This window comes from Myotis myotis, unplaced genomic scaffold (assembly GCF_014108235.1).
Source record: "Myotis myotis isolate mMyoMyo1 unplaced genomic scaffold, mMyoMyo1.p scaffold_m19_p_6, whole genome shotgun sequence".
Classification (NCBI taxonomy): domain Eukaryota; kingdom Metazoa; phylum Chordata; class Mammalia; order Chiroptera; family Vespertilionidae; genus Myotis; species Myotis myotis.
The window spans coordinates 86,425,311-86,489,208 of NW_023416368.1; the positions used below are offsets into that span (position 1 = coordinate 86,425,311).

General features: G+C 53.4%; 2 protein-coding genes across 4 annotated transcripts; both read left to right on the forward strand.

Moving 5' to 3' along the window:
• Positions 1–1,054: 1,054 nt before the first annotated feature.
• SLC5A5 (solute carrier family 5 member 5) lies at positions 1,055–16,712 on the forward strand. 3 transcript variants are annotated; one of them, XM_036314849.1, is made up of 15 exons: positions 1,063–1,803; positions 2,558–2,623; positions 2,980–3,031; positions 3,250–3,317; positions 4,668–4,822; positions 5,248–5,388; positions 5,475–5,604; positions 6,445–6,533; positions 7,270–7,382; positions 7,462–7,532; positions 7,996–8,082; positions 8,161–8,354; positions 12,236–12,354; positions 13,489–13,604; positions 15,800–16,712. In XM_036314849.1, the coding sequence occupies exons 1-15, from the start codon at positions 1,447–1,449 to the stop codon at positions 15,968–15,970; spliced, it is 1,929 nt and encodes a 642-aa protein (XP_036170742.1). In that variant the 5' UTR covers positions 1,063–1,446; the 3' UTR covers positions 15,971–16,712. The 3 variants fall into 3 exon arrangements, with proteins under 3 accessions (XP_036170743.1, XP_036170744.1, XP_036170742.1); XM_036314850.1 differs by lacking the exon at positions 5,248–5,388 and having other exon boundaries at positions 1,055–1,803; XM_036314851.1 differs by lacking the exons at positions 2,558–2,623; positions 2,980–3,031; positions 3,250–3,317 and having other exon boundaries at positions 1,062–1,803.
• A 29,553-nt stretch (positions 16,713–46,265) lies between these two features.
• CCDC124 (coiled-coil domain containing 124) lies at positions 46,266–55,918 on the forward strand. The gene is made up of 5 exons (XM_036314441.1): positions 46,266–46,419; positions 52,054–52,223; positions 54,597–54,786; positions 55,211–55,325; positions 55,464–55,918. Exons 2-5 carry the CDS (start codon positions 52,065–52,067, stop codon positions 55,669–55,671), a joined length of 672 nt encoding a protein of 223 aa, XP_036170334.1. The 5' UTR covers positions 46,266–46,419; positions 52,054–52,064; the 3' UTR covers positions 55,672–55,918.
• The last annotated feature ends 7,980 nt before the right edge of the window (positions 55,919–63,898 follow it).

The window sequence follows — 63,898 nt, forward strand, 5'->3', positions numbered from 1 at the left end:
GACCCCAGGCAAGGGACTTCCCGGCGCAGTGTCCTCATTTGTGTGATGGGCACTCGCCTGACGCCACCTTCCCAGGTAGTCGTGGGTCTACCGCTTACTCGGGTTCGTGGCCACCGACAGCACCTCCGCGCGACCTTCGTTGTACGGTACGCCCGACACAGGCAGATGCTCTGTGCGTGTTTGACAAGGAGCCAACGAATAAATTAAGGAACGACGGGAAAGGCTCTTAGTCTGTGCCAGGTGTGCGTTCTGCGGGTGCATTTACTCCCCTGGGGCAGGGGTTCCTCTATTCCTACTTCAGACGGGAAACGGGCCCAGGGAGGGGCACCTCTTCCAGGGCGTAGGCACTAAGGACTTGGACCCCATGTCTTCCATGCGGCTTAGCCCGAGGGTGGGGTTGGTGATGCGCTCCCGCTAGGCTCTAGAGAACGGGGAGCCCAGTTGGAGAAGGGGTTCAATCCAGTCCAGTTCTCCTGCGGTTCCCAGCCTGTGGGTTGCGACCCCTTTGGGGGGTCAAACGACCCTTTCACAGGGGTCGCCCAAGACCATCGGAAAACACATAAATAATTACACATTGTTTTTGTGATTAATCACTATGCTTTATGTTCCGTTTGTAACAATGAAAATACATCCTGCATATCAGATATTTCCATGACGATTCATCACAGTAGCAACATTACAGTTCTGAAGTAGCAACGAAAATAATGTTATGGTTGGGGGTCACCACAACATGAGGAACTGTATGAAAGGGTCGCGGCGTTAGGAAGGTTGAGAACCACTGCCTAGAGGACCCCGCAGCCTTGAAAGCGAACCCCAGTCCTGTGCGAGTCCCGGTCGCTCAAAGGCCCTCCGGCACAGCGGGGCTTGAATGCCGAGGCCACTGCTGCCAGCTGTGCGGCGGCGGGCGTGACAGCCACCTCTGAGCCTCAGTTTCCCGCACCAGGCAGCGGGAGACAGGAAGAGCCGGGGTGGAGCGCCGCTCGAGGCCTCCCCGCCCCAACCCCCAGCAGACACTCACGTGACCGACCCCGTCCAGGGAGGAAAGAGTGCGGGCAGGTCCGGGGGTGGAGTTTTGCTGACCTGGGCCGGAGCCCAATAAATCCGCAGCCGGCGGCCTGGGGCCGCCCCTTGAAGCCCCACCAAGACCTCCTGCTGTCAGCGCTGGGCGCGCCTCCCTGGGAGAGCGACCGAGCCCGACGGAGGGGGAGGCGAGGTGCACGGACAGACAGACAGACGGCGGAGGCAACCGCGTGGACGGAAAGGAGAGCTAGGGAGGCAGCGGGCCACGCGAAGGCCGCCAGGAACCGAAGGGAACAGGCGTGCGCCTCGCGGAGGGGGCCGAGCATCCTCCACCGCCGCTCAGCCCCGGCCTCCGCCGCCTGCCTCCCGGGCCGCGCGCGGGGTGGGCGGGGTCGCGCCTGGTCCCCGCACCTGCACCTGCCCTTCATGGCCGCCGTCGGGGCGGGCGCGCGGGCCACGTTTGGAGCCTGGGACTATGGGGTCTTCGCGCTCATGCTCCTCGTGTCCATGGGCATCGGGCTCTGGGTGGGGCTGGCGCGGGGCGGACAGCGCAGCGCGGAGGACTTCTTCACGGGGGGCCGGCGCCTGGCCGCCCTGCCCGTCGGCCTCTCGCTGGCCGCCAGCTTCATGTCGGCGGTGCAGGTGCTGGGCGTCCCCGCGGAGGCCTACCGCTACGGCCTCAAGTTCCTCTGGATGTGCCTGGGCCAGCTGCTCAACTCCCTCCTGACCGCTGCCTTCTACCTGCCCATCTTCTACCGCCTGGGCCTCACCAGCACGTACCAGGTACTGGGCAGAGGCCGGGAGCCGGACCTGCCTGGCTGGGGACGCGGGGATGCAGTGGGGGGAGCCCTGGGGCTGTGGGCCGCGGTGCAGGGGTACACAGAGGGGCTTCTTGGTGCTTTCGTGCCCGCCCCCACCCCTTAGGCATCCAGGTGGGCAGGGTTCTGGGAAGAAGCCCCAGGCAGTGAGGCCAGGGGCAGGAAGGAGGAAGAGGAGCCGGTGTCCTGGTTCTCTTCGGTGGAAGCCCGCAGGGGGTGGGGCCGGGCTTGCACTCACCTGTGGACAGGTGCACACCTGCCCCCCACATGCCTCAGCATGTCGATGCCTGAGTGCTCTCGGACGGCGGGCTGGAAATTCCAAACCTGACTTCCACTCTGTCTCCCACTCGGGCAGGGGGCAGGCCTCTGCCCAGATTCCCGGTGTCCAACCCGGCTGATTACAGGACCTTCCTTAGGCAGTGGGTGAAGTGATTAAAATCGAGGTTAATTGTTGGCCACGAGTGTGTGTGTGTGTGTGTGGGGGACGTGTACACACATGCTGTGGGCACAGGCATGGAGATGGTGGGTGTGCACAGGTGTGTGCGGACAGTGGGAATGTGTGCACTTGGTAGAGGTTCCCACGGGCAGGAGTGCAGAGAGCAAAGCTGTCCTCTGGAGAGAGGGCAGAAGCCAAGGGGGCGGGTGAAGGAACCCAGAGGTCTGGAGACCCGATGTAGGATCTGTCCAGGTGACCACGCGCCCTCGGCTCCTCCTTGCAGTACCTGGAGCTCCGTTTCAGCCGAGCGGTGAGGCTCTGTGGGACGCTGCAGTACCTGCTGGCCACAGTGAGTGGCCTGGGCCCTGCCCTCTTCTCGAGGGTCTTGCCTTCGTCGGCCCCGCCCACAGCCCTCCCCCATCCTTCCCCATCTACCCCTGTGGGTCCCATCTCCACCCAGCAAGGCTCAGCCCGTGCCCTGCCCACTTCCGTCAGGTCTACAGGTTTGGTCCGCCAGCCCCCCACCCCCACCCCACCCCCGCTACCCCCCCGTTCCGCGTATGCCAACCCTGACCTGACCTGACCCTGCCCCCACTTGCCCGACCCTGCCCACCTGCCTCCTCTCTACCCCAAACACCCTCCTTCTCCCATCTCTGATTCATTCCCAGTCACCACAGCCACTACCCTCCCCCCTGCCCCCTGCAGGTGCTATACACTGGAATCGTGATCTACGCCCCTGCACTCATCCTGAACCAAGGTTTGGCTCTGAGAGAGAGAGAGAGATAGAGAGACAGAGAGAGAGAGAAAAGAGAGGGGAGGGTGTCTGCAATGCGGCAAAGGCTTACAGGCTATCCCAGAGGAGGCAGCAGGGGCTGCCCCAGGGACATGGGAGGGAAGACTCCTGGAGGGAGGAGAGCCCAAGACACAAATCTCCACCCCACTTGGTGGCCTAATGGGGGGGATTTCCTTGAACAGTGACCGGGCTGGACATCTGGGGGTCACTCTTGTCCACTGGAGTCATCTGCACCTTGTACACCACTGTGGTGAGTGACACCCCCCTCCCCGCCCCCGCCGACCCCACTTGGGGGCTTCATGCCCACTGGATAGGGGAGACCCTGGGCTGGCTGTCTGCACTCCCTACTTTTCCTTCCTCCTGAGGAAGCCCCGTGTCAGCTGGGCCAGTTTCCTCATCTTTATAATGAAAGATATTTGAAAGGCTTATTGGTTAGGGCCCAGGGCGTCCCTAACTGTCATGGGCGTCCTGCTTCAGGCCTGGCTGGATCCAGGGGCTACAGCAGTGTCCTCTGTGTACCGCTCCCATCTCTAGGGGCTCCATCAGCTCCATGCATCCATCCCTTTGGCAGAAAGTGAGTTCCTGTTTCAGGATGGGCTGGCTAAAGTCCGGGAGGGCTCCGTTTGGCCGGCTTTGGTCTTGTGCACAGAATGAGCAGAAGTTTGGGGGGCTGGGGTATTCTTTTTTCTAAATTGAGTTTATTGAGGTCACATTGGTTAATAAAGGTATATAGGTTCCGGGTGTACAATTCTATAATGCATCATCTGTACGTTGTGTTGTGTGTTCACCACCCCAAGGCGTCTCCTTCCATCACCACTTACCCCCCCGAGGCCCTCTTCCACCTCCCCACACTCCCGGTCCTCCTTGGGAATCGCCATGTTGTTGTCTGTGTCTATGAGGTTTTTGGCTTTGTGGCTTAATCCCTTCACCTTTTGGGGCTTGGATATTCTCATTGGCTATTCTTGGAGCTGGGAGCAGGACTGGCCTCACCTGAACAGCCTATGAGGGAAAAGGGGCTTCTGCAGAGGAAGGTGCAGGGGCCGCCATGGGGATGTAAAAGCGTGGAGGCTGGGAGGGTAAGGCAGCAGGTGGTAATAATGGTGATAATCATCATAGCAGCAGCCATCACTCACTCACTGAACACTTATTTGCGCCATTCCAAATATCTTTCTCATGTTAACTAATTTCATTCTTACATCACCATAAGGAGAGTGCTGTTATTTGTTTTAATCGAGTCTAGAGAGAGGAAAGGGGAGGAGAGAGAGAAACATCCATCCGTTGCCTCCCGAACGCACCCTGACAGGAGATCCAACCCCTGCCCCAACCGGGAATCAAACTCGCCACCTTTCCTTGTATGGGACGACACTCCAACCAACTGAGCCACACCGGCCAGGGCAGGAGAGTACTGTTCTTAACCCTGCTTTACAGAGAGGAAACAGGCAGATGGGGGCATTGGTCCAGGCTACTGCTGCAGGCCAGGCCAGACTGGCCCCAGCCAGGTCTCCTTTCTGCTCCCTCTTTGCCTCACTCTGTCCTGTCTTGCAGGCCCCAGACAGGTCTCCGTCTGACCCCCTCTCTCCCTCTCTGTCACATCCTGCAGGGAGGCATGAAGGCTGTGATCTGGACCGATGTGTTCCAGGTTGTGGTGATGCTGGCTGGCTTCTGGGTTGTCCTGGTTCGCGGGATCATGCTTATGGGCGGGCCCAGACAGGTGTTCAAGCTTGCCCAGAACCACTCCCGGATCAACCTGATGGAGTGAGTGAAACTGTAGAGGGGGATAATGCAAGAGGATGGAGCTGGCATCCCTCTGCCCTGGGAGAAGCCAGCCAATGCCTACTGCTCCAGGAAGCGCCCCCGCCCCCGATTCCCTCCCCAGGCTCCCCAAAGATAGTACCCTGGCTCCCCTTCTCTGTACTCCCCCACCCCACCTCTGGCCAGACTGGAAACCGAAGGCTCTCTGAGGTCCTAGCGGGGCACAGAAAGGATGGTTTTGGAACACAAACACAGATGACTCAGTAAACAAATAAATGAATTTCAATCAGGCAAACTCCTACTCACACTTCAAAACCCATTCCAAATGTCCCCTTAAGGCCCTTAAGGGTAATGGCCATCTGGGGCCCTTGGGAAAGTGAATTCAATGTGGTATCCCCACATGGATGGCTTGCCCTGCCCTCATCCAGCTTTGACCCAGACCCGCGGAGTCGGTACACATTCTGGACTCTTACGGTGGGCGGCACGTTGGTGTGGCTCTCAATGTATGGCGTGAACCAAGCACAGGTGCAGCGCTATGTGGGTTGCCGCACAGAGAAGCAGGCCAAGCTGTAAGTGTTTGGGGGAGGGGGCAGGATGGGGGTCTCTAGGATGCACCCCCCACCCCATCCCCAGCCTGAGGCACACCTCCCCACAGGGCCCTGCTCATCAACCAGCTGGGCCTGTTCCTGATTGTGTCCAGTGCTGTTGCTTGTGGCATCGTCATGTTCACACTCTATATGGACTGCGACCCGCTCCTCACAGGGCGCATTTCTGCCCCCGACCAGGTGAGTCTGGTCCAGGCTCCTAGGCCACTCCTGGCACCACCCCCACTCTGAATCTCTATATGGATGAATCTCGGGGTGACGGTAGAAGGGCTTTCCTAGCAGCCTGTGCAAAGGTGCACACGCAGGAGAGAATTTGGCTCAGGGGAGGATCTGGGAGGCGATGAGGAGCCACGGTAGATGTGAGCAGGAGAGGGGCACATTCAGACCTCGAGTCAGACTCCCTGAGGCGTATCAAGGAGAAGATGGGACCGTGGTCCCACACACAGTGATGGTGTTAATATTAATAATATTGACCAGCTCCCGTGTGCCAAGCACCGGCCCTGTGCCTCATGCCGCTCCCTCCCTTCACAAGCAGTTAGTGACCCATCCAGTCCTTCAGTACGTGATAAGGCCGAGGATGTCATGGTGCCCACTTTACAGATGAGCAAACTGAGGCGGGAGGGGGTAGGAGGCAACTGTCTAAGGTCCGCAGGCAAGTCAAGGGCGGCTCTAGCTACAGGGTACAGAGTGGACAGAGGCTGCAAGGCTGTTGCATCTGCCATCCTCTGGGGTCAGAATCCTGCCTGCCTGACTGCAACCTCAGGCGGGGCTGCACCTTTCAGCCTCACTGTCCTCGTCAACAAAGCGATGGCACGGGGCCCTGCCTCACCGGGACCCCGGGGCTCTGCGTGGCGGGGCTCAGCGGCAATCACAGGTGCATGCAGCCCATCCACAGACACACTGAGTGCCCCCTGTGAGCCCAGTCTGCACTGGGCGCTGGGGCCGTGCAGGGTGAGGACAGACAGAAGCCCCAGCCTCTGGGTGCTCCTGTCCCGGAGGCTGACCCCCTCCTCCCCCCAGTACATGCCCCTGCTCGTGCTGGACATCTTCAAGGACCTGCCTGGAGTCCCTGGCCTCTTCCTGGCCTGTGCCTACAGTGGCACCCTCAGGTGAGTGGCCCTGCTTGCTCGCCCAGCCTGTCCCAGCCCCTCAGAGCCTTGTCCCTACCAGCCCCCCCCTTCCAGACAGAATGCTCTGGACCGTGCCTACCACTCACAGTTCCTGCTTGGTTCCCAGCAGGCAGCTCGGGTGGGCCTGGCAGAGGGCACACCCTGGGCACAAGGACCCCAGCTGTGGGGTCTTTGCCTCAGTACCTGGCAGCCACACCTGGCTCCCCTCTCTTCCTTCCCCCTCTCCATCCTTCTTCCCTAAACAAATGTTTATTGAGAACAACTATGCTTTAAAGCTGCTGTTTTAAATCCTGGGGGCACAGCCGTGACCAAGTGGCCCCCCTCTCCTGCCCTCATGGGCCTCACATTCAGGTGGTTTTAAGTCTTCCATGACTTCTGGCCACAGGGTGACCAGAGTCCCAGGTGGCAGGTCTCTGCAGCCCATTATGACTCTGTAACAAGAACGTTGTCATCCGTGTCCCTGGGTGTGGGTATCCCTGCTCCTGTGTGTGTGTGGGGGTGTGTGTGTCTCAAGTCTGTGGGTGGGGGTAGGGTAGGCCTCGCCTCCACTCTTAGGGGAGTCTGTCACCCATGCCTCTGCCCTTGGCTAGGTGGGGTCCTGGCAGGCCAGACGGTGTGGCCAGCAGGGGGATCCCCAGCAGGTGGGCCCCAGAGTTGGCGTGGCCAGTCTCTGGATATGGCCTGACCACACTCTCCTCCCGCCCCTGCCCCCCAGCACCGCGTCCACCAGCATCAATGCCATGGCTGCGGTCACAGTGGAGGACCTCATCAAGCCTCGGCTGCCCGGCCTGGCACCCCGAAGACTCGTCATCATCTCCAAGGCGCTCTGTGAGTTGGGGGGATCTGGGTGGGGGGCCAGGGCAGCCTCTCCCCACTGACGGTGCCTCCCCTCCTCCCCTCGCTGCAGCACTCATTTATGGCTCGGCCTGCATCTCCGTGGCGGCTCTGTCTTCACTGCTGGGGGGCGGGGTCCTCCAGGTGAGCCCTCGCCGCCCCAGAGGTCGGGCACCTCCTGCCTCGCACTGAGGTTAGAGGGGGTCACACCCTCTCTGGGTCCCGTCTGCCACCAGCGGAGGGATACTGCCTGCAGCCTCCTGGGAGGAGGTGGGGGGAGGGGGAGGCGGTGGCCTGGGAGGAGGTGGGGGGAGGGGGAGGCGGTGGCCTGGGAGGAGGTGGGGGGAGGGGGAGGCGGTGGCCTGGGGGCAGGAAGGGGCTGGACGTGGGATGGGATCGATCGCACCCGCATGCATCCGTTAGGGGAGAGAATGGGCCTCTTTGCCTCCAACCCCGGGGAGGCAGAAACAGGGCTTCCCCTCCCCGAGGGAAACTGAGGCACAGAGGCTCTCAGGCCTGCAGTGGGATTCCTCAGGTCCTGCTTTCCCAGCGGGTAAACCGAGGCTGGAGAGGGGGTGGCTCTGCCCTCAGTGTCCCCGCTCCGCAGGGCTCCTTCACCGTCATGGGCGTCCTGAGCGGCCCCCTCCTCGGGGCCTTCTCCCTGGGGATCTTCCTCCCCGCCTGCAACACGCCGGTGAGTGGGGCCGGCGGCGGGCCGGGGGCTGCGGGCGCGGCCAGCCTCCCCCGAGGCTGACTGCGGCTCGGCTCCCAGGGCGTCCTCTCCGGGCTGCTGGCCGGCTTGATCGTCTCGCTGTGGGTGGCCGTGGGCGCCACTATGTACCCGCCCACCGCCAAGGCCATGGGGGTCCTGCCGTCCTCCGCCGCCGCCTGTGCGGGGCCCGCGGCCAACGCCTCTGGCCTCCTGGGCCCGCTCCTCCTCGCCAACGCCTCCAGCGGGGCCGCCAGGTGAGCGGGGGAGTGCGGTCCGAAGGGCCTTAAACTGAGCCCAGAGGAGGAGCCGGGCCGGAGCCGGCGGGGTAAGAGGGGAGGAAAGGGCGTTCCCAGCGGGGGCAGCCAGGGCTCCCGGGTTCGGATTAGTGCACTGGCGGCGGTGAGGTGGGAGTGCACTTGAAGGGAGAAGGAAGAATAGGAGACAAGGTCCAGCCAGGGGGATTGGGTCTGGTTTTTTGTTTGTTTGTTTGTTTTTAATTAACAAGTGTCTTCTATATTTTCTTTTACTTTTTTAAAAATTTTAAAAAATATATATTTTTTATTGAATTCAGAGAGGAAGAGAGAGGGAGAGAGAGATAGAAACATCAATGGTGAGAGAGAATCATTGGTCGGCTGCCCCTACTGGGGATGGAGCCCACAACCTGGGCATGTGCCCTCGACTGGAATCGAACCTGGGACCCTTCAGTCCACAGGCTGATGCTCTAGCCACTGAGCCAAACCAGCTAGGGCTTTGGTGGTCTGATTTTTTTTTTTTTAATTGTGACATAATTTACAGACCATAATATTAGTCATTTAAGCGCAGCCGGCATGGCTCAGTGGTTGAGAGTCGACCTATGAGCCAACCAGGAGGTCACAGTTGGATTCTTGGATCCTCAGTCAGGGCACATGCCCAGGCTACGGGCTCAATCCCCAGTAGGAAGCCAATCGATGATTCTCTCTCATCATTGATGCTTCTATCTCTCTCTCCCTCTCTCTTCCTCTCTGAATTCAATAAAAATATGTTTTAAAAATTAGTCATTTAAAAGTGGGTTTTAGTATATTTGCATGATTATACAGCCACCACCACTAACTAACAAGAAAATTTTCATCATTTCAAAAAGAAGCTGTGTGCCAATTAGCAGTCACTTCCTATTCCCAAGCTACTGGCAACCACTAAGCACTTTCTGTCACTATGTATTTGCCCGTTCTGGACATCTATACCAATAAAAGGGTAATATGCTAATTAGGCCAGGAGACCATCCAGGAGACCTTCCGGATGTCCTTCTGGACAAAGCCATGGTGGGGGGGCCAAGGTAGAGGCAGTTAGGGGTGATCAGGCCAGGAGGGGAGGGCAGTTGGGGGTGAGCAGGTTGGCAGGGGGGGGCAGTTGGGGGCAATCAGGCCAGAAGGCAGAGTGGTTAAGGGCGATCAGGCAGGCAGGCAGGTAAGCGGTTAGGAGCCAGCGGTCCTGGATTGCAAGAGGGACCTATGTGATCAGGCCTAAACCGGCAGTCAGACATCCCCTGAGGGGTCCCAGATTGGAGAGGGTGCAGGCCAGGCTGAGGGACACCCCCCCCCCCCCACCCGCATGAATTTCGTGCACCGGGTCCCTAGTTCATATAAATGGATTCATACAATGTGTGGCCTTCTCTGTTTGGCCTCTCTCACTCAGCATGATGTTTTCCAGGTTCATCCATGTTGTAGTGCTTGCCAAAGCTTCAATCCTCTTTATGGCTGAGTAACATTTCCTTGTGTGGATCGACCGAATTTTGTTTGTCCATTCATCAGCTGATGGATATTTTGGTTGTTTCTACTTTTTGGTGAATGTGACCAGTGCTGCTATGAACACTCATGTACAAGTTTTGGTGTGGACATACGTTTCGTTTCTCTTGGTCTACACCTCGGTGTGGAATTGATGGGTCATATGGTGATTCTATGTTTAGCTTTTTGAGGACCCACCAGACTGTCTTCTGTGCAGCCGCAGCATTTCACATTCCCACAAGCAATGCCTGAGAGCGCCAACTTCTCCACCAACACTCACCAGTTTCCTTTTTTAAAAATTCTAGCCACCCTGTGGGTGTGAGGTGGTATCTCATTGTGGTTTTGATTTGCATTTCTCTAATGACAAATGATGTTGAATATCTTTTCATGTGCTTGTTGGCCATAAGTATACCTTCTTTGGAGAAATGTCTATTTAAATTCTTCATTTTTAAATTGGGTCTTTTTATTGTTGAGTTGTAACTTATATATTCTTTATATCTTTATATATTCTGGATACTAGATCCTTATCAGATGTGTGATTTGCAAATATCTTCTCCCATTCTGTGGGTTGTCTTTGTGTGTGTGTGTGTGTGTTAGGTTTTTGTTTTGTTTTGTTTTTAGAATATATTTTTATTGATTTCAGAGAGGAAAGGAGAGATAGAGAGAGAGAGAAACATCAATGATGAGAGACAATCATGAATTGGCTGCATCCTGCATGCTCCCTACTGGGGATCGAGCCCGCAACCCAGGCATGTGCCCTTGACGGAAATTGAACCCAGCACCCTTCAGTCCACAGGCCGACGCTCTATCTACTGAGCCACACCGGCTATGGCAAGTGTTAGGTTTTTTAATTGAATTTATTGAGGTGACATTGGTTAATAAAACCATACACGTTTTAAGAGTACAACTCAATAACACATCATCTGCATTCTGCATCGTGCACTCACTGCCCAGAGTGAAGTCTCCTTCCAGCCCCATTCTGTGGGGTGTCTTTTCTTCTCTTGATAGTGTTCTTTGATGCACAAGAATTTTTAATTTTTTTGAAGTCCAATTTATCTATGTTTTCTTTGGTTGCTTGTGCTTTTGGTGTTATAGCCAAGTAATGATTGCCAGACCCAAAGTCATAAAGATTCACCCCTATGGTTTTCTTTTTTTAATTTTATTTTCTTGTTTAAAGTATTACAATAGTAGTACATATGTCTCCTTTTTTCCCCCCATTGACCTTCCCCGGCCTCCCCTATCCCCTGGCACATGCCCTTACCCCCCCACCCCCCAGTGTCTTGTGTCCATTGGTTAGTCCATTGGTTATGCTTATATGCATGCATACAAGTCCTTCAATTGATCTCTTACCACCACCTCCCCCCTCCAACACTCCCCAGCCTTCCCGCTGTAATTTGACAGTCTGTTTGATGCTTCTCTGCCTCTGTATCTATCTTTCTGTTCATTAGGTTATAATGTTCTTTATTATCCATAAATGAGTGAGATCAAGCGGTATTTTCCTTTCGCTGCCTGGCTTATTTCGCTTAGCATAATGCTCTCCAGTTCCATCCATGCTGCTGCAAATGGTAAGAGTTCCTTCTTTTTTAAAGCAGCGTAGTATTCCATTGTGTAGATGTACCATAGTTTTCTAATCCACTCATCTGTTGATGGGCATTTAGGCTGTTTCCAAATCTTAGCTATTGTACATTGTGCTGCTATGAACATAGGGGTGCATATATCCTTTCTGATTATTGTTTCTGTTTTCTTGGGATATATTCCTAGAAGTGGTATTACTGGGTCAAATGGCAGTTCCATTTTTAAATTTTGGAGGAAACTCCATACTGTCTTCCACAGTGGCTGCACCAGTCTGCATTCCCACCAGCAGTGAAGGAGGGTTCCTTTTTCTCCGCATCCTCACCAGCACTTGTCATTTGTTGATTTGTTGATGACAGCCATTCTGACAGGTGTGAGGTGGTACCTCATTGGTGTTTTGATTTGCAGCTCTTGGATGATTCATGACTTTGAGCACGTTTTCATCTGCCTCTTGGCTTTCTGAATGTCCTCTTTCAAAAAGTGTCTATTTAGGTCCTCACCCCTATGTTTTCTTCTAAGAGTTTAATATGGTTTTATCCTGAGGACAGTAGTGAGCCACAGAGGGCAGTGAGCAGAGGCAGGAGGTTATCTGAGTTACATTTTGGTGACACTCCCTCTGGTTGTGTGAGGAAAAAGCCTGGAGCAGGGCTGAGGGCAGGATAGTGGGAGAGAAGTATTTGGCTACTGCACACATCTGGGTGAGCAATAATGGAGGACTGGGCTAGGCTGTGGCAGTGAAGATGAAAGGAAGGGAATGGATTGAGAGTGGCTTCTAGACTCTGGCTCGTCTCTCCCGCCCCCAGAATGGACCCTGGTCGACCCACCTTGGCTGACAGCTTCTACGCCATTTCCTATCTGTACTATGGTGCCCTGGGCACACTGAGCACCATGCTGTGTGGAGCCCTCATCAGCTACCTGACAGGTAAGCAGGGCTTATGGCTTCCTCAGAGGCACCCTGTCCGTCCCTCTGTCTCCAGGACCCACTGGGCAGGAAGAAGAGGAAGGAAGCCCCCATTGGCCAAGCAGCCACTATATACTGGGCACATCTGCACCCTTTGTGCTGTGTCACCTTCAGGACCACCCTGCACCTTGCAGGGTTTGTCTTATTTTGCAAAGGCAGAAACGGACACACCCCGCACACCCCCAAAGATTAAGTCCTTGCTAGAGAATGTGGGGTAAGGCCGCGAGATGCTGTCCGTGGTGCTGAAACACCTTCCCATCGGGACCTTGGTCGCTATGCATTCCACAGGGAATTCTGAACCCCACAAAGAAGTGAAAAGAGATAAAGAGAAATCAATAGTGCCCTGACCAGTTTGGCTCAGTGGATAGAGCGTTGGCCTGCGGACTGAAGGGTCCCAGGTTCAATTCCGGTCAAGGGCAAGTACCTTGGTTGCGGGCACATCCCCAGTAGGGGGTGTGCAGGAGGCAGCTGATCGATGTTTCTCTCTCATTGATGTTTCTGACTCTCTATCCCTCTCCCTTCCTCTCTGTAAAAAAATCAATAAAATATATTTTTTTAAAAAGAGAGTTCAATAGTAATAACAGTACCCGTTCAGCTTTCTTTTTTAAAAAAATACATTTTATTGATTTTTTACAGATAGGAAGGGAGAGGGGTAGAGAGTCAGAAACATCAATGAGAGAGAAACATCGATCAGCTGCCTCCTGCACACCCCCTACTGGGATGTGCCCGCAACCAAGGTACTTGCCCTTGACCAGAATTGAACCTGGGACCCTTCAGTCCGCAGGCCGACGCTCTATCCACTGAGCCAAACCGGTCAGGGCCCTTTCAGCTTTCTGAGTGTAGACTTTACATTTACCAGGCGTTTACTGAGTCTGTCTCCGTGCTGTGAACAGAACCACACACTGGCCCCTCCTGGCCATCCACTGATGTAGAGATGAGGAAACCGAAGCCTGGATGGGGCAGAGGCTTGCCAGGGTCACCCCATGGGTCCCTATCGGATCTTGGATTGGAGTCCATCCGAGCTCTCCCTTCCCTTCCCAGCCTCCAGTTGTGGCCACCCCTCCCTTAATGACCCCAATTCTCTCTGACCCCCAGGCCCAACCAAGCGCAGTGCCCTGGGTCCTGGTTTGCTGTGGTGGGACCTCACGTCGCAGACAGCATCAGTGGCTCCCAAGGAAGAAGTGGCCACCCAGGGTGACAGCTTGGTGAAGGTCAGTCTCAGGGCGGGGCTCCCCAAATGGGGGAAGGGACAGTAAAGTAGCTGTGAAGTAGCTTGGGGTGCTCTGGGCATGGCCATAACTCAAGGGAATGACATGATGATCAGTCACTGTCTTTCTCAGCTTCTTGTTACCACCAGTGGAGAGACTCCCTTGGAAGGGGATGTATCTTCAACACTTTCTATTATCCCCTTTAACAAAGATAAGCAGAAGTTCCTAATTTTCATTAAGAAAACAACAACAACAGTGTATCTGTTTTTACACTTGCTTTCGATCTATGGCAGGTGAAACTGGTTTGCCTTTAGGGTATTGATAGAAAGTCTCTCCTGAAAATAAAATTACTTAATTCAAAAGTGACTCAGCCCTGGCCGGTTTGGCTCAGTGGTTATAGCGTTGGCCTTGAAGTCAGAAAAGCCTCAGGTTCGATTCCCCATCAAGAGCACATACCTCGTACCTGGGTTGCAGGCTCAATCCCAAGCCTTGGTTAGGGTGTGTGCGAGAGGCAACCAATCGATGTGTCTCTCCTTCATAGATTTTTTTTTTTCTCTTTCTCCCTCCTCCCTCCCCTCTCTCTAAAAAAAAAAATCAATGGAAAAAATATCATCGAATGAGGGTTAACAAAAAATAAAAACAGCCCAGCCAGCATAGCATGGCTCAGCAGTTGAGCAGTGATCTGTGAACCAGGAGGTCACGGTTCGATTCCCAATCAGGGCATATGCCTGGGTTGTGGGCTTGATCCCTAGTGTGGGGCATGCAGGAGGTAGCCAGTCAATGATTCTCACTCATCATTGATGTTTCTGTCTCTCTCTCTCTCTCCCTCTCCCTTCCTCTCTGAAATCAATAAAATATATATATATATTTTTTAAAAAGTGAGTCAACATGGAGATAACTTACCTAAGGAAATGTGATGGGCTAGACCAGCGGTTCTCAACCTGTGGGTCGCGACCCCTTTGGGGGTCGAACGACCCTTTCACAGGGGTCGCCTAAGACTATCGGAAAATGCATATATAATTACATATTGTTTTTGTGATTAATAACTAAGCTTTAATTATGTTCAATTTGTAACAATGAAAATACATCCTGCATATCAGATATTTACATGACGATTCATAACAGTAGCAAAATTACAGTTATGAAGTACCAACGAAAATAATTTTATGGTTGGGGGTCACCACAACATGAGGAACTGTATGAAAGGGTCGCGGCATTAGGAATGTTGAGAACCACTGGGCTAGACAGCCTTTGCTCAAAGCCCCGTGGTTGCTATGTAAATGCCTTGAGTTTGGGAAACACTGTCCCTGAGGGGTCTGATTCAGGCCCTGCTTTGGATCCCCTGTTTCATTTCCTCATTTATTAAGCACTCACTATACCAAGCCCACTGCCAAGCAGGAGCAGATAAAAACTAAGCTGAGAAAAGAGTAGGGTCTTGGGCAGGGGGTGAGTGTTAGGAAGACAACAAAACAGGCTACTGTATGGGGGTGGCCTCCTGAAGAGGGGACATGGATAGAGCCCAGATGAGGAGGAAAGAAGCCAGCGGAGGAAGGGCAGTCTCCATGGAGGGCACAGCAAGTGTGAAGGCCCTGAGGCTGGAATAGGTTTGACAAGACGGGGGTTGGGGAGGAATCTACTTGGCTGGAATGTTCTAAAGCTCCCTCCAGTTGCTGTGGAGAAATATTTTATTTTATTATTATTTTTTTAAATATATATTTTATTGATTTATTACAGAGAGGAAGGGAGAGATAGTTAGAAACATCGATGAGAGAGAAACATCGATCAGCCACCTCCTGCACACCTCCCACTGGGGATGTGCCCACAACTAAGGTACATGCCCTTGACCGGAATCGAACCTGGGACCCCTCAGTCCAAAGGCCAACGCTCTATCCACTGAGCCAAACCGGCTACGGCTATTTTATTTTCTTGAAGGGTAACAGGCAGAGAGTCAGAGAGAGAATGGAGGCAGGCCTGCATGCAAGCATTGATGGCCTGGACTGTAGATGACATGGGCATGGGGGAGATAAGTGGATGGAGACTTTGGAGACCGAGGGAACTGGCTGGGCCGCTGGACAAGAGGACATTCTGTAACCCTGCCCAGGTTCCATCCTCCCAGGCCCTCGGCGTCCCCATCTGGGAGATGAGCTAACACAGAAAAAGGAATCTCTGAAGGGGTTTTTCTTTTCTCCTCTCCACAGGGGGCCGAGGAGCTGCCTCCCAGCGCCAAGAGGCCTCCTGGCTTCCGGCCCACAAACGAGGACCAGCTGCTCTTCCTGGGGCAGAAGGAGGTGAATGGAACTAGCTCCGGCTCTTGGAACCCTGGCAGAGGACGTGAGGGTGGCCGTGACCTGCGGGAGACACACCTCTGAACCAGCCCAGGACTGGCCACCTGGAATGGAAACTCATGGGGCAGCCCCACCTCCAGTCAGCAGTTAGTCAGTCTTAGATGCTGTACCCCTGCCAGCACCCCCAAAATGAGGCCGGATTTTTCCATACCTGCAATAAAAAGATGTTGGAATCCCCTCTGGAGAACATGGGAAACTTCCAGGTCCCACCTTAGGGTCAAAGAAAGACCCCAGCTCTTTCTGCGAGGTGCCTGAACCTTAGCAAGGATTGTGGAGGTCCTCAGGCCCAGCCCCCCGGTACCTCATTTCGCAGGCAGGGGAACGAGACCTGGAGAGGGGCAGGGAGGTGGCCAAGGCCACAGGACAAACCAGAGACACATTGAGAGGTGGACACCAGCCTTTCCTCCTTCACCTCTTCCTGTTTTCCTCCCTTTGAAGGGTCAGATGGTACTTGGCCTCTGACCTTGGGAGCAGGGTGGGAGGAGGAAGGAGAAATAACGTTTCAGCTTTCCTCCTGCGTCTGGACACTTTCCCCATCTCATTCATTAAGAAGCGTGAACCCACTTTGCAGAGGAAGAAACGGAAGCTCAGGGAGTTTGCCTGAGACCCCCCAGCAAGTCCAGTCAGGCAGGGACAGGCCTGGGTGCTGCATGATGCTCCATTGAGGACACGGTGTCCAGGGTCTGATCCACCGGGCGAGTGCACACCCCTGGCTCTTGGCTGGAGACGACATCCACACACATCAAATAAACGGACTCGGGCTTGATATCTCTGAGAAGTCATTCTGGCCTCAGCTCTCGAAGTCTGAGCACGGATCTCTGTGTCTCTTGCCCAAGCCTGCAAGTGAATAAACCTGAGTCTTTAAATCACCAGAGAGAGGTGGCCACTCCCAGGTCAGGGTCCACGGTACTGCCCTCCCTGACCCACAGCTCGTCTCCCCTCCTGACTCCTTCTTGAAGCACTCCCTCCTGGCTGCCCTTTGCACCCGGTTAGCCTCTTCCATGTCCCTGCACCAGCCCCCGGGCTCTCTGTGATCACGAGAGCTGGCTGCACTTGCCTCTGCCCACACACCTGCCATGGCTCCATGGCCCCCTGCTCACCTGGCCGTCGAGGCTGCCAGGTCCGATAGAGCCCCTGCCCCATTCATGAGAGTTGGACGCCAGCTTTTCCTCAGAAAGTGAGTTTATTTTAAAATAAGTTCTTGGCAGGTGTGCGTAATCTAAATTAAGGTAAGGGCATGCTGGATTCGGATGGGCCCTGAATACAATGACTGTGTCCTCATAAGAAGAGGAGGAGAGCCCTAGCCGGTTTGGCTCAGTGGACAGAGCGTCGGCCTGTGGACTGAAGGGTCCCAGGTTCAATCCACCCCTGGATTTTGAACGTCTGGCCTCCAGAACTGTGAGAGAATACATTCTTACTGGTTTTAAGCTATGGCGGTGACGGCAAACTAACACAGTAGTCCCCGCTTATCTACGGGTTCACTTTCTAAGGTTAACTGGGGTCTGAAAACAATACATGGAAAATTCCAGAAGTAAATAATCAAGGTTTTAAAAAATATTTTTATTGATATTTAGAGAGAGAGGAAGAGGGAGAGAGAGAGAGAAACATCTATGTGAGAGCCGAATGTCCATCAGCTGCCTCCTGTATGCCCCCTACCAGGGATTGAGCCCGCAACCTGCACATGTGCCCTGACCCAGAATCGAACCGGCAACCTTTCAGTGTATGGGCCAATGCCCAACCAACTGAGCTACACAAGCCAGGGGCACAATTCATGTTTCAATTACACACAGTTGTGAGCCGCGTCATGAAATCTCTGCTGTCCTGCTTGGTCTGGCCCTGGCCACCCAATTTGGATATATATTTTTTAAATTAATTAATTAACTAACTAGTGTTTTTTTATTGTTGACACTGTTACAGATTTCCCCCATTTCCTCCTCTTCGCCCCCTTCACCCAGCGCCCCCTCCCCCAGGCCTCTGCCACATTATTGTCTGTGACCATGGACTGTGCATATATGTCCAATTTGGGTATCTCTAAGTTCCTTTTCATGCCTCATTGCTTTGGCTGGAACTGCTAATACGACATTGACAGAAATTTTTACAAAGCAGACATTCTTGATTTTAGACCTCAACTCACTGGGTGCCAGTAGCACCCTCCCCCAGTGCGACAACCAAAAATGTCTCCAGACATTGCCCAGTGTCCTCTGAGGGCAAAACTGCCCCTGAGCGAGAACCCTGGTCTATGCCGACACAAGTGCCTCCCCAGCTTTATAGTAAGACCTCGGCATTGTCCAAGGCCAGGGACTGCGGGCCTTGGGAGAATGCCACCTGGCCCCGGACCAAGGACATGGGCCGGGGTGTACAGGGGGCACACTGGCGTTCAGAACACCAAGGGGCTGGCGGTAACAAGAAAGAAAACATTCATAGGTCCATCGCAAGAGCCTGGAATATGGGACGTGGGGCTTTTAGGGGACAGCACACCAGGCTGGCAATTAAAAAAAAATAATTCACTGGGGTTGGAGGGCTGCAGAGGATTCCAAGGGACAAGGTGCAAAAGCAAGTTGCTCAGCAATGCCCATAGTCAGGTGAAGGCCAGGATTTCTCAGCCTTGGTGCTGTTGATATTTTGAGCTGAGTAATCCTCTATTGAGGGGCCTATCCTGTGGACTGTAGGGTGCTGAGCAGCATCCCTGGCCTCCACTCACCAGGTGCCAGTAGCACGCTCCCCTTCCCCAGCTGTGACAACCAGAAATGCCTCCAGTATCCATGGGCAGTGTGTGTGTGTGTGTGTGTGTGTGTGTGTGTGTGTGAGTGTGCAGGGGGGCAGAGTCATCCCCAGTTGAGCACCACTATTCTTTTTTATTGTTAATCCTCACCTGAGGATATTTTTCCATTGACTTTCAGAGAAAGTGGAAGAGAAAGGGAAAGACAGAGAGAAACATCGATGTGAGAGAAACACATCGTTTGGTTGCCTCCTGCATGTGCCCGGACCAGGGCCCGGCCTGGGGCGGAGCCTGCAACCGAGGTACAGAATGCCCTTGACCGGAATCGAACCCTTCAGTCTGCAGGCCAACACTCTAACCACTCAGCCAAACCAGCTAGGGCAAGCATCACTATTCCACTAGTATGTGCAAAAAGAATAGATGGCATATGTATTCCATTGTATTATTTCATTTTTGAGGTGATTCATTTTTAAAATTTTTTTAAATATGTTTTTATTGATTTGAGAGAGAGAGAGAGAAATGGGGAGGGATAGAGAGGCCACAACCTGGGCATGTGCCCTGACTAGGAATCGAACTGATGACCTCTTGGTTCATGGGTTGATATTCAGAGAGGAAGGGAGAGGGAGAGAGAGAGAGAAACATCGATGATGAGAGAGAATCATTGATCGGCCACCTCCTGCACGCCCCCTACTCAGGATGGAGCCCACAACCCGGGCATGTGCCCTTGACCAGAATTCAACCCAGGACCCCTCAGTTCACAGGCTGACTCTCTATCCACTGAGCCAAACCAGCTAGGGATAAAGTGATCCCTTTTTATAATCTGAAGGATATTATGAAATGGTTGACATTCCTTGATCATATACTGTGTGCCAAGTGGTTTACTCATATACTGGTGAAAGTGTCTGTGTTTATTGAGCATCGACTCAGTAACAAGCACTTTTTGTCATTATTTTGGCTTATTTTTAATTAATATACATTTTTAGAGCAGTGTTAGGGTTACAGAAAGATTGAGCAGAAAGTTCAGAGAGCTCCCCCAGATGCCTCTCTCCCCCGCTCCCAGTTTCCCCTATTATTAACGTCTCTCATTAGTGTGGTACATGGGTTACAATTGATGAGTAAATACCGATGCATTATTATTAACTGAAGTCCACAGCTTACATTAGAATCCACTGTGTTGTACATTCTGTGGATTTTGACAAGTGCATAACGTCCACCGTTATGCTGCCATACAGAATAGTTTTACTGCCTTAAAAATTCCCTGTTACACCTATACTGTATTCGTCTTGCCTTCACCCTCTAAATCAGTTCTATCCATTTTGCTTGTTTTTTCTTTTTGATTTTTCTATTGATGATAGTATCATCTGGTCTCGATTCTTTTTCTTATCACATTGGCCCGCACTTGCTTATTAAGCATCTAATATTAGCTGTGATTGTGGGCACCCCTGCCCCATTCTGGAATACGGTATCTGTTGTTTCAACATCCAATACAATGCAGACGGTTTCTTTTGAATCACAATCTTTGATCCGACTAATTTCTTCCTACTCCCCATTTACTAAGAACTTAAAAATCAGGAATGGTTGCTGAATGCTGTCTGAGTTTTCTAGCACCGAGAGATACTCATTTGGCCTTTTTCTCCTTTCGTGTCTTCATGGAGTCAAGGAGCCTTTCTGCTGTTAAACGTTCCCGCCTCCTTGGAAGAAAGCCCTGCATGCCCCTGGTATGCTGCCCTTTAAAGCAGAGCTGAGCTCAGATTGCATGTGCCCAGGCTCCTGGCCCTCTCCTGGCAGGTCCTTACCCTACAGCTAAGCTGACTCCCGCAGGGCGTAGGGGAGGGTCTGCTCAGAACTTCTGCAGGAGCTCAACCAGGCGACTTCAACTCCGCAGCTCCCAGAACTGCTCCTCCTCCAGGAGCCTGCTGGCCAACCCTGCACCCTGTGCAGCCTCCTTACCCTTTTTGTTGTTAATCCTCACTGGAGGGTATTTTTTCCATTTATTTTTGTTGTTGTTAATCCTCGCCCATTTTTTCCATTGATTTTTAGAGAGTGTGTAAGGGAGGGGGAGAGTGGAAGAGAGAAACATCAGTGTGAGAGAGACAGATCGATTGGTTGCCTCCCGCATGTGTCCTGACCCGGGCCAGGGGATCGAGCCTGCAGCCGAGGTATGTGCCCTTGACTGGAATCGAACCCATGACCCTCCAGGCTGACACTCTAACCCCTGAGCTACCCCAGTGAAGGTCTCCTCTCCTTTTTTTTAAAAAAAATTGATTTCAGAGAGAGGAAGGGAGAGGGAGAGAGAGAAACATCAATTATGAGCGAATCATTGATTGGCTGCCTCCTGCAGTTCGAGCCCATAACCCGGGCATGTGCCCTGACCAGGAATGGAACCGTGACCTCGTGGTTCATAGGTTGACACTCACCCACTGAGCCACATGGGCTGGGCAGGCCTCCTTGCCTTATTTCACTGGTCCTCTACACCCCATCCCCCCCATCCTGTTGAATCATTCTCCTAAAGTGAGGAGGGGCCAGCCATACAGCTCCCCCTCACACGCACACACCCCAGAGCCGTGGGCTTGTCCAGTGTCCCCTGCTGATTTTGGTATCCTCAGCTAAAGCCAAGACAGAGGCCACAAATTCTTTTCTTTTTTTAAAATTTATTTATTTGAGAGAGAGAGTGAGCAAGCATTCATTGGTTGATTCTTCTATGTGCCCTGACTGGGGATGAAACCCACAACCTTGGTGTATTGAGATGACGCTCTAACCAAGTGACCTACCCGGCCAGGGCCTACAAGTTCTGGTTTTTCTGGTCCTGGGGACAGTTGTCAAGGAGCCAGATTGAGCAGAACTCGGGGTTTGGCAGGTAAGTTTCATTGGAATGCCCCAACTGCCTCCTCCCCAGGTTCACAACTGGGTCAGCCTCAGGCTCTGCTGGCTCCAGGGGCACCGCAGTAAAAGAAGGAGGATCTGGCTTAGGTTCTGTCCTTGCAGCCAAGTCTCAGACTGGGGCTGGGGTCAGGGGTTCCCCTAAACCAGCAGCTCTGCAGGCGGCAGCTCACCTAATACCACCCCATCCACCAATATAGATCCCAATGGAAAGCTGGCCTCCTGCAGCCAGTCCCTGCCCCTCTCTGTGTCAGCCACATCCCGTTCTCCGAATCCCGACCTGGCAATGGGTCATGCAAAGAGTAGGTGTACTGGTTAATAATGCGGATTTGTAATCAAAGAAAACGCGATAATTTCAAGAGAAACATCGAAAGCGCTTTATTCAAAGTAATGTCCATCGCTAGCTACACATTTCCCCATCTTTCAGGTAATTTGTGGGTACCATCCCAATAGAACTTTTCTTGTTTTGAGGCAAACCATTCAGAGACCCAATTTTCCACTTCTTCGTACGTTTTGAAGTGCTGCTCAGAAAGTGCGCGTGCCATCAATCAGAACTAGTGGTCATCTGAAGGAGCAAGGCCTGGTGAATACGGGGGGTGGGTTAATACTTCCCAGGCAAGATCTTTTAACGTGTCTTTAACTGGTTTTGAAGTGTGTGATGGTTCGTCATCATGAAGCAAAATTACTTTGCCGTGTCTCCTGGCCCATTCTGGTCGTTTCATGATCAAAGAGTGGTTCAAATTATTTGTTGTCGGTAGCGATCAGTATTAACGGTTTCACCTGATTTTAGAAGCTCATCATACACCACACCTTCCTGATCCCACCAAACACAGAGCATTGTCTTCTTTCTGAAGCGATTTGGCCTTGCAGTCGATGTTGATGGTTGACTTGGATCAACCCATGATTTTGTGCATTTGGGATTCTCAAAATAAATCCACTTTTAATCGCTAGTCACAATTTGATGCAAAAAAGACTTTCTTTCGTGCTGTTAAAGCAACATTTTACTGATGACTTTTCCGTTTTCCATTTGTCTCTCATTCAGTTGATGTGGCACCCATTTTCCTTCCTTTAAAATCTTTCCCATTGCTTGTAAGCGGTCGGAAATTGTTTGCTGAGCAACGTTTAATCTTTCTGCAAGTTGTTTTTGAGTTTCACACGCATCTTCATCCAATAATGCTTGTAATTGTTGGTCTTCAAACTTTTTCGGTTGACCTGGATGTTCTTTGCCTTTCACATCGAAAGCATCACTTTTAAAGCGTTTAAGCCAGCGTTCACAAGTATCTTGAGATGGAGCATGTTCACCATAAGCTTCCCGAAGTATATGATAACTTTCAGCAGCACTTTTCTTCAAAATAAAGTAATGAATTAAAACTTCCTGCAAATGCTCTTTTTTTGGCACAAAATTCGACATTTTTAAGTGTAAAAATATCTGTGATGTTAACACCGTCAGCAAATTTGACATATGAAGTTTTGAAGCTTGCTGTCAATGCAACAAAATAGCATACATCTCAAATCACATATATATCAACATATGTATAACTCCATCTATTGAAAAAAATCTGGTCAAGCCTGGCCGGTGTGGCTCAGTGGTTGAGCATTGACTCAGGAGCCAGGAGGTCACAGTCAGGGCACATGTCTGGATTATGGGCTTGATCCCTAATAGATTGGCTGCAGGAGGCAGCCATTCAATGATTCCCTCTCATCATTGATGTTTCTATCTCTCTCTCCCTCTCCCTTCCTCTCTCTAAAATCAATAAAAACATATTTTAAAAACAGAGTCGGTCAAACCCAGGTTGCCCCAGCAAGGCAGAGCCCCCACATCATGAAAAATGAAAAAAAAAAGATTTAGAGAGAGAAAGATTTTCTTTAAAAAAAATGATTATTTACACACACACACACACAAAGATTATTCACATTTCTCAGAAATTTAGTTTTTTTCATCAAGACTAAATCATAGATAACATGAAACTGCCCAGGGAAGACCTGGGGGAAGAGCCCGGCCGAGGCTGGAGACGGAATTGAGCTGCCTGGGCGAGTGCAACGATCCTGGCAAGAAGACATATATTTCATTTCCTGACCCACAACATAGAAGCTGAAGTTCCATAACATGACACTCACACCACGCGTCAGGCACCCTTAGTCCACCCTGATCACACTCTGCTAAATGGATTTCACGGCCCAACTTGGTGGTTAAGAGCTCAGACTTCAAGCATGAGTTTGAATGTCAATTTTGCAAATTACTAACTGTTATACTTTCATTATGTTGCTTAACGTCCCTGTGCTGTAGTTTTATGCTGTAGCTTTAAAGTGTGGACAATAAGAGTATCTACTCGTGAGGTTTGATGCCAGATTTGCCTCCAGGAAGAGTGAGCCGATTTATACTTGTAACTTTAATATATTCCTATTTCATACACTCTTTCTCTAAACCCACACTATTCATCTTTTTAATCTTTAATAAATTAATGAGTGGGGGAAAAATGTTTCCTGGTTAGTAATTATAAATCTTATTTATCTTTAAATTTTTTAAGTGTGGCTTTTCTTGTTACTTTTTAATCACACCATATTAAGTTTAAAGAGCCGGATTGTTCTGGAAGGCTTGTTATGAAAAGCTGCAGCCCCCTACAGTTCCCAGGAATTATGAAATCAAGAAAAACATCAACACAGCCCTGGTGTGCTCAGTTAATTGGAGTATTGCCCTGTGCACCAAAAGGTCGTGGGTTTGATCAGGGCGCATACCCAGGTTGCGGTTTGATCTCCTCTCGGGGTGCATGAGCGGGGGGGTGCGAACAATCGATGTTTCTCTCTCCCTCTCCCTTCCTCTCCTCTAAAATCAGTGGAAACATATCCTCGGGTGAGGATTTTTTTAAAATCAACACAATCATGGGAGAGATACGAACGCTGCTGTGGAGTCGTGGGCTCAAAGGTGTAGGGAATGGGGAGGCGTGAATGAAGCCAAACAGCTGGACAAGCCTCCCTCTTGTCCACTCCCGGCACCCATTTGCCCCTAGGTCCTGTTCATTCAGGCTGGATCAGCCCCTCTTCTCCCCTTTCAGTGTTCTGGCCGCTACCAGCCTCCCCCTCCCCTGCCCTCCCCTGGCTCACACACCCTGCAGAGCTCCCTATTGCTCTCAGAGCAAAATTAATCTGGTAGCATGAAGCCAGCTCTGATACCCTGCTCCGTCCCCCCACTCCCTTCCTCATCCCCACACCCATGAGATGAGGAGGACCCTGGACTTAGAGCCTGGTGGAGCAGACTTTGAATTCTGACCTTGTTGTTCACTAGCTAAACCTGGGCAGCTCCGTCACTTTTTTTCTTTTTTTTAATCCTTACCCGAGGATATGTTCCCATTGATTTTTTAAAAAATATATATTATATTTAGAAGATGGCGGCATAGGTTAACACTGGAGTTTGCTGCTTTGAACAACTACTTCAAAAGTGAAACCAAAAAACGGAAGGGACATCACCCAGAACCACAGGAACGCTGCCTGAGTGGAAGTCCTACAACTAGGAGGAAAGAGAAATGCATACGGACACTCAGAGGAGGCGCAGTGCTGAAGTCAAATTCTGAGGTGCGGAGTGCGCGAGCGGGCTGGCGGCGGAGGGCGCGGTTGGCGTTTTCAATCGGGAGGGAGTCGCAGACTCTGAGCTCCAGATCCGGGCGAGTCTCTAGGGACCCAGACTCAAACGGGAGAAGCGGGACTGTCTGGCTTCGGTCAGAGCGAGTGCAGCTTTCTCTCTGAGCTTTGCAGCGGGTGCTGGGACTCAGAGAGGCAGAGCCCCTGGGGACAGGACTGAGAGCCGCCATAACTGCTCTCTCCGGCCCACCCTGTTGATCCTGTTCGACCCGCCCCGCCCAAGCCCTGCACACAGGCATTTGCCGGATAGCCTCAGGCAAAGGCTAGATTAGCACCTCCCTAGAGGACAGAAGTTCTCTCACTGCTGACACAGCTGATTCTCATAGCCACTTGGCCTGGAGGTCAAACCCTCCCTGGAATTAGCTACAACAATCAAGATTTAACTATAAGACTGTGAACAAAGACCACTAGGGGGTGCACCAAGGAAGCATAACAAAATGCGGAGACAAAGAAACAGGACAAAATTGTCAATGGAAGATATAGAGTTCAGAACCACACTTTTAAGGTCTCTCAAGAACTGTTTAGAAGCCGTCGATAAACTTAATGAGATCTACAAGAAAACTAATAAGACCCTCGATCTTATATTGGGGAACCAACTAGAAATTAAGCATACACGGACTGAAATAACGAATATTATACAGACTCCCGACAGCAGACCAGAGGAGCGCAAGAATCAAGTCAATGATTTGAAATGCGAGGAAGCAAAAAACACCCAACCGGAAAAGCAAAATGAAAAAAGAATCCAAAAATGCGAGGATAGTGTAAGGAGCCTCTGGGACAGCTTCAAGCGTACCAACATCAGAATTATAGGGGTGCCAGAAGATGAGAGAGAGCAAGATATTGAAAACCTATTTGAAGAAATAATGACAGAAAACTTCCCCTACCTGGTCAAAGAAATAGACTTACAAGTCCAGGAAGCGCAGAGAACCCCAAACAAAAGGAATCCAAAGAGGACCACACCAAGACACATCATAATTAAAATGCCAAGAGCAAAACACAAAGAGAGAATCTTAAAAACAGCAAGAGAAAGAAACTCAGTTACCTACAAGGGAATACCCATACGACTGTCAGCTGATTTCTCAACAGAAACTTTGCAGGCCAGAAGGGAGTGGCAAGAAATATTCAAAGTGATGAATACCAAGAACCTACAACCAAGATTACTTTATCCAGCAAAGCTATCATTCAGAATTGAAGGTCAGATAAAGAGCTTCACAGATAAGGAAAAGCTAAAGGAGTTCATCACCACCAAACCAGGATTATATGAAATGCTGAAAGGTATCCTTTAAGAAGGGGAAGAGGAAGAAAAAGGTAAAGATACAAATTATGAACAACAAATATGCATCTATCAACAAGTGAATCTAAGAATCAAGTGAATAAATAATCTGATGAACAGAATGAACTGTTGATTATAATAGAATCAGGGACATAGAAAGGGAATGGACTGACTATTCCTGGGGGGGAAAGGGGTGTGGGAGATGCGGGAAGAGACTGGACAAAAATCGTGCACCTATGGATGAGGACAGTGGGTGGGGAGTGAGGGCGGAGGGTGGGGCGGGAACTGGGAGGAGGGGAATTATGGGGGGAAAAAAAAGAGGAACAAATGTAATAATCTGAACAATAAAGATTTAATTAAAAAAAAAATAAAATAAAATAAAATAAATAAAAAATATATATTATATTTATTTATATATATATTTACAGAGAGGAAGGGAGAGGGATAGATAGTTAGAAACATCGATGAGAGAGAAACATGGATCATCCGCCTCCTTCACACCTCCCACTGGGATGTGCCCGCAACCAAGGCACATGCCCTTGACCAGAATCGAACCCGGGACCCTTCAGTCCGCAGGTCGACGCTCTAGCCACTGAGCCAAACCGGTCAGGGCCCCATTGATTTTTAGAGAGAGTGGAAGAGAGAGGGAAAGACAGAGAGAAACACTGATGTGAGAGAAACACAACCGAGATACGTGCCCCCGACCAGACTCGAACCCAGGACCCTTCAGTTCAGAGGCCTACGCTCTACCCACTGAGCCAAACCGGCGAGGGCAGCTCAGTCACTTTTACTTCAGTCCCTGTCCATGACAATAGGTGTGTGTGGCTCTGGCTGGGGTGCTCAGTGGCTAGAGCATTGGCCCGTACACCAAAGGGTCGCGGGTTCAATTCTCGATCAAGGGCATGTACCTGGGTTGCAGGTTCAATCCCTGGTCCTGGTCAGGGTGTGTGCGGGAGGAAACCAATTGATATGTCTCTCTCACATCGATGTTTCTCTCTCTCTCTCTCTCTCTCTCTCTCTCTCTCTCTCTCCTCTTCCCCCTTCCACTCTTTCTGAAAATCAATGGGAAAAAAATATCCTTGGGTGAGGATTAACAAACAAAGCAAAGGTGTGTGTTCTGGGTGCTGTAAAAGCACAGCCCTGGATGGGAGGCATTACCAGGGTGGCTGCCGGCTCCGAGGGCCCCAGGCGCCGGTGGCTGGTGGAGACCCATGTTTGATGTAGGGAAAGAGGCATCCAGATTGGCCCTTAACGGGCAAAGTGAAAACACCTGAGGTGTGCAAGGACGGCAGGGAGCCCACAGATTGCATCTATTGGGGAGAAGGGTCAACCCTAGAAAGCAAACAGCAGTTCTGTGTCCTCAAGGGGCCTGGTCACACATTAACATCTTATCCCCAGCCCAGTCCACCAGGCCACCGCCGTCTGCACGAAGGTGAGGGTGTTTGCTGAATTCTGTCCTTTCTCAAACATTTGTTTTCAAGACAAGCTAAATCCAGAGGCCCCAAGCCCTCTAATCAGGGTCAGAGCTCGCAGCTGGGGCAGAGGGGGAGAGGTGCACGTACAGGGCAGCACGCAGCTGGATCTGAGGGCTTCTCTCCAAGCCTGAGGCTCGGGGCCAGGAGCCCCGCAGCAGGAGAGCATGCACTGTTCAGAGCATGAGCCATGGACTCAGATTCTGCAGCCTTCGCCATAGGAAGAATGGAAGCACGGATGCACGCTAGAACATGGGTGGACCCTGAAAGCATCCCCCTCAGTGAAAGAAGCCAGTCCCAGAAGGTCATATAGTATGTAATTCCATGTCTATGAAATGGCCAGAGCAGGCAAATCCGTAGAAACAGAAAGTGGATTAGCGGATGCCAGGGGTTGGAGGAGCGAGAATGGGGAGTGACTGCTCATGCAAAATGGTCTCCCTTTGGGGTGATGAAAATGTTTGAGAACTAGACAGATGTGATGATTGCACATCATGAATGTGTTAAATGACTGAACTGTATACTTTATTTTTTTCTGAATTGTACACTTTAATTGGTTAATTAAATCATGTGAATTTCACTTTAATAATAAATAAATACATAAATAAATCATCTAATTAAAAAAGAATTCAGCCCTGGCCAGTGTTGTTCAGTTGGTTGAACATCACCCCATGCACCAAAAGGTCACCAGTTTGATTCCTGGTCAGGGCACATGACAGGTTGTGGGCTTGATCCCGTGTGGGGCCTGCAGGAGGCAGCCAAGCTGAGCAATGATTCTCTCTCATCATTGAAGTTTCTCTCTCTCCCTCTCTCTTCCTCTCTGAAAGCAATAAAAATATTCTATATAATAAAAGGGTAATATGCAAATTGACCCTAACAGCGGAACGACCGGGAATGACCAGTCTCTATGATGTGCACTGACCACCAGGGGGCAGATGCTCAGTGCAGGAGCTGCCTCCTGGTGGTCAGTGCACTTCCACAGGGGTAGTGCTGCTCAGACAGAAGCCGGCTCATGGCTGGCAAGGGAGCAGGCCTAAGCCTTTAGTTGAATATCCCCTGAGGGCTCCCGGGCTGCCAGAGGGATGTCTGACTGCCAGCTTAGGCCTGATTCCCCTGGGGAGTGGGCCTAAGCCAGCAGGTGGACATACCCTGAGAGGTCCTGGACTGTGAGAGGGCTTGGGCCTGGCTGAGGGACCTTCCCCCCCCGCCCCTCCCCTGCACAAATTTTCATGCACCAGGCCTCTAGTTTTTTAAATAATAAAATTAAATCAATAAAAACATTTTAAAAATAAAAACATATTTTTTAAAATTAGACACAGAACTGCCATATGTTCCAGCAATACATTTCTGGGTTTATACCCAAAATAATTTAAAGTAAATATTGAAAAGATTTCTGCACACCTATCTTCATAATGGCTTTATTCAGAATAGCCAAGAGGGAAAGTCTATTTATTTCTTCAAATAGATTTTCAAATACAGTGGGGCCTTGACTTACGAGTTTAATTCATTCTAAGACCAACCTCATTAAGGAGCTCGTTAAGGAGCTCGTTAACTCAAATTACTCTATCAACTCAATGCAAAAAATTGGCTGAGAGACAGCTGGTATCTCAAAAAACTCGTTAGTCGGGACACTCATAAGTCAAGGCCCCACTGTATCTTGCTGTCTCTCTCCTCTCTTTCTGGCACTCCTATAATGCAAATGTTGGTACTCTTGAAGTTGTTCCAGAGGCTCCTTACACTATCTTCATATTTTTTTTTTAAATATATTTTATTGATTTTTTACAGAGAGGAAGGTAGAGAGATAGAGAGTCAGAAACATCGATGAGAGAGAAACATCGATCAGCTGCCTCCTGCACATCTCCTACTAGGGATATGCCCGCAACCCAGGTACATGCCCTTGACCGGAATCGAACCTGGGACCTCTCAGTCCGCAGGCCGATGCTCTATCCACTGAGCCAAACCGGTTTCGGCTATCTTCATATTTTTGAATTCTCTTTTCTTTTTGCTCTTCTGATTGGGTGTTTTTTGCGTCCTCATATTTCAAATCATTGATCTGATTCTCGGAATCCTCTACTCTACTGTTGAATCCCTGTATGTTATTCTTTATTTCAGACAGTGTATGCTTAATTTCTGACTGGCCCTTTTCCATGTCTTTGGCATTCTCACTAAAATCCTTGAAAGTCTCACTAAGTTGCTTTAAGGTCTCATGAAGATTCTTTTTTTTTTTTTAAATATATTTTATTGATTTTTTACAGAGAGGAAGGGAGAGGGATAGAGAGTTAGAAACATCGATGCGAGAGAAACATCCATCAGCTGCCTCCTGCACACCCCCGACTGGGGATGTGCCCACAACCAAGGGACATGCCCCCAGAATCGAACCCGGGACCCTTCAGTCCACAGGCTGGCGCTCTATCCACTGAGCAAAACCGGTCAGGGCTCATGAAGATTCTTGAGTAATCTTATAACTGTGGTTTTGAGTTCTGTATCCAGTAGTTTGCTTTCTTCCATTTCTTTCATTTCTGACATGTTTGTTTGTCTTCACATTTTGGCTGCTTCCCTGTGTTTGTTTCTATGTATTGGGTCGAGCTACTATGTCCCCTGGAGTTGGTGGAGTTGCCTTGGGTAGTAGGTGTCCTTTAGGGCCCGGTGGTTTAGTCCCTCCAGTCGCCTGAGCTGGGCACTCGAGGTGCACCCCTTTGTGGGCTGTATGCACAGTCTTGTTGTAGTTGAGCCTTGATTGCTGTTGGTGTCACTAGGACAAATTGACCTCCAGGCCAACTGGCTGTGAGGACCAGCTGTGAGGGAGAGCTGCTGTGCAGGAGACACCCTGATGGAGCAGGACTTGCTTCAGTGGGGCTTCGGTGCTCACTGAGTCTGCCCATTGAGTGTGTCGCTTATGGATGTGAAGAGTTGTAATCTGGTATGATCTGACGCTGGCCACCAGGTGCACTGGCTCTAGGGTCTCCAGGAAGGTGCAAAGTCAGCCACTGTCGGGGCCACCTGGCACCTCCTTCTCTTTTGGTTGCAGTTGCTAGATATTGGCTCTACAGTAGAGTTTCAGACTTTGGGCAGGCTATGGTGGCCAACTGCACTATTGCAACTTTCAGAAATAAACTCTTTATTAGTCCATGTAGTAGGCCCTATAGTCGCTCTATACTGCGGCGTGAGAAATGACCCGTAAAACTTAGCAGCTGAAAGCAAAAAACATTTATCTCATTGTTTCTGTGTGTCAAGAATCTGGGAATGGCTTAGCTGGGTACACAAGGATTAATGTGATTGATGAGACCACAGTTGAGGTTTTGCCCGGGGCTGTGGTCAGCTCAAGGCTTGACTGGGGTTGAAGTATCCAATTTTATATTCACTCACTCCACAGGGATGCCTAATGACATACCAGCTGGCTGCCATCAGCAGGAGTGATCCAAGAGAGAACAGGGATCTAAGACAATAGCCATGGTCTTTTTTTTTCCTTCTAAGCTTAAATACATTTCTTCTGTAACAATAAATCTAGAATAGGCAGCTACAGGTGTCCTTTCACCTGCTCCATGATACCATAGATTTTTTTTCCTTTTTGATCCCACCATTTCCATGTTCTCTTTATCCCCAGACTTGTTGCCTTCTGATTGAAAAATGGTTGCAAGCTCCAGGTATCACAGCAGAAAGAGGAGGAAGCCAGCTGCAGCTCCCTCTTATCAAGATGGAAAAAGCTTTCCTAGAAATCCCACAGCACACTGCAAACATCACCACCCCTACGCAAAGGAAGCTGGGAAGCTGGGAGGTAGGAGACCATAGTCTTGTAAACCTAATCTTGGAAGTGCTGTCTCATCACTTCTGTTGTGTGATATTCATTAAAAGCAAATTAACAAGCCCTACCTGGTTTGGCTCACTGGATAGAGCGTCGGCCTAGAGACTGAAGGGTCCCGGGTTCGATTCTGGTCAGGGGCATGTACCTTGGTTGCAGGCACATCCCCGGTGCGGGGTGTGCAGGAGGCAGCTGATTGATGCTTCTCTCTCATCGATGTTTCTAACTCTCTATCCCTCTCCCTTCCTCTCTGTAAAAAATCAATAAAATTATTTTTTAAAAAAAGCAAATTAACAAGTCTAGCCCAAGCTCAAGAGGCGGGGATTAACACAAAGATGTGAATACTTGGAGGTGGGGTATCACTGGGGACCATCTTGAAGGCTTCCCCTCCCAGATCCCAAAGCCAGGATCCCAGATAACTAAATCCAGGCAAGGAGAGCGTGCCCCCAATCCAGCTGGGGGTCTGTACTGGAGGTCCAGGTGACCTTCTCCTTTTTTTTTTTCTTTTCTGATCACAGACTCTTCTACTTGACCTGCAGAATTATAGTGTAGCAGGAAGTGTTTGCCATAGTACGGACTCCCCCATGTCTGGCTACGAGGAAACCAATACTGGCCAATGAATTGAAAGGGTCTGCGGGACTTCTAGGGCAGAGCCTGTGTCATAAGAAGCAGTAACAGAGAAAGGCACAGACTCTGTTGGGAACACAGCATTATTTACTGCAGCGGGAGTGAAGCCAGACACTGGTCCCTTAAGGGGAGAGATTTTCTGAATGGAGTTCAATAGTTCCTGCAGAGCTGGTGGGGGTGCCTCTAGGGAGGACATGTTGGTTATTATGGCAAGGAGAACCCAAATATTTGTCCCCACTCAAGACGGGCTGGGCTTGCTGATAGGGTTGCAGTTATCTCAGCAGAAAGTCATTTTGTTGACCTGAGGTCAAGATCCAGTTGTTACAAGATGAAGTTTGGGATTAGTACCTCGTCAGAGGACCTGTACAAGGAAATCTACTGCACCAGCTTCTACTGTATTGCACTGTAAAATAGTTCCACAAACTGGGTGGCTTAAAACAACAGAGACTTATTTTGATTTCCCTGTGTATGAGGTCAAGTTGTCAGCAGGCTGGGCCCTAGCTGGTTTGGCTCAGTGGATAGAGCATCAGCCTGCGGACTGAAGGGTCCCGGGTTTGATTCTGGTCAAGGGCACATGCCTGATACCAGCTCGATCCCCAGTAAGGGGCGAACAGGAGGCAGCCGACCACTGATTCTCATCATTGATGTTTCTCTCTCTCTCTCCCTCTCTCTTCCTCTCTGAAATCAATTAAAAAATATTTTTTAAAAAGTTGTCAGCAGTTGGTTCATTCTGGTTGCTGGGAGAATCCAGCTGTAGGGTAGGAAGAAGGTCTATGCCCCCACCCCCATCATCACAGCCAGCAAAGGTGGGCTTCTCATTTTTCTCCTCTCTTCTGCCTGAAGCTAGAGAAGGTTCTCTGCTTTTAAGAGCTGTGTGATTAGATTGGGCCCATCAGGAAAATCCAAGATAATCTCTATTTTTTTTTTTTTTTAAATCCAAAAGGTGAAAAGATTGAGACGTACAGATGGGTAGTTACAAAGTAGTTATGGGGATGTGAAGTACAGCATAGGAAATATCATTAATAATATTGTAATAATTATGTATGGCACCAGGTGGGCACTGGTAACTTCGGGGGCAACACTTTGTAAAGTATGATCTAAGCATTATGCTGTACACCTGAAACTAATACAAAATAATGTTGAATGTAAACTATAATTAAAAAGGTATTTACATTTTTTTAAATAAAAAAAATAATAAAGTCCATAACCTTAACTGTATCTGCACAATCCCTTTTGCCATAGAACTTAAGTTTTAGGATCCAGGGTCCAGAGTGTGGACAGCTTTGGGGGCTTAGCTATTACTGTTGTTTTTGTCTGTGATCAGACGCGATTATGGAGGCGTCCTGTTTTTGTCTTGCTCCGTCCTGGCCAGGGTGGCTTGTCAGGTTGACGTTCTATGAGCTTATGTTCAGCAAGCTTAGCTGTGGCCACCAGCCGATCCCAGCTGGCTGGCATCAGGGCCTGCTTTTTCTATTTTTCACCGTACACTCACCACCCAGCTTTTGTACATGCTGTTCCCTCTGCCCAGAACACGCTTCTCTCCCTTTCTTCACCCCACTCGTCTCCTCTGAGAAGGCCTCTTTGATGATCCAGCCTGCTGGCTTCCTTAACCCATTCTCAGCATGAGCACGTCTTCTGGCTGTGGTTCGGATCATAACATTTTAGACTCCCTGTGAACCCCGGGGAGACCGTGCACCCTGTCTCATTTGCCGCTGTTTCCAGCACAGATGTGCAGCAGACCCTCAATGCTTACTTGAGAATGTGAGCAACTAAGAGCTGTAGGTTGTCAGACCAATAGAAGTCAAGAGGCCTCGGGTCTGGGTGCTGTGGCCATGGTGGGGGTACCCGGGAGGAAGCAGAAGTCACCTTGCAGGAGACTTAGCTTGTCCCAGAATGTACTGTAGGAACTCCAACCCCAGGAGCACCATGCAGGTCATTGCTAGTCTAAAAAAATCACATCGGGGACCAGCGGGGAAAGACATAGCCTCTAATCCTCACACAATGGGGAAGACTCAGTGGTGGCCGGCAGGCTGGTGGGGTGAGTTTCCAGGGTCCAGGGTCGGCCACAGGCCTAACTAGCAGTGGGGAGGGGGAGGAGGCCCTGCTGGGAACGGCCTGCGTTCAGGCCAAGGACAAACAGAGTCTGGTGAAGCTTGTTTAGCTGCCAAGGATGTGAGAACCACCGGGGTCTGGGCTGCTCTCCTCCTGGTGGCTGCTGGCCAGGCGGATACCCATCCACCGACTGGGAGGGGGAATGGGGCTATAGCCTCGCTTGACCCCACGCTCCATCCCCACCCCGATATTGCCTATTCCATCTCATAGTCTATGCGCCCGTCGTCCGGCAGGGGATCTGTGTGATTAGAGCGTTGGCACATTGCATCCAAATGCCACAAATGCAGTACAGGCCACACGCGCAGAGTAATAGCAGGAGGAGGAGGCCCATAGCCCCTAAAAGGGCACAGCACCTGCAGGAGCCAAGAGAGTTCCACCAGGAGGGGAGGGGTCAGTGCCTAGGGCGGGATAGTACGGCTCTCCGTTCTCAGGGCCTGCGAGCCTAAACTGCCGCGGCGTTCTGAGTCAGGTATGTAGGTGCAGCAACGGGGCCGATGAGAGCCAAGGCCCCTCCGTGTCTAGAAACCATCGATTCTGTAACACTACCTTGCGCATCTCTGCGACTTACCGACTCAGCACGGGGAAGGCTTGGTCCGTGTGGTTCAAGGCTCGACCTGTGTGGTCTGCTAGAGCCTGGATCTCATGTTGTGTCCATACGTCCCTCGCTGGGGGGAGAAGATGGCAAGCGAGTAGAACCACGCGGGGGGTCAGGCGTACGCAGGTCCCATGCTGGGCCTTGTAGGCCTCCCAGTTGTGGGGGAATAGCCAGCAGAGTGGTCACCCCTTGGCCGGGGATGGAGGGGCTTCCCAGAGTGCAGCGTCCTGTCCGGTTATAGGGGAGATATGGCCAGCCGTACATTCCACAGACCCAGAGGGTCCCCCAAGGGGCAGGGAATGCACCGGCCTTTAAGCTGTGGTCCTGTTTTCCCCAGGGTCTTGGTCAATGAGAATGGCTGAGTCAGGCATTGTTCCTTAAGTGTCTACCCCATGTGATGTTGTGTGGTGTTTGCTGTGGGATTATTCTCTCCATTCAGTGGGGAGTCTGACCCTGCAATTCTACCTGCACCACCGTCAACCGGCCTCGTCTGTCCCACACAGAACACCCCCGCCATGGTCCAGTGTGAGCGATCTGTTGTTGGAGGAGGCGGAAGACCTCCTCGGCTTACAGTGGAATCAGGGGCAGTGTCATTCCACAGGCGCAGGGGGCTCCGTTCTGTCTCGTCGCTGGGGCTGATGTGCAGGGGAGACCCGAAGCTACCGACGGAGGAAATTGGGATCCTACCCAGCAGTCTGGACGGCTGGCCCCCCTGGTCAGGGTACTTGCCGACCGGTGGAACAGGCTCCCTGCGGTCAGACTAGGGGTGATAAGAAAGATGTTTTAATGGGATCCGCCAAGGCAGGTCTTTCCTATCCGGTAACACCCTTGCAGGGGTGCGATCTTGGGTTAGTATGGTCACTTTTGTGGGGGTGAGCCTGCTTGGTATGCCAGGCCCAAGTAGGCCCCCCTCTGCAGGTGGTTGTGGAGGTCAAAACCAAGGGGGCCAGGCGAACCTGCCACACAGATGCTCCGTATGTTCCCGTGGGCACAGTATGCGTGTTGGGATTATGGCACACCGGGTGAGGTGCCATGTCACAGATACTCCTGGGACCAGAGTCAACTCCCTCTCTAAGCCCTCACCCCAAAGGGCCACCAGGGAGCATCAGCGGGGCCCAACTAGGGCAGCCCATGGCCACCTTTCGCCCGGGGCAGTGAGGGGGACGTCCTAAGGGGCCAGCAAAAGCAGATTGTTTGGGGTTCCCACCCCTGGTCTCAAGGCCTCCTCTCTCCGCCATAGCTCTCTGGAGGCACACAGGGGAAATCCAGGGCTGCGTTAGCAGGTCGACGGGGACCGACCCAGGCATGGCCCAAGGTCTCTCACTCAGGGTCCACAAGGCATCATGCAAGCAGGTAGTCCAGCCCGCCCTGCAGGGCCTTCTTGAGCAGGCCATTGTACCGCCCGCTCGATGAGCCCTGCTCCCCTGGGGTTGTATAGGAGATGGAAGCACCAGTCGATGTTGGGCTCTTCGGCCCCTTGCTGGACTAGGTGCCCAGTGACATGGGTGCCTTGGTCGCTCCAGATGGTCTCTGGGTGCATACGCAGCACCCAGTTGCTTCAGGGCCTGGATGGTGGCTCCCTGTGACGCCTCTCCACTCGGTGCTCTTGGCACAGGCCTGAGCAGTGTCCGCACAGGTCACAGCATACTGAGCTCCCTCTGAGCAGGGCAGTGGCCCATTTAGTCCACTAGTTAACGCACCAGGGGTTGGTTGCCCTGGCACAAGTGCCCTCCCTCAACTGGCAGGTGTCTCTGCCAGGAGGGGCCCGCTTGGCAGGCGGCCACCATGTCCGCATAGCTCAGGGGGAGACCCGGCCTTCACCATGGCCCAGAGCGTCCGCTGGCCCACATGTGTCATCTCCTGGTGGGACCAGGCTGCAGTCTCTTCAGTGGGGGCCTCCTCTCGCCAGGGCATGCGTGCTAGGGCATCCACCCTGTCATTCGCCGAGCACCAGCCACAAGGGGGCATGCCCAGTCACCTGATGGAGAGGGACAGCCTTTTGGGCACCAAGAGTGACCAGGTCCTGCAAGAGGTCTGACCCCCAAAGGGGCTTTCCAGCCAGTAGCCATGAATCGGCTTGCCACTTCAGGAGCCAGAGCGTCAAGCTTCAAAACACCACCCATCGGTCTGTACATGTCACCAGCCACACCGCCTGGAGCGCTGCCCGTTGACTGCCGTGTCCTGCCTCGTCCTCCATCCAGATACTGTCTGTCTGTGGGTGGTAGCCACCGCCCTCCAACTGGGCAGCTGCCCCTTACAGGCCCCGTGTGTATACCCCGCAGGTTCTGGTATGGGCGGTCTGCCTTCAGTCATGGACAATGGGTGGAGGCTGTCATCAGGGTGGGGAGGGGAGTCTTCAGTGGTCACATAAGTGCCAGGGCCAAGGAGTTCTTGCAACTGGGCGCGTAGAGGGCTCCTGGAGAGAGTACTTCTCCACATCAGGTGTGCACTCCATTTTTCAAGGTGGCGGTCGGCTCTCAGGCCACGGCCCTATGTTGTAGATCCAACCTGAGACCAGAAGGGCAGTCCACACAAGGACAGGTGCTGGCCCAGTTCTTGCTTCCATGGCGATGAGAGCATGGCAGACAGCAAGAACTTGTTCAATGGAACTGTAGCAGCTCTCAGCCCCTTTCTTTTTTAAAAAAAAAAAAAGTAAATTTTTTATTGATTTCAGAGAGGAAGGAAGAGGGAGAGAAAGATAGAAACATCCGTGATGAGAGAGAATCATGGGTCGGCTGCCACCTGCAAGTCCCCCACTGGTGATTGAGCCCACAACCCGGGCATGTGCCCTTGACCGGAATCAAACCTGGGACTTTTCAGTTCGCAGGCCGATGCTCTATCCACTGAGCAAAACCAGCTAGGGCTCAGGCCCTTTCCATAGTTGGGACCAAAAGCCTATGGGGACCTGAGTTTTGCCTTGCTTTGGCCAGAGCCCTCATCCCTACCCCTCAGGCGAATGGGTAACATCTAGTTCACAGGATGAGGAGGGTTCGAGGCTCCCAGGGTCTGTACCATGGCTGCCGCTGTTTTGGCAGACATGAAGGCCTGTTAGTGGGCCTCAGTCCATTCCCAGGTGGCCCCCCTTCGGGTCAGTGCATATAACGGGCAGACTATCTGAGCTAAGTGCAGTATGAAAACTCAACAGCCCCCAAAATTCTTGCAGATGCTTGGGTGTGAGGGGCTATGGGTAAGCCTGGATCTTATCAACTACCGCTTGCAGGAGGACCTTCATCTTATCAGTCCAGACAACAGCTAAGAATTTGACAGATGAGCCAGGCCCAGCCCCATTTGTCTAGGTGCTCCAGGAGCTAGGGGCACAGTTCTCTGATGTGCAAGGTAGTCAGAGGTTAGCAAGGTCATAGAAGGGGGTGGGTCCATTTTGCCAGGTACTCCACTACCAAACCATGAGCCAGAGTAGGGCTGGGGCAGGACTGTGAATGCCCATTGGCATCCTTCCCAGGTGAAGGCAAATTGGTCCTGGCTGTCAGGGTGGATGTCAAGGGGGAAGAAAGCATTAGCTAAATCCACCACGTAGTGGTCCGTGTCGGCTTGACCTGCCAGCGTGTCTAAGACGTCAGTACTATTGGGCACTGCCACAAAGAGGGGAGGAACCACTTTATTAAATTCCCTATAGTCTGTGGTCACTGACCATGTCCCGTCTGGCTTTCTCGCAGGCCAAATGGGGGAATTGTGGAGACTATGAGCTGGACAGACAATCCCTACTTTGTTGAGCTCCTCAATAGTTCCCCCTATTTCTCTGAGGCCCCCGGGTAGCTGGTACTGCTCAGTGGCTACCACACACCCTGGTGTGGCAGAACTATTGGGGGTGCTCTCGCCCGCCCCTGCAGGGTTGCCTTCACCACCCAGACTCACAGCCTGAACTCCCAGCAGTAGTTCTCAACCGGAGCTCCAGGAGGCCATCAATCCCTAAGACATACCCTACTATAGGAGAAAGAAGCACAGCACAGGGTGGGAGGGAGGGCAGGCGCCCAATGGTAAATGAGCCAGTGATGTGCCTCACGCCTATGGCGGCACCCCCGTACCCATCGATGGCACTGATGGGTCCTTGGGCCCGGCCAGGGTTCCCATGGAGAAGTGTGCACTCAGCCCCTGTGTCTATGAGGGCTGACACCCGTTGAACATTCTTGCAGGACCAGTAGATGGCAACCTCTACACGTGGCTCCCGAAGACCCCAAACCACGTGGGAACTTTAGCCCGCTCCCTTTGCAAAGAGGCTGCCCCAAGGGTCATCTCCAGGAGAGCCTGCAGTAGAGCCACCCGGCCAGGCCACCGGACACCTGCGGCCACCACGGAGTCTCTGCCCCAGCCCGATTTGAGGTAACCCACCAGCTGTGGGGCAGGGGGGGCTCGACCTTGGCGCTCAGGGTTCATTCCAAGACCTGCACCTCTGGCTTAGCCTGGGGCAAGGGTTGAAACGGCTGCTGCAGCTTCACCTGCGGCCACAGGAGAACCGAGATCTTATTAGGCTGCCTGTCAATTTTCTTGGGACTCACCCCGACTCTTAGGAGGTCCCGCCACATTTGCTTCTGGGTGACTTCCCCCGCCCTGCTGCTCCCTGCCAGCTGCCCGGGCTGTTTATTCCCCTCTACTGCCCACGCCTTTACGGGTAAAAGGCTAGTTCAGTCTCTCCCAGATCTGACACTACCTGGGCGGCTGGCTGCACTGTGTCTCCCAGCAAACCTGAAAGGCTGGGAACCAGGGGCCCGGAGTAGGCAGCCAGGGCCGCCTGCAGGATGTGGTCTCTCACGCCAGTGGTGAAAGCCATTGCCTCCGGCCCCAGAAAGTCATCATCGTAAATAGCGAGCCTCATCCCCATCTCCTGGAGGAGAGTTCGGAGCTCCGCCAGGGGACCCCACCTAGGCACAGACACGGGTAAATGTCCCTCGTTGGGCCAGGCCGCCGACACCCTGCCATCACCCATGTCCAAAGGGAGGCATGCTCAGTGCTGTGCAGCCCCAGGGATGCGCTGCCACAGAGAGGGGTTTGGTGCGACCGAGGCCACACGCTCAACTCACCGCCCGACAGGGCTATCCAACGGCCCCAAGGTACCACCACCTCAACAGCCACCCTGCGCTGGACGGTCCCCTCCTGGTGATGTTGGCGGCTGACCCTGCCAGCTGGGCTGAGGTGTAAGGCTGGGCTGAGATGCACACGTATCTGAGCAGTAGAGGCAGCTGGGCAGGTCCTGCCCGTCCAGCCGCTCCTGGTGAGTTTCCAGTGTCTGAATAATAAGGGAGCGAGCCTGCATGGCTGGGTCTATCTCAACTAATATCTCCTCATCCGAGGCAGAGATATTTCAGCAGTAGGCCCTCACTTACTATGGCTCCATTCTGGGTGCGCTACCACGGCCTGGATCCAGGCCGGGGTCAGCTTCCGCACCCTCAGGAGAGCAAACCAGACCACTCACTCCTGCAGCTGGCCCCGTTTGCTCTCGCTGCCACCCCAAAGTCTCCACGTGAACTGCCTGCATCAGACGCATGTCCCATTCTAATTCTACTTCCTCCTCCAGCCTGAGTACTTTGGCTTCAGCCGCCAACTGTTTTGCTGCTGGCATCCCGCACGCACTTCACTTCGGATAAAAGGGGCCAGCCACCACAGCAGCCACGCCTCATAATCCTTTCCTTTCCTTATTTGCTCTTTGCCCTCCGTCCCCAGGACCATGAGCAACCCTGCCGGCATGCAGGGGGCATCCCCCCTGTCCCTTGGTGGTCCCCCAGAATACAGCGAACCGTGGGACCTGCGGGCCACCCTGGGATTCGCCCTGTGGATCCAGGATTGCCCCAGGCAGACTTTGAGGTTTCCTTCCCAACGCTTCCCCCGCTAGGCTTGCCCACATCCTCGGTCTAGAAGCCAGGTTTTCCGGACTAGCCTAGTGTACTGTAGGACCCCCAAGCCTGGGAGTGCCGCGCTGTTCTTCGCTAGTCTGAAGAAACCACGTGGGGGACCAGAGGGGAAAATCATAGCTTCTGTTATCTACACAATGGGGAAGGCCCAATGACGGCCTGGCAGGTGCGTTTCTGCTAGGGGTCTGCTAGGCACTAAACTAGCAGCGAGGAGGAGGAGGGAGCCAGGCTTGTAATGGCTTGTGCAGGCCAAAGACAAAGAGAGACTCTGGTGAAGTTTGTTTAGCTATCAAGGACGTGGGAACCACCCAGGTCTGGGCTGCTCTCCTCCTTGTGGCTGCTGGCCCGGCAGACACCTTTGCACTGACTGGGAGGGGAACTGGGCTATAACCTCACTTGACCCCATACAGAATAATTCACTTGACCTGCAGCCTTCAGCTATGTCAATATGAAGTAACAGGCTCCTTGCCCCCAGGAAGGTGTGACAAGCCTCTTTTAAAAATCTTATTTATATTTTAAAAAATATATTTCCATTTATTTCAGCGAGGAAGGGAGAGGAAGAAAGAGATAGAAACATCAATGACGAGAGGAAACCATTGATTGGCTGCCTCCTGCACGTTGGACTGAGCCACAACCCAGGCATGTGCCCTTGACCGGAATAGAACCTGGGACCCTTTGGTCCGAAGGCCAGTGCTCTATCCACTAAGCCAGACCAGCCAGGGCTTATTTATTTTTAAACCTGGTTCAACCCTAGCCAGTTTGGCTCAGTGGATAGAGTGTCAGCCCTTGGACTGCAGGGTCCTGGGTTCGATTCCGGTCAAGGACATGTACCTTGGTTACAGGCTCCATCCCCAGCCCAGGTTGGGGCGCCTGTAGGAGGCAATCAATCGATGTCTCTCTCTCACATCGATGTTTTCTCTCTCTGTCTCTCCCTTCCACTTTCTCTAAAAATCAATGGAAAAAATAGCCTTGCATGAGGATCAACAAAAAATAAAAAAATAAACCTGGCACGAACCGGTTCAGTGGAAGGTTAACTAGGTGTTGCCTGTGGCACCTCCACACCTTCACACCCTGATAGTGAACAACAATAAATGTTTACATCAAGCATGTCAACTCAAAGGCCAAGCAAACAAGGTTCAAGTTTATGTGGGCCGGAAAAAACCAAAGGCTTCAATTTTCATAGAAACGCAGGTTTATTTCGATAGAGACATGCTGAATACAAAGGGCTGACATCAATGAGTAAACGTTAACATAAAATCATCGAACATTTTAACAAAAGTTAATATTTTTTCTTGAACATTAACTTACCAGACACTGAATAACTGCACAAATTAATAAACGTAACGCAAAGAAACCTATTTTTCTTGTTCTCCAAAAGCGAAATATTTCCTATTGTGCACACCAAACAAGTCAGTACAAGACTAATGACGTGGCAATCGGCTGCTAAAACATTCGCTGCTAGTATTAGTGGAGAGAAATGTGCGTAAGAGAAATGAATGCAACATGATTATAGTCATCAGTCATTAGTGAACGTTGTAGCTCGTTATTAATAATTATGTGTAACAGGATATTGTAAAAATCAAGTTACGAAATTTTTATTAAAACGTTTCTTACATACCGTTATATTGGCTGGGCCGCAGAGATGCTCGTTGTGGGCTGCATGTGGCCCTCGGGCCGCAAGTTTGACATGCTTGGTTTACATTAAGCCCCTTCTTCTTGATGACGAACACCATTCCATGGGAAAGACAGGACACAAACATGTCACTAAATGGACAAAGCAAGTTGATGTTATGATGGAAACAAAAAAGAGGGCTGGAGATGGAGCACCAACTACTCAGGAAGCCAGGGAGGTCTTTACTCAGGACGGGATATTTGGGCCAAGGCCTGAAGGAAGGGAAGGAGCTGGCCACCGGAAATGCTGGGTGAGGACAGAGGGAAGAGCACAGGTGAACTCCCCGAGGCAGGACAGTGACTGGTCATTTGGAGAAAGGAGGCTGGTGTGGCTGGGGCTGAGAGAGAATGGGGAAGACAAGGGAGGAGAGGTGGGGAGATGGGAGGAAGGGGGCAGGAAGGACCTAGGCGAGGCTTTCAGGCAGGAGAGGTCCATGGTCTGACCTAGGTCCCAGCAGTGTCACTGGGGTTGGACTCTGTGGTCAAGTCAGACTCTTGTGAACTGACTCCCAAGTTCACTCACTGCTTCTCCTCACAGCCAGGCCCAGTGTAACCATCCTCAGATCCCTAGCACATATTGTTTGGGGTGGGAGGGAGAAATAGAATAGTGGGGACTAGCTGTAGTTATAAGAAACTAGAGGCCCGGTGCACGAAATTCGTGCACTTGGAGAGGGTCCCTCAGCCCGGCCTGCTCCCTCTCGCAGTCCGGGAGCCCTCGGGGGATGTCTGACTGACAGCTTAGGCTCGCTCCCCTCAGGGCAGTTGGACATCCTTAGCGCTGCCATGGAGACAAGAGAGGCGCCCACCACCACTGCTGCACTCGCCAGCCATGAGCCTGGCTTCTGGCTGAGCAGCACTCCCCTTGTGGGAGCGCACTGACCACCAGGTGGCAGCTCCTGCATTGAGCGGGATTAGGCTGAAAGCAGCTCTCCAACATTCCCCAAGTGTGTATGTTCCCCCACGTCCTGCATGGTTCAGGGTTCAGGATCTGGAGGAGGGGTCACACGCAAATGAAAGAGACAAGAGATAATTTGGAAATATTGGGGTCCAAGCAAGCAAGCCCAACTCAAGGGGAAGGACTTCCACTGGTGCCCAGGCCTCGCCAGCCTTTTATTCAATATTGGATACACATCTAGCTCTTAGGCAGGCAGGTAATTGTGGTAACAGACAGACTATCTTAAAGGTCAGTAAATATTAGAAGGATCAGTTATCAGGAAATAACTTGAACGCCCATTGTCTGGACTAGACAATTGGTGCATAACTTTGGCCCTTGCCATGGGTTCAAGGTTCACCAGCATTCCGGAATCCTTGTTTGCATTCTCTGCTAGTGAAGACATAGGGTGGCTTTGTCCTGCACCCAAGGGGCCCCAGATTGCGAGAGGGCACAGGCCAGGCTGAGGGACCCCACTGGTGCACGATCGGGGCCAGGGAGGGATGCAGGAGGTTGGCCAGCTGGGGAGGAACTGCAGGAGGGCTCCAGGGCGTGTCCAGCCCATCTGCTTAGTCCTGATCTGCTGGACCCCAGCAGCAAGTTAACCTACCAGTTGGAGTGTCTGCCCCCTGGTAGTCAGTGCATGTCATAGCAACTGGTCGACCAGTTGATTGTCTGCCCCCTGGTGGTCAGTGCATGTCATAGCGAGCAGTAGAGCAGCCTTAGCGTATCACTAGCATATTATGCTTTGATTGGTTGAATGGACGACCAGACAACTGGACACTTAGCATATTAGGCTTTTATTATATAGGATGTTAATTATGCTCTGTTAACTGTGATTGTTTTGTTCTGATTAAAGAAAGTAATTCTGCCCTGCCCATGTGGCTCAGTGGTTGAGCACCGAACTACAAACCAGGAGATCAGGGCACATGCCTGGGTTGCGGGCTCAAGCCCCAATAGGGAGCATGCAGGAGTCAGCCAATCAACGATTCTCTCTCATCACTGATGTTTCTATCTCTCCCTCCCTCTCCCTTCCTCTCTGAAATCAATTTAAAAAATCTATATATATAAAACCCTAATATGCAAATAGACCGAACGGTGGAACAACTGAACAACCAGTCACTATGAAGTGCGCTGACCACCAGGGGGCGCATGTGGACCATGGCAGGCATCGGCCATGGCAGGATGGTGGAGCAGGTGAGCGGGGGCGCCAGACCAAGGCAGGGTGCCGGTCAGTCATCAGGGCAAGCCTCTGGTGGTTACTGAAAATTCTTTGCTCCCATGCACCACAGTCCCACCCAGTGCCTGGCGCCAGCCTCAATCACTCCGCGCTGTCAGCAGGTGCGAGTGGGGCCGGTGCCCGTCAGTGTGTGGGATCAGAGGCAGCAGGAGCAGAGCTGCTGGCAGACAGGGGACTGGGGGCATGGCGGGAAGGGGCAGGCGAGGGCCTGGAGGATGGGCTGAGACCGGCCCCTGTGCCCACCTCTCGGTCCACAGTTCCTTTCAAGGTGCACAAATTTGTGCACTGATATATATATAATTTTAAATATCTAAAAAAAAGAAAGCACATTCTGACCTGCCTGGGAGTTGTACATCCTGGGACCTGGGGATTAACCTCAAAATGTGGTCCATTCTCCTTATCCAAGAAAGATTAACTCCATCAAACAATGGAGTCCCGGAGGTGCCCCCACCCCTTTGCAACCCCAGCCCGCACTGCCAGTAGCCTGTAACCGTTACACCCTTTCTTATTCCTTTCGCCTACTTCCCATATCATCTTTGTCCTGCCACCCAATATAAGCAGCTGGCTTTGCTGGGGGGGGGGGGGGGGGGGGGGGGGGGAGCAGATTTCTGTGGATGGCCTGCTGCTCTCCCACACTGCCCTTATTGGAATAAACACACAGGATTCAACCCTGCCTCTGCTTAACTGGCTCAAGTAGTGAGTGACAGGCAGCCCAGACCCGGTTTCAAAATGACCCCCAAATCTGTTTAACAAAATAATAAATAACATTGCAAGGGGGTAGGGGAGGACAGTAATCCAGAAGGAGGGGCCCGCGAGAAATCGGAGCCGCTCGCGGTTACATTTTGGCCAAATTCAATTCCTGGCCTTGACGGGCCTCAGTTTCCCCACCTGGACAGGGCGGTGTTAACTTTCCTGCCCCCTTCTCCTGCCGCCTCCCTCCCAGCTCCGCAAACGGGAGGCAGGGAAGGGGAGACGGGAGAGCGCTGAAAAAATAAAAGCCATAGCGCAGGGCTCAAGACTATTTCCCCGCCTCCTGGGGCTACAGACCGCGCGCGGGCTGCGGGTTCTGGCGCGCCCTGGCGGGGGCAGCGGGGACAGCCCCCGGCTGATGCCACCCGACCAAGTGCGAGGTGCCAGCGGCCGTCCGGCCTCCGGGCAGCGGCCATCTTGGTAAAGGCAAGGCTCTAGGTTGCCTGTACCTGCCCCTTCCGGCTCAGTGAGCACCAGGGTAGAGTCTTTATGGACTCTACGCTTCTTCTTTTTTTTTAAATTGATTTTTTACAGAGAGGATGGGAGAGAGATAGAGAGTTAGAAACATCGATGAGAGGGAAACATCCATCAGCTGCCTCCTGCACACCCCCGACTGGGGATGTGCCCGCAACCAAGGTACATGCCCTTGACTGGAATCGAACCTGGAACCCTTCAGTCCACAGGCTGACGCCCTATCCACTGAGCCAAACCGGTTAGGGCAGACTATCCGCTTCTTGAAGAAAACGAATAAATGAACCTCGGCTTGGGGCCGGAGATCGGCCGGCACTTCCTTTACCAAGATGGCGGCAGCGCGGATACGTCATCAGCGCGCGCCGCCGGGAGCGCAGCACGCAAGCCCCGCGATGACTTCACAGAGGAGCGACCTGACCGGCGCCGGGGGCAGGAGGTAGGAGCGGCCGTGTGCGGGCGGAACTGGGGTTCGGGGGGCGGGGTGCGGGTGGGCCGGGTGGGCGCCTGGGCCTGGGACCGTCCCCGAGGAGGGCGAGAGGTGGGGTGGTCGGGGCGGGCGCACTTCCGGCGCCCAGTCGCGGAGGCTGCCGCGGGGGCTGTGCTCATTAACCACAGCTCGCGACGGAAACCCAGAGGGACAGCGGCGTGTTCGAGTCCGCCCAGCTCCGGCCCTGCCCTTGAGCAGCTCGCAGGCTGGGGGATGACAGAGCTCCGTCCCCGGCTTCTTGCAGTGGGATCAGGACGGGAGCGAGGGACGGTGGGGCGGGCGAGCCCAGAAGGGAGGGCCGGAGGGCTTCTTGGAGGAGGAGGCGTTGCGCTTCATCTCTTCTCTCTTACCTTCACATCCAAGCAATTTTGTGGTTCTTGATTCCCACCTGAGTGTACCCCCTGTCCAGCCAGAGCCACTCCCCGGATCCCTGCTCGAGCTCCCTGCTTCTGTCTCCTCCCCACTCCCCATCCCAATTTACTTCCTCACCAACCTCAGAGGGTTCCTTCCCATAGGTCTGCGCCTCCGGGCTCTAGCACCCTCCTCACCCTCCCATCACCCTGGAGTACAAATCCCTCCTCCTAGCCTGCCTGCCCCACATTCCTGGGGGCGAGGATTTTCCTCTCCTTTAGACTTTTTCCTGGATAGCTCATCCAGGAAGTCCTTTGACACACATCTCCCAGAAGCCCCCTCCAGCACCCCCTCCCCCTTTTTTGCAGGCCCCTATCACAGCTCAGATCTCAAGTTGTCACTCTTAATGCTTATCTCCCAGACAGCCTGGCAATCCCATGTGGGCAGGAAGCCCATTGGCTCCACCTCTTTCTCCAGCATCCCCCTTGTTTTAGGTGCTTAGTACCTGCTTGCTGAATGACAAAGTGAGGGACTGTGTTCCAGAGAAGAGCTGTCTGTCTTAGTCAGCCTGGGCTGCCATAGCAAATACCACAGACCAGGCAGCTTAGACAACAGACAGTGATTTGCTCACAGTTCTGGAGGTGGGAAGTCCAAGATCAAGGTGCCAGGTAGTTTAGTTCCTGGTGCAGGCTTTTCCTGACCTGCCGACGGCCACCTTCTCCTTGTGTGCTCACATGGTGGAGGGTATGCTCTAGTGTCTTTTGCTCTTACAGGGGCACTAACCCTATTAGATTAGGGCCCCACCCTATGACCACATGAATCTTTTTTTTTTTAAGGTAGGATTTCCACCAATGTCTTCTTTTTTTTGGAAAAAAATATTTTTATTGATTTCAGAGAGGAGGGGAGAGGGAGAGAGACAGAAACATCAACAATGAGAACCCTAGCTGGTTTGGCTCAGTGGATGGCGCTCTGGCCTGCGGACTGAAGGGTCCCAGGTTCGATTTCAGTCAAGGGCACATGCCCAGGCTGTGGGCTTGATCCCCAGTATAGGGCGTGCAGGAGGCATCCGATCGATGATTCGCTCTCATCATTGATGTTTCTATCTCTCTCTCCCTCTCCCTTCCTCTCTGAAATCAATAAAAGTATATTTTTTAAAAAATACCACACAATGAGAGAGAATCATTGATTGGCTGCCTCCTGCATGCCCCCTACTGGGGATTGAGCCCTCAACCCAGGCATATGCCCTTGACTGGGAATCGAACTGGGGACCTCAGTCCATAGGACAACGCTCAACCAATTGAGCCACACCGGCCAGGGCTGACCTCATTTAATCTGTATCACCTCCTCACTGGTCCTGTCTCCAGATACAGTCACGCTGAGGGTTAGGGCTTCAGCATGGGCATTTTAGAAGGACACAAGCAATCAGTCCTGGGTTCTCAGCCTGAAGAGGGGGCCAAAAAGCCCTGCCAGGCCTTGGGTTGCAGGTGAGGATGAGATGCTGGGGCAGAGTCCCTGTGGCTGGGCCGGGTTTTCACAGGAGGAGGGGTTAGGGCGGGGTGTATTAGATGAGGGCATAGCAAGAGCAGAGTCCCAGAGGCAGGAGGGGAGGGGGTAAGTGGGAAGAACAGGAAGAAGCTGAGTTTGGACACAACCCAGCATGAAGTAAATACTGGCGGAACCCTGGAAGTCAACACTTGTTCACTCATTTGCCTAAAACGTTTACTGAGCCCTGGCTGGTAGCTCAGTTGGTTAGAGCACCATCCCCGTACACCAAGGTTGTAGATTCACTCCCTGGTAAGGGCACATACAAGAAGTAACCGATGAACGCATAAGAGGAACAATAAATCAACCTCTCTCGAGTCAATAAATACAAATTTTAAAAACACATTTATTGAGAGGAAAAAGAAAAACACTTATTGTGCAAATGAATGAGGGAACTGGGGACACGGTAGTGACCTAGGTAGTCCCAGCCCTGCCTTTATGGAGCTCCCAGCCTGGTGAGAAAAAGGGACATTTGTTAACCATATAAATCAGGGGTCCTCAAACTTTTTAAACGGGGCCAGTTCACTGTCCCTCGGACCGTTGGAGGGCCGGACTATAGTTTAAAAACTAGTCGGCTGCTAAGCAACAGGCAGCGGCGGCAAAAACACTCGGCGGGCCGGATAAATGTTTTCGGCGGGCCACATGTAGCCCGCGGGCCGTAGTTTGAGGACCCCTGATATACATGAACGGAAAGCAACCCAGACAAGGATCTCAAAGAAAAGTTTGAGGTCTAAGAGTCAAGGGGACCCAGGGAAGGCTTCTTGAAGGATGCAAGAAGTTTAAATAGGAGTTAACTAGGTACAAAGAGGAACAAAGAATAGCCAGGTAGAGCGCACAGCAAGTGCAAAGGCACTGAGGTGGGGACCCTCTTGACATATTTGAAAAATAGCAAGGAGGCTGGTGTGCCTGCTGCAGGATTCATAAGGGAGAAATGGAGGGACTCACACTGGAGTAGGGGGTGAGGCATGTTCTCATCTGTAACTTGGACAGTAATCCCCACTCCGTGTGCTTCCCTGGGGAATCTGGAGAGGGTTTCTGTTGTAGATGCTCAGTGATGGATGCTGGATTTAGTGTGGGGAAGGACTAGAATCACCCCCACATCTCAAATAAGAAAACTGGGGTTTGAAGGGAAATACATCAATTAGGATTACAGAGCCGAGGACTCAACCCTGAGTCTCCTGGATCCACTGATCCCCAGTCTGTCCCGTTCTTCCTCATGGGGTTTGCTTCCCATCTGAGGGAATGATGGTGATGCAACCGGCAGAGCCGGAGGTTTGATCGGATAAAGCTGTGTGTGTTCTAAACCAGTGGTCGGCAAACTGCGGCCCCTTGAGTGTGGCTCTTCCACAAATACCATGTATTCCACAGCCTGGAGGGACTGTCCTTCTGTGTCAAGTGAGGGGCCCTAGTGGCTTCTGAGTCCTGATCTGTGTTGATGTTCCCTGAGGGACCTGCCAGGACCCTAGGGTGGAGCAGTGATACAGAGCATGGAGTCCGGCCTGGCCAGTATAGTTCAGTTGTTGAGCATCTGCCTATGAACCAGGAGGTCAACGGTTCGATTCCCAGCCAGGGCACATGCCCGGGTTTCGGGCTCAATCCCCAGAAGGGGGCCTGCAGGAGGCAGCCCATCAATGATTCTCTCTCATCATTGATGTTTTTATCTCTCTCTCCCTCTCCCTTCTTCTCTGAAATAAATTTTTTAAAAAGGAGCATGGAGTTGGGACTGAGGAGCTAGGCATGGGTTGGAATCCAGGCCCCTTCACTAACCCCCTGTATGGCTCTCAGCCTGTCACTTAACCTTTCAAAGCCTCAGATTTCTCACGTGTAAATGGGCACCTGATGAGGTACCTCAGCGTTCCCACCTTCGAATGGGAACAGGGACAGTCCCCATGATTAAGGTTGTGGGACATTTGTTTGAGTTGGTCCATGTAAAGTGCTTGGTGGAGGATGTCTTTGCTGCTGCTGGGGATGAAATGGTTTAGAACAGTGGTCGGCAAACTGCGGCTCTCGAGCCACATGCGGCTCTTTGGCCCCTTGCGTGTGGCCACGAAGTTTCAATCGCACTGTACGTGTGCGCCCGCACATGTATTTGTGGAAGAGCCACACTCAAGGGGCCGCAGTTTGCCGACCACTGGTTTAGAACACACACAGCTTTATCCCATCAAACCTCCGGCTCTGCCCGTTGCATCATCATCATCCCCTCAGTGTTCGGTGCCGCCCACCTGACAGCCAGGGAGGGCTCTGGAACCAACTAATCAGAAAGTGTTCCTGCCCTGCTCAAGGCTGCCTTGTAACTCCCTGGTGCCTGAATATAGCCTCATTCTTGCCTCGAGGCCTTTGCATGTGTCGTGCCCTTCACCCTGTATCCTCACCCCTTTATCCTCACAGGGCTGCCTTCAACCCATCCTTCAGGTCTCAGCCGGGCTGTCACCCACCAGGGTGGTGGGAACTCACTAAGACGCTGCCTGTAAAGCACTTGGCCCGGCGCGCACAACTGCTGCAAACAGGAGCTGATATTAGCGTTTCTGCCGAGGGCTCATAGATAGCAGCTTCCTCCCACCAGTCACCCCGCTGAGAGTTCGGACTTAGAGGTTGCCTGTCCTAAGTCGGGATGGCCCCACATTCCCTCCCCTTTATTCTTGGATGCTGGGCCCATTTCTCCAAGGCTCTGCGAGGTGAGGATGACATAGGAAGGATGTGCATCAGCCCATTTCCCAAATGAGGAAAACTGAGGCCCAGAGGGCATGTGCCCTGGGCCACACAGCACTTCGTCCTCACCTGAAAGGCAGACTTTGGAGGTGACACTCCAAGCTCAGCCCCGTGTGACCTGGCCAGGTACCTCGGCTTTCCTGTCTGAGAATGGGAATAAGAACAGTCCCCACATTTACGGCTTTGGGGCATTCATTGAATTGGCCCATATAAAGTTCTTAGCAGAGGGCTGGGCACAGGGAAGTAGCTGGGACTCGCACAGACCATGTGCCCCCCAGACAGCAGCTTCATGATTGTTGCAGCACCTCCCAGCTGTGTGAGCCGGGGCTGGGTCCTTCTTTGCCGTTCACGGCGCTGCTGGCCCAGGATGGGGGGGACTGAGCCTCAGGGTTGTGGGACCCAGGAACAGAAGCCTCGAGGGGGCAGACTGGCCTGTAGAAGTCCACACGAGCATGACTCACAAGAGCTAAAAAGTGGAGAGAACCCAGATGTCCACCGGGGGTTGGGTGGATAAACAAAAGAGCCATTCTCACAGAGGAATGTTATTTAGCCATAAAAAGGGATGAAGCCCTGACTCACGTTACAATGTGGATGATCCTGGAAAACATGCTGAGTGAAGGAAGCCAGATGCAGACCACGTGTGATTCCATCTCTATGCAGCGTCCAGAACAGGCAAATCCATAGGGACACAAAGCAGATTATTGGTTGCCAGGGACTGGGGGAAGGAGGGACGTGGGGGGGATAGGAATGTTCTGGAACTAGTTAGAGGCGGTGATTATACAACATTGTGAATGTATGAAATGCCACTGAATTGTACATGGAAAACGGTTCATTTTTTAAAAAGCGAAATCGCTAAGTCTGAGCCCTTGTTTTACAGACGACGCTAGTGAGGCCCAAGGGGGTCCCGGCTGCCCAGGAGTGAGTCTGGGGCTCCTGGAGATGGGTGCCCCTGACTCACTGGTCCCCACCCTCCTCCCACAGCCTGCTGAGGGATGCCCAAGAAGTTCCAGGGCGAGAACACCAAGTCAGCAGCAGCCCGGGCACGGAGGGCTGAGGCTAAGGCGGCGGCGGATGCCCGGAAGCACAAGGAGCTGGAGGATGCCTACTGGAAGGATGAGGACAAACACGTCATGAGGAAGGAGCAGCGCAAGGTTGGGGGGCCCTGGGCTGCTGTGCCTGTGGCTGAGACAGGCATTCATGGGAGAAGGTGGTGGGAGGCCTCTGGGGCTTTGGCCTGAAGGGCAAGGAGCCACTAAACCCGGAGCAGGGGCAGGGAGGGAGGCAGAAGCAACAGCTCATGCAAAGGTCCTGAGGTGGCCAGGACTTGGCACGTTGGAAGAACAGCAAGGCAGCCACCGCCCTCCATGGGCTCGTTTCTCTTCTTCATGTGATGCCAGGGTCAGGTTACACTGGCAGTTCTCACTTGGGTGATTCTGCATCCAGGGAACACCTGACAACATCTGGAGACTTTATATATATATATATATATATATATATATATATATATATATATATATATATATATATATATTTTATTGATTTCAGAGAGGAAGGGAGAGGGAGAGAGAGATAGAAACAACAACGATGAGAGAGAATCATTGATCGGCTGCCTCCTGCACACCCCCTACTGGGGATCAAGCCTGCAACCTGGGCATGTGCCCTTGACTGGAATCGAACCTGGGACCCTTCAGTCTGAGGCCAACACTCTATCCACTGAGCCAAGCCAGTGAGGGCATGGAGACATTTTTGGTTGTCACAACTGGTTGGTGGAGGGTGTTCCTGGCATCTAATGGGTGAGGCCAGGCATGCGACTGGGCCACTAGCAAAGAATGAGCCAGCCCAGACATCAGCAGAACCGAGGCTGGGAAGTTCTGGATAGACTCCCACTTGTGACCTGCTGACCTGGGCCTGCAGGATCTCCCAGGAGTTTATGAAAACACAGAAGAGGGCAGAGATGGCTGGCTCTCCCTGATGGGCCCCAGTGCCAGGCACACAATGGGTGCTTAATTGTCTGGGAATGTTTGAGGGCTGGTGCTTACCTGTCCTGCCCAGTAGGTGGCACCAGAGACCCGCAGAACACGTCCTGGTTCCTGGGCTGGTCCCGCCTGCCTAGGATCCTGGGGGATGCGATGGTGACTCCAGGCAGAGAACAGGGGTTTCCTCCGTTGGAAAACTGATAAAGGTTGTGGAAAGTAGCAGTGCTGATGCAGTCCCTGCACACCTAGATCATGGGGTGCCTGGGCACTTTTGAGAGTTTTCCCATTGTCTTTCTGTGCAGGACTGGATCCTGCCTTGTTGTTAGTGGACATTGAATGTCACTGGTTCCCTCCACTCCTCTTCACGTGCTACGTTGGGTTTGTGGTGGTGGGGTCTTTAAACTTTTTGATTGTCAGCATTTTGACAACATAGCAAAGTTGAAAACCCAAAGGGAAAAATCAGTGTCCGCCAAAGACCCATTATGCAGACAGAGAAGCCAGAAACCTTTTGACAGTCTGGGCCCGGGGAGCCCTCCCCAGGCCTTCGCTTTGGGCCGTGGGGTCATCCCCATCCTCCAGATGAGGAAACTAAGGCTCAGAACACAGTGGCCTTGCCTGAGGTGCCTGAGCACAGAAGTGGGAGCCCCAGAAGCTATACTCAAACACCCTTGACCGTTAAACCTGCCCACACACACTTTTGTGCCACGCAGGCAGGATGGAAGCTCAGTGGGTATCCTCAGGCACATCAACCCCTCTCCTGGGACATTTAGTCCAGCCACGGGAGTGTCCTGGGGAATTGCAGGCAGGGACCATCCCGGAGGCATGGGAGGCAGATGGCAGAATTGTAGGCAAGTGAGGGGGCCCGCAGTGCAGAACCCAGCCAAAGGCCACACACACTACAATGGGACCTCACTCTGTCCCCTGGAGCAGTGGAAGGGCAGTGACCAAGGATAAGTTCTTAGGCCAGATGTCCCCTCGTCCCACTGGCATCTGGGTCTCCGTGGGGAGCCATGGTGCCATCAGTCCCATCCACTGTGATGTTAGACTGGGGACAGTGCCTCCTCCAAGGTCTCTGTACCCAAAAGGGCAGAACTCTTGCCCCAGCTCGCAAATGGATTCAGACCCTCTGTGGCTCCTGTCGCCTTTGGAATCCAATACAAACTGTGCCCCAAGCCCTTGAGGCTCCTAAGCTGCCCCACCCCCAACTCCACACACACACTTCTCCCTCTACACTTCCCATCCCCAGGTCAGCTACACCGGTTCTCTGTGCTTCTCCTCCTCATGCTGGGTGGCTCTTGCCTCAGGGTTTTTACACCTGCCACTCCCACCACCACCACCCCCCCTCCTGGCTGGCTCCTCCTCTGCCCAGGGGTCACTTTTTCCTTCCAGACCTATCCCCCACCTGTGTTGTTCCTATCCTCATATATGTTGGGCCGTCGTGCTCCCAGCCATGTCCCCTGTGTCCAACACAGGGTCTGGCACACCGCAGGGTCTCAGTCCACCTTGGTGGTGGGGTGGGGTCCACCCCTGACTGCCCCATCACCCCAGGAGGAGAAGGAGAAGCGGCGCCTGGAGCAGCTGGAGCGCAAAAAGGAGACCCAGCGCTTGCTGGAGGAGGAGGACTCGAAGCTCAAGAGCAGCAAGGCCCCCCGGGTAGCTGTGCCAAGCAAAGTCACCCGTGCCCAGATTGAGGAGACGCTCCGCAGAGACCATCAGCACAAGGAAGCCCAAGAACCAGGTGGGGCAGGGTCCCCTGTGCTCCGCCCTCTTACACAGTAAAGAATAGGCAGCGGCCCTCCCCTCCCCAGAAGCCTGGGCTCTGCGGGAAGCATGGGGGGCGTGGCCCGGAAGGCCTGCTCTGAGCGCAGGCACGCTGGGTACCTGCTCTGCACCGACCTCGGCTTGAGCGCCGCTCCTCCCCAGCATGGGGGACGCTGCCGAGGCTGCGGAGCTAGCAGCCATGTGCGAGTCTCCTCCGTGTGCCCAGCTCCAGGGGAGGGCAGAGGGCTGGGCACCGGAAGGGTAGGACCACCCCCTAGGTCGGTCCTGGAAGGGCTTCTCAGCTCAAGTCGCGTTCCTGCCATCTTTCTCCCCTCCCTTCTGTCCCCACTGTGTCTCTCTCTGGATACGTCTCTGTCACCCGGCTGGCTGCCCATCCCCAGCCGAGAAAGCCAAGAGCCACCTGGAGGTGCCACTGGAGGAAAACGTGAACCGCCGAGTGCTGGAGGAGGGCAGCTTGGAGGCGCGCACCATCGAGGACGCCATCGCGGTGCTCAGGTAGGGGGGCGGGGCCTGAGCCTCTGGGGGCGGGGCCTGAGCCTCTGGGGGCGGGGCCTGAGCCTCTGGGGGCGGGGCCTGAGTCTCTAGGGCGAGGTCGCTCCTGGGCCCCTTTGAAGTCCTGTGTCCTCCCTGCAGCGTGGCGGAGGAGGCCGGAGACAGGCACCCAGAGCGCCGCATGCGGGCTGCTTTCACCGCCTTTGAGGAGGAGCAACTGCCTCGGCTCAAGCAAGAGAACCCCAACATGCGGCTGTCGCAGCTGAAGCAGCTACTCAAGAAGGAGTGGCTGCGCTCACCAGACAACCCCATGAACCAGCGGGCCGTGCCCTTCAACACCCCCAAGTGAGCCCCGAACTGCGGGAGCAGCCCCACGAACTGGGGGAGCCGCCCTAGGGGCGGTCAGGGTCGTGATCCTGCTGCCGTCTCACCGGGTCAGGTCCCAAGGTTAGAGAGGCCCGGGCCAGTGCGTGTCCTGGGGGCTAGTTGGCATCATCAGCCATGCCTCCCGCCCAGGGTCCCTGCTGTGAGTGACACCCACCGCCCTCCCGTGTGCAGTCCTGGGCTGATGCCCAATAAAGGTGGTGGGTGAGGCAGAGTGTGTACTTGAAGTCTGGGGGGCAGGGGGATGAAGGCTGGAGTGAGGGGGGATATGCCATACACAGCCAAGGATGATAAGAGCTCCTAGCAGCACTCCTGTTGCAGCAAGCTACCTGAGACCTGTGCCTCAGGTCCAAAGGTGCTCCCTCCTGGCTGGGCCATTTGTCCAGTGAAGACCCTGTGCCGCCATTCCTGAATCTTGATGGGCTCCTGCAAGAGTGCGACTCAGAGCTTGAGGAGGCTCTGGCTCCAGGTCACTTTAGGGAATGACTCAGAGGAGAGGAGAGGCAAGTTGCTGGCATCCTAAGTCTGGGTCAGAGTCAGCGGCCAAGTCACATGCTATGCTTGGGGTCAGGCAGTGCTGGCTGCTCTGTTGTTCCAACACAGGAGGCATCTGGGGGGAGGCCTGGGCAGGCTTCCCAGAGGAGGGTTCCTCCAGAGCAGGCCTTAGTGGAAGATCAGTCAGATTCCATCACCGAGGCAGGGCACTGGGCAGGCAAAAGCCTGGAGGCTGCAGCAGGCAGGTGGGTCTGCATAGCAATAAGCATCCCTTCAGAGGCCACATGACTGGGAAGGGCTGGGTGAATCTGAACCTGGTTTCTGCTTCCAAGTGCTTAGTTACCCTTAGGGAGTCAGCAGAGAGGGAGGGCAGCTTGGAGATGGGCCCACAGGTGAGGAGTGGGGTCTAAGCATTTACCAAGTCACTGCTATGGCTCCCACTGAAGTGACACCCTCCCTGCACCCACAAGGCTGCCGGAGTCCTCCTTTCCCCCCCCCCATTCTACCCCTCCCCCCCCCCCCCCCCCCCCCCCAGCTCTAGCTCCTCCTGCCTCCTTGATCTCAGCTCCAACACAGCAGGCTTGTCTCCCCTCAGGGAATGCCGTGTTGGTTCTTCCTGCCAAATAGGCTATTCTTTCAAGTGGCAAGTCTCAGGTGCAGATCCTCATAGATACCCCCAACGGTGCGGAGTCAGGGCTAGGCCAAACGGGGCCAGGCTCTGCCCAGAGGGAGGGCGGGCCTTGAAGGATGCACAGAAGTTCTCCACAGACAAGAAACAAAAAAGGCCAAAGGAGCCACTGGAGCAAAGGCCTGGAGGTCACAACTCTACTGTTCAAGGGAGGGGTGCCATTAATAATTGGGTACAGCTGAAGTGCCGTATGTAGGGTGCCTGAGACAGTGGCAGCTGGCATAAAAACTAACCAACAGTGAGCACTGGCTTAGGCCGGGGTCCCCCAGGAGCCAACCCTGAGACGAGGACTGGAAGGCATGTGAAGGATTCAGGAGGACCCTGTGGAGGTGAGGGAAGAAAGATGGGGGAGGAGCCCTGCAGAGGGTGCCCATTAACAGGGAATGGGAGGACTAGACCAGCTGTAAGAAGCATCCCCTGAATGCTGGGCCCTGGTAATATCTCACTGAGCCCAGAGGACAGCCCTGTGAGGTGTTGGTCCCCTCTACAGATGGGAGAACTGTCACCTGCCTGTGTCATAGAGCCAGGAAGTGCCCAGAGCTGTGAGGGAACCAGCAGGGGTGGTGGTGGGGCCAAGAATCAGGGGTGAAGGTGTCTGCCAATAAGCATTGCAGGAGTCCAGATGGCTCCCCACAAATGGAGGCCTCTGCCTCTTACCTCTAGGACCTTAGGCCAGGGACTTAGTGGGTTTGAGCCTGTTAACTCCTGTGTACAGTGAGACTAAAACAGTACCTGCCCCTGAGCTATCTCGAGAACCAACAAGATGGTGCGAGGGGAGGGCATATCTTGAAGGACTTGGCAAGGGAGCCTCTGGCATGGCTATGATGGGTCTTTGGGGCCTGGGATAAGGGAAGATCAGGGACCAATGGTGATTCACCCTAGGAAGGAACCCTCCAGGCTGAGGAATGGGGCTCCACGCGATAGGCAGTTGTGTGGCTAGGGGAGGAAGTGGATTGGAGCTGAGGAGTTGTGCTCGGCAAGCCCGGCTTGGGGACCTGAAGGGGGACAGCCAGCCAACTAGAGAGTAATGATAAAATTCAGGGCAGGAGCTGAGAGGACCGCCGTCAGCCCCTAAACGTGAAGATGTGGGTAATAACGTCTGTTCCCTTAGACCAGTGGTCGGCAAACTCATTAGTCAACAGAGCCAAATACCAACAGTACAACGACTGAAATTTCTTTTGAGAGCCAAATTTTTAAAACTTAAACTATATAGGTAGGTCCATTGTTATTAACTTAATTAGGGTATGCCTAAGGCTTAGGAAGAGCCACACGCAAGGGGCCAAAGAGCCGCGTGTGGCTCTCGAGCCGCAGTTTGCCGACCACGGCCTTAGACCAGTGGTTCTCAACCTTGGCTGCACATTAGAATCACCTGAAAGAACCAGAATTTCCGGAGGATGAGGCCCAGAAACCAGGATTTTAAAAAGATTCCCAGGTGATTCTAATGTGCAGCCAAGGTTGAGAACCACTGCCTTAGACAGAAAAGCCCCTTCTCTCTCCGCCCCGCGAAACCCCGAGCGCGCACGTGCGCGCCGGCAGGAAGGAATCCCCGGCCTGTCGCGGTGGCGGGAGGGAGCGTGAATTGGGAGTTCCCAGCGCTTCCAGACCTCCCCGCCCGCGGAGCCGGGACGACCTTGCGGGGCCGAGGGTCCGCCGAGTGCGCACTGCGCCTGCGCGGGGCCGGGGGTGGGGGGCGGAATCTCCACGCTTCAGGGCTTTCCCGTTGCGCGCGAGCGGCGGGGAGGGAACGCCGCGTCCAGCGCGCATGCGTCGAGCCCTGCCGGTGGGCCAGGGAATCCTCACCCGCCGCAGTGCGCCCGGGGGGCGGGGCGGGGAATCCGGCTCAAACCGGAGCGGGGTTCGCCTTAGTCCTGGAGGTGGCGGGCGGAGGGAGAGAGAGCAGGGTCTTCCCCAGGTTCCCGCTCCGGCCCTCGCCGTTGCCTTGGCAACTTGGCGCGCGGGCTGCAATGCGGAGGCGGCCTCGGGGAAGCCGAACTGCTGTGCGCCTGCGTGGAGCTCAGCGCCGGTGGCCGGGGTTTCCCTTCGTGCTCCCGGGGGATCCGCAGGGGAGGATGCGGGGAGGAGAGGAGAGGGTGGCGCTGTGGGAGAGGGTGAGCGAGGGGAGAGGGGCTGTGGAGGAGGGAAGGGTTGCGGGGAAGGTTGGGGGAAATGCGCAGGGTGGGGATGGTAGGGAGAGGGGTGCAGGAGGAGGAGGGGCTGGGGAGAGCGCAGAGGGAGACGGACAACAAAGGAAGAGGGAGGGGAGGGGGACCTTGGGGAGCAGTTAAGGAAGAGGGACCATGTGAGGACAAAGAGAAGCCTATGAAGGTAGCACGGGGGTGGGGGTGTTGTGCGGGTGATGGGAAGAGAGACTGGGACGGACACCTCTGGAGCCCCAACCCTACCCCAGCAAACCCCAGAAGATCCCAGCCTAAGGTCTCCAGGGAAAAAAAGTACAGGATGCCCAGTTAAATAATGAATATAATTTATATGATTATAAATAGGTTCCATTTCGTGCCCAATATATTATCTGGCAGCCCTAATCTTGGTCGGGCGTCCCCCCTTCCCCCCTCCCCCGCTCCCCCCCTCCCCGGCCTTTGAGGTCCTTTGAGTCTTTCTGAAAGCCACGGGAACAGATGATGTCTTTGTCTCTCACCTCCCTGGTTCCCTACAGCCCATTCCCTATGCCCTCTCCCAGCCTCCTGGATTTCAACACCAGCCTGAGGTGGAGTCGTGGCCAGGTAGTGAATTTCACAAAGGCGTGGCACTAACAGGCACCTTCAAGGGCCTTCTCTCTTCCCCCAACCCAAACCCTCTGCCTTGGGCCTGGCCCTGCTGAGGCAAAATGTCCCAGCTCATCCTGACAGTCATCACCTCCTGGAACCTCCAGGGCTCCCGACTCTCTGCCTGCTCCCCAGGAATCCCCACCGGCCAGGCTCATGATCAATCTCTGGGCACGTAGCACATAGAAGGTGCTTGAAAAACATTGGAGAGTGTGTTTTCTGTCCCAAAGCGGGATGCCCTCTCTGAACCTTTATACCCTCCAACAAAGCAGTCTTCCTTCTATCTTTCCCTTTGGTTTAAAAAATGTAAGATAATAAAGCTTTATGGAAAAACTAATCATGGGAACGGTCAGCCCCTGAGGGCCTCTGGCCCTGGGCTGTCCCCAGGGCCTCCCTCCCACCCCCCCATTCTCCTCTTTGCTTGTCAGACTTATTTGCCACGGGGACACTTCAACAATTGCTCCTCTGGCATGGCTTCTACATCAAAGATGGGAGCTTGGTGCCTATGGATCACTGTCCCCAGCTGCATGTTATTCTGGAAACAGGCTAAGAGGGTCCAGGTGGGGAACACATGTTTTCAGTGTCGCTGTCCTTTTTTGCATGTCCTAGGGATGCTTTCCAGGGTGGCGAGCTAAGTAGTGCTGTCCCTTTATTTGGAGCTGGGTAGCTTCTGAGGTGGCGCTGGCTCAGAGTGACCCCCTCTTCTCATCAGCCAGGCTTAAGTGCACTGGGACCCACATTCTTCGGGGCAGGAAGGTGAATAAGTGAATAGACCGTACCAGGGGTTGAGGACAATAAACTAGGGCAGTGATGGCGAACCTGTGACACGCGAACTCAGTTTTTTGGTTGATTTTTCTTTGTTAAATGACATTTAAATATATAAAATAAATTATCAAGAATATAAATCTTTGTTTTACTATGGTTGCAAATATCAAAAAATTTCTATATGTGACACGGCACCAGAGTTAAGTTAGGGTTTTTCAAAATGCTGACACACCGAGCTCAAAAGGTTCGCCATCACTGAACTAGGGTGATATTCCCAGAGAAGGGATGACTCTAGAGAGGAGGTGACATTGGATCAGGCTCTGAAAGACAATAGCGGGTGAGGAGAGCCAGGGAAGGGCAATTCTAGCAGAAGGAACAGCAGATGCAAAGGTCCTGGGGCTGGGCTGGTTAGGATAGATGCTGGGCATGGCCAGAGCATAATGTATGGTCCAGGAAGACAGCTGGAGGGGTTGGACAAAGGGGAGGGAGAGCCAGACTATGTGGGACTTTGAGGAGGGGGTGGTCCAGGGTCCTTCTCTTGGTTCAAGCAGGAGAGTGTCAGTTATTAGGGGTAAGTAGGGACTGGATCAGTCACGTGGGTGAGAATAGAATTCTGTGGCTGAGTCATGGAGAAGGGACTGGGGAGACATTGGAGACAAGCTGCAGGACTGGGAGGGGCCTTCTGGGGGCTCCAAAGGGCAATTGTGAGGATTCAAGGGTAGGGAACCTTTCCCAATGATGTGCGTTCTGTGACTGCTGACTCCCGACTGTCCATCACGGTGTCTGACGAAGGCATGGGCCTCAGCCTACCCCCAGGAGTGGTGAGTCACCCCCACGGAGATGCTGGCAGGGGTACCTGAGGTACTGTCAGCTCGCTCCCTTTCTGTCTCCTCAATATAGACCCCAAACCCCCACTTTGTTCTCTTCTTTGTTCTCTTTCCCTGTACATGGTCACGGTCACGATGGCAGTGCCCTCTGAGTGTGTCTCACTCCCACAGTGGGAGGGAATGCGCTCCCAATCCCCCCCCCCCCCCCTCCTGCTTCCAGTCCTTCAGCCCCACCTTCACCAAGGAATCCTGGCCTTGGAATCCCAGCTTCAGGACCTGGCCCCGGGATCACATTGTCTTTCAGGAGATGCTTCCGACCAGTTGGGGGTGGGGTGTGGGGGGGAGCTTGAAGGGAGAGGGCTATTTTTAGAATGAATGGAAGAAAAGAGGGGGAAATCACAACCACAACAAAGGACGGAGGCTTGTAGAGCAGCCCTCTGGCTCCCAAGAGGAAACCCCCCTCCCTCCAGGCCCAGGCAGAAGGTGGGTGGGGATTAGAGACAGGTTGGGTGGGGCAGGGGGTGGCGTGGGGAGAATTCTGACCTGGAGGGCACCGCGTTTCATGGGGGTGAGGAGCTGGAGGGGAACAGCAAAACGTAGCAGGCACCCTTACGGCCTCCCCAGAGCAGAAAGGACCCGCAGAAGTGGGCGCTGTCCAGGTGCTGAAGTGAAACAGGCTCAGGCAGCCTGAGCAGGACCAAGGTCACCGCAGGTGCTCAGCCCTTTGCGACCCAAAACAGGGCAGCCGCATTGTTCTAATTTGGCAGAGTGACCTTCACAATCTGCTGGCCAGGCCTCTGTCACTCACGCTCAGCGGGGTACCCCAATAGTGAGGGGAGAGGGGAGGCTTCATGGCCCAACAATGGCGTAGAGAAGTTTCCGCGGTTTGTTTTCTGGCCATCCAGGGTGCCCCCACTTTCACCGGGACCTTCCAGCCTGGGCAACATCACCAGCTGTCCGCGAGGCCTCGGGGTTCCCACTGGACACCCCCCCCCAGGCCCCAGAGCCCGCTCAGGGTGTGGGGGGCGCTTAATTGCTTCCCCCTGGCTCTTTGGCTCCAGTTCTTTCCTGACACAGGAAAGCAACTCCCAGAGGTAGGGGGACAGCGGTAATCTGTGCTGCTGGGGTGCTGGGCCCTGGCCAGGGACACCCCCTCTCAGGATCTCGGCTCCCCATCTGTGAAATGAGCGCTTTGAGGCGGCAGAGGGTCCCAACAGCTCTTGGAGCGGTTCTCTGAGGTTGGCAGGCGCGCTCGTGAGGGGAGGGAGCTTGCTGGAGACCCAGAGGGGGATCCCCAACAAAGCAACGTGGGAGGGAGGGCGGTCAGGCAGCGGCCCTTCCCAGTTGGGGCGGTGGGGTGGGGCCCCGGACCACGGGGAGGGGGCGCTCTGCGGCGGCGCGCTCACACCCTCTGGCTCTCACGCCCTTGCCCTGCCTGGCACTTGCCTTCGAGCTCCGGCCAGGCGCGGGGCTCCGGCTGCAGCGGCAAGCCGGCGGTCTCCAGACAGTGAGTCGGCAGTGCGGCGGGGGGTCCCGGGGTCCCGGGTGGAGGTCCCCGCAGAGCTCCTCTTCCCTGGGAGGGGCGTATTGGTGGGAGGGGCGTGCCCAGCTCGGGGAACTCAAAGGGGGAGCTGCGGGAGGGAGAGAAACCCCTTCCATACCCCCCCCCCCCACACCCAGCCCCGAGTCAGCTCCAAACCCCCACACCCCTGTGAGGAGGGGACTCCTGCTACTGCAGTTTGGGGCGCAGAGACATCCCCGCCCGCCCCCCCCCCCCCGAAGGTGGACTTGAGGACCTCCTAGGCAGCCCTCAGTGGGGGAGAGGGAGAGGGAAGGACTGGCCTTCTCCCCCCTTCCAGCCCCTCACCCCCAGTCATCGCTCTCGCGGTGTGGCGGGATTCCCCGCCTCGGGCAGAGCGGATGGGAACTCCCCCACACGCACGCACCTGCCAGCCTTTTGTGCTTCGGAGCTGCCGCTCAGCTCTCTTCCCTGCTCGGCTCCCCCTTCCCAACACCCTCGTGGGCAGACCCGTTAGTGCTTACCCAAGGTCACCCAGAATAGCAGGGGCTGAGCTGGGTCTGTGGCTGACTCACTAACCCCAGAACCCAGTCTGGTATCAGCATCAGGGTTTTCTGCTCCCTGCATTTCACTGCAGGTGTGAGGAGCTTTCTGGGGACCCCAGAACTGGGAGGCGGAGGGCTCCTTTCTCCCCCAGTCTCTCTACCCTGCTGGAGCCTCAGGCAGGATTGCCCTGCTCGGCTTCCTCCTCCAGGCTCGCAGGTTTCTAGTCCCGCCGCCCCAATATCTCCAACCCATCCTCAGGCTGCCCAACCTCAAAGGAAATCCCTGGGGGGCATCTTCCTGATGGGTGGGCCAGAGCATCATGAGCTGGTTGAATAACACTTATTCTGATGCACCTGCCCAGTGGATGATCCTGGCCCCCTGGCCCCCCAGGGTCAGAGTCAGCTCCGGGGTGCACCTGGCGGGAACAGGCAGCAGCCCCTGAGCCATGGAGGTGGCCATTGGCCCCACCCCAGACCCCTGATGCGAGAAAGGGCAGCTGGAACACCCACAGCCAACTGTGTTTCCCTTTCAGCCTCAATCTGAGGTCTGGCTGTGCCCTCCCACTCCCCCCA

Bases quoted from the DNA above. Each gene is read 5' to 3' on its own strand.
- CCDC124 (XM_036314441.1), top strand. From the start codon at position 52,065: ATGCCCAAGAAGTTCCAGGGCGAGAACACCAAGTCAGCAGCAGCCCGG. The intron at 52,224-54,596 runs GTTGGGGGGCCC...CCATCACCCCAG, and splicing joins TGAGGAAGGAGCAGCGCAAG to GAGGAGAAGGAGAAGCGGCG. The intron at 55,326-55,463 runs GTAGGGGGGCGG...TCCTCCCTGCAG, and splicing joins GACGCCATCGCGGTGCTCAG to CGTGGCGGAGGAGGCCGGAG.
- SLC5A5 (XM_036314849.1), top strand. From the start codon at position 1,447: ATGGCCGCCGTCGGGGCGGGCGCGCGGGCCACGTTTGGAGCCTGGGAC. The intron at 2,624-2,979 runs GTGAGTGGCCTG...TGCCCCCTGCAG, and splicing joins TGCAGTACCTGCTGGCCACA to GTGCTATACACTGGAATCGT. The intron at 3,318-4,667 runs GTGAGTGACACC...CACATCCTGCAG, and splicing joins GCACCTTGTACACCACTGTG to GGAGGCATGAAGGCTGTGAT.